We start from the raw sequence: 70,705 nt of genomic DNA, 5'->3' as shown, positions 1-70,705 counted from the left end.
CAAGGCATCCCAAGGGGAGTACAAAAGTGCAACAACATGGCATCTTTCACAGCTTTTTCCTTGGCACCATCCCTATACCTAGGCTGATTTATCTGCCTAGGGTTAGGGTTCAACCTAGGGCTTGGATTTCTTTAACCAGGAAGCCCTGAGTTCCAGGCTTACTTCATCTGCCAAAGGCATCCCAAAGGGAGTGCAGAAGTGCCACAACATGGCTGCTTTCACGGCTTTTTCCTTGGCAAGAAGCCTAACACCAGGCTGATTTGCCTTCCCATGGTTACTGGTAGGCTTAGGCCTAGGGCTAGGGTTTTTAAAACTAGGAAGCCCTTAGCTCCAGGCACACTGCAGCTGTTCAAGGCATCCCAAGGGGAGTACAAAAGTGAAACAACATGGCAGCTTTCACAGCTTTTTCCTTTGCACCATCCCTATACCTAGGCTGATTTATCTGCCTAGGGTTAGGGTTCAACCTAAGGCTTGGATTTTTTTAACCAGGAAGCCCTGAGTTCCAGGCTTACTTCATCTGCCAAAGGCATCCCAAAGGGAGTGCAGAAGTGCCACAACATGGCTGCTTTCACGGCTTTTCCCTTAGGAAGAACCCTAATACCCGGCTGATTTACCTTCCTAGGGTTACTGTTAGGCTTAGGCCTAGGACTTTTAAAACCAGGAAGCCCTGGGCTCCAGGCACACTGCAGCTGCGAAAGGCATCCCAAGGGGAGCGCAAAAGTGATGCAACTTGGCTGCCACCACTGATATTTCCATGAGACCATCCCGAACCATAGGCTGATTTTCCTTCCTAGGGTTAAGGTTTGAATTACGCCTAGGGTAAGCGTTCTATTAACCAGAAAGCCCTGAGTTCCAAGAACACAGCAGCTGCGAAGGACTACCCAAGAAGAGCGCAAAAGTACCACAACATGCCTGCCTCCACAGCTTTTTCCCTGGGGACATGCCTAATTCCTGGCTGATTTGCCTTTCTCGTCTTAGGGTTGAGGTTCGGCCTAGGGCTAGGAATTTTAAAATCAGGAAGCCCTGAGTTCCAGGCACACTGGAGCTGTGAAAGGCATCCAAAAGGGAGTGCAAAAGTGCCACAACATGGCTGCTTTCACGGCTTTTTCCTTGGCAAGAAGCCTAACACCAGGCTGATTTCCCTTCCCAGGGTTACTGTTAGGCTTAGGCCTAGGGCTAGGATTTTTAAAACTAGGAAGCCCTTAGCTCCAGGCACACTGCAGCTGTTCAAGGCATCCCAAGGGGAGTACAAAAGTGCAACAACATGGCAGCTTTCACAGCTTTTTCCTTGGCACCATCCCTATACCTAGGCTGATTTATCTGCCTAGGGTTAGGGTTCAACCTAGGGCTTGGATTTCTTTAACCAGGAAGCCCTGAGTTCCAGGCTTACTTCATCTGCCAAAGGCATCCCAAAGGGAGTGCAGAAGTGCCACAACATGGCTGCTTTCACGGCTTTTCCCTTAGGAGGAACCCTAATATCCGGCTGATTTACCTTCCTAGGGTTACTGTTAGGCTTAGGCCTAGGACTTTTAAAACCAGGAAGCCCTGGGCTCCAGGCACACTGCAGCTGCGAAAGGCATCCCAAGGGGAGCGCAAAAGTGACGCAACTTGGCTGCCACCACTGATATTTCCATGAGACCATCCCGAACCATAGGCTGATTTTCCTTCCTAGGCTTAAGGTTTGAGTTACGCCTAGGGTAAGGGTTCTATTAACCAGAAAGCCCTGAGTTCCAAGAACACAGCAGCTGCGAAGGACTACCCAAGAAGAGCGCAAAAGTACCACAACATGCCTGCCTCCACAGCTTTTTCCTTGGGGACATGCCTAATTCCTGGCTGATTTGCCTTTCTCGTCTTAGGGTTGGTGTGTTCGGCCTAGGGCTAGGATTTTTAAAATCAGGAAGCCCTGAGTTCCAGGCACACTGGAGCTGTGAAAGGCATCCAAAAGGGAGTGCAAAAGTGCCACAACATGGCTGCTTTCACGGCTTTTTCCTTGGCAAGAAGCCTAACACCAGGCTGATTTGCCTTCCCAGGGTTACTGTTAGGCTTAGGCCTAGGGCTAGGATTTTTAAAACTAGGAAGCCCTTAGCTCCAGGCACACTGCAGCTGTTCAAGGCATCCCAAGGGGAGTACAAAAGTGCAACAACATGGCAGCTTTCACAGCTTTTTCCTTGGCACCATCCCTATACCTAGGCTGATTTATCTGCCTAGGGTTAGGGTTAGGGTTCAACCTAGGGCTTGGATTTCTTTAACCAGGAAGCCCTGAGTTCCAGGCTTACTTCATCTGCCAAAGGCATCCAAAAGGGAGTGCAGAAGTGCCACAACATGGCTGCTTTCACGGCTTTTTCCTTGGCAAGAAGCCTAACACCAGGTTGATGTCCCTTCCCAGGGTTACTGTTAGGCTTAGGCCTAGGGCTAGGATTTTTAAAACTAGGAAGCCCTTAGCTCCAGGCACACTGCAGCTGTTCAAGGCATCCCAAGGGGAGTACAAAAGTGCAACAACATGGCAGCTTTCACAGCTTTTTCCTTGGCACCATCCCTATACCTAGGCTGATTTATCTGCCTAGGGTTAGGGTTCAACCTAGGGCTTGGATTTCTTTAACCAGGAAGCCCTGAGTTCCAGGCTTACTTCATCTGCCAAAGGCATCCCAAAGGGAGTGCAGAAGTGCCACAACATGGCTGCTTTCACGGCTTTTCCCTTAGGAAGAACCCTAATACCCGGCTGATTTACCTTCCTAGGGTTACTGTTAGGCTTAGGCCTAGGACTTTTAAAACCAGGAAGCCATGGGCTCCAGGCACACTGCAGCTGCGAAAGGCATCCCAAGGGGAGCGCAAAAGTGACGCAACTTGGCTGCCACCACTGATATTTCCATGAGAGCATCCCGAACCATAGGCTGATTTTCCTTCCTAGGCTTAAGGTTTGAGTTACGCCTAGGGTAAGCGTTCTATTTACCAGAAAGCCCTGAGTTCCAAGAACACAGCAGCTGCGAAGGACTACCCAAGAAGAGCACAAAAGTACCACAACATGCCTGCCTCCACAGCTTTTTCCTTGGGGACATGCCTAATTCCTGGCTGATTTGCCTTTCTCGTCTTAGGGTTGAGGTTCGGCCTAGGGCTAGGATTTATAAATGAGGAAGCCCTGAGTTCCAGGCACACTGGAGCTGTGAAAGGCATCCAAAAGGGAGTGCAAAAGTGCCACAACATGGCTGCTTTCACGGCTTTTTCCTTGGCAAGAAGCCTAACACCAGGCTGATTTGCCTTCCCAGGGTTACTGTTAGGCTTAGGCCTAGGGCTAGGATTTTTAAAACTAGGAAGCCCTTAGCTCCAGGCACACTGCAGCTGTTCAAGGCATCCCAAGGGGAGTACAAAAGTGCAACAACATGGCAGCTTTCACAGCTTTTTCCTTGGCACCATCCCTATACCTAGGCTGATTTATCTGCCTAGGGTTAGGGTTAGGGTTCAACCTAGGGCTTGGATTTCTTTAACCAGGAAGCCCTGAGTTCCAGGCTTACTTCATCTGCCAAAGGCATCCCAAAGGGAGTGCAGAAGTGCCACAACATGGCTGCTTTCACGGCTTTTTCCTTGGCAAGAAGCCTAACACCAGGCTGATTTCCCTTCCCAGGGTTACTGTTAGGCTTAGGCCTAGGGCTAGGATTTTTAACACTAGGAAGCCCTTAGCTCCAGGCACACTGCAGCTGTTCAAGGCATCCCAAGGGGAGTACAAAAGTGCAACAACATGGCAGCTTTCACAGCTTTTTCCTTGGCACCATCCCTATACCTAGGCTGATTTATCTGCCTAGGGTTAGGGTTCAACCTAGGGCTTGGATTTCTTTAACCAGGAAGCCCTGAGTTCCAGGCTTACTTCATCTGCCAAAGGCATCCCAAAGGGAGTGCAGAAGTGCCACAACATGGCTGCTTTCACGGCTTTTCCCTTAGGACGAACCCTAATATCCGGCTGATTTACCTTCCTAGGGTTACTGTTAGGCTTAGGCCTAGGACTTTTAAAACCAGGAAGCCCTGGGCTCCAGGCACACTGCAGCTGCGAAAGGCATCCCAAGGGGAGCGCAAAAGTGATGCAACTTGGCTGCCACCACTGATATTTCCATGAGACCATCCCGAACCATAGGCTGATTTTCCTTCCTAGGCTTAAGGTTTGAGTTACGCCTAGGGTAAGGGTTCTATTAACCAGAAAGCCCTGAGTTCCAAGAACACAGCAGCTGCGAAGGACTAGCCAAGAAGAGCGCAAAAGTACCACAACATGCCTGCCTCCACAGCTTTTTCCTTGGGGACATGCCTAATTCCTGGCTGATTTTCCTTTCTCGTCTTAGGGTTGGTGTGTTCGGCCTAGGGCTAGGATTTTAAAATCAGGAAGCCCTGAGTTCCAGGCACACTGGAGCTGTGAAAGGCATCCAAAAGGGAGTGCAAAAGTGCCACAACATGGCTGCTTTCACGGCTTTTTCCTTGGCAAGAAGCCTAACACCAGGCTGATTTGCCTTCCCAGGGTTACAGTTAGGCTTAGGCCTAGGGCTAGGATTTTTAAAACTAGGAAGCCCTTAGCTCCAGGCACACTGCAGCTGTTCAAGGCATCCCAAGGGGAGTACAAAAGTGCAACAACATGGCAGCTTTCACAGCTTTTTCCTTGGCACCATCCCTATACCTAGGCTGATTTATCTGCCTAGGGTTAGGGTTCAACCTAGGGCTTGGATTTCTTTAACCAGGAAGCCCTGAGTTCCAGGCTTACTTCATCTGCCAAAGGCATCCCAAAGGGAGTGCAGAAGTGCCACAACATGGCTGCTTTCACGGCTTTTTCCTTGGCAAGAAGCCTAACACCAGGCTGATTTGCCTTCCCAGGGTTACTTGTAGGCTTAGGCCGAGGGCTAGGGTTTTTAAAACTAGGAAGCCCTTAGCTCCAGGCACACTGCAGCTGTTCAAGGCATCCCAAGGGGAGTACAAAAGTGCAACAACATGGCATCTTTCACAGCTTTTTCCTTGGCACCATCCCTATACCTAGGCTGATTTATCTGCCTAGGGTTAGGGTTCAACCTAGGGCTTGGATTTCTTTAACCAGGAAGCCCTGAGTTCCAGGCTTACTTCATCTGCCAAAGGCATCCCAAAGGGAGTGCAGAAGTGCCACAACATGGCTGCTTTCACGGCTTTTCCCTTAGGACGAACCCTAATATCCGGCTGATTTACCTTCCTAGGGTTACTGTTAGGCTTAGGCCTAGGACTTTTAAAACCAGGAAGCCCTGGGCTCCAGGCACACTGCAGCTGCGAAAGGCATCCCAAGGGGAGCGCAAAAGTGACGCAACTTGGCTGCCACCACTGATATTTCCATGAGACCATCCCGAACCATAGGCTGATTTTCCTTCCTAGGCTTAAGGTTTGAGTTACGCCTAGGGTAAGCGTTCTATTAACCAGAAAGCCCTGAGTTCCAAGAACACAGCAGCTGCGAAGGACTACCCAAGAAGAGCGCAAAAGTAGCACAACATGCCTGCCTCAATGGCTTTTTCCTTGGGGACATGCCTAATTCCTGGCTGATTTGCCTTTCTCGTCTTAGGGTTGAGGTTCGGCCTAGGGCTAGGATTTTTAAAATCAGGAAGCCCTGACTTCCAGGCACACTGGAGCTGTGAAAGGCATCCAAAAGGGAGTGCAAAAGTGCCACAACATGGCTGCTTTCACGGCTTTTTCCTTGGCAAGAAGCCTAACACCAGGCTGATTTGCCTTCCCAGGGTTACTGTTAGGCTTAGGCCTAGGGCTAGGATTTTTAAAACTAGGAAGCCCTTAGCTCCAGGCACACTGCAGCTGTTCAAGGCATCCCAAGGGGAGTACAAAAGTGCAACAACATGGCAGCTTTCACAGCTTTTTCCTTGGCACCATCCCTATACCTAGGCTGATTTATCTGCCTAGGGTTAGGGTTCAACCTAGGGCTTGGATTTCTTTAACCAGGAAGCCCTGAGTTCCAGGCTTACTTCATCTGCCAAAGGCATCCCAAAGGGAGTGCAGAAGTGCCACAACATGGCTGCTTTCACGGCTTTTTCCTTGGCAAGAAGCCTAACACCAGGCTGATTTGCCTTCCCAGGGTTACTTGTAGGCTTAGGCCGAGGGCTAGGGTTTTTAAAACTAGGAAGCCCTTAGCTCCAGGCACACTGCAGCTGTTCAAGGCATCCCAAGGGGAGTACAAAAGTGCAACAACATGGCATCTTTCACAGCTTTTTCCTTGGCACCATCCCTATACCTAGGCTGATTTATCTGCCTAGGGTTAGGGTTCAACCTAGGGCTTGGATTTCTTTAACCAGGAAGCCCTGAGTTCCAGGCTTACTTCATCTGCCAAAGGCATCCCAAAGGGAGTGCAGAAGTGCCACAACATGGCTGCTTTCACGGCTTTTCCCTTAGGACGAACCCTAATATCCGGCTGATTTACCTTCCTAGGGTTACTGTTAGGCTTAGGCCTAGGACTTTTAAAACCAGGAAGCCCTGGGCTCCAGGCACACTGCAGCTGCGAAAGGCATCCCAAGGGGAGCGCAAAAGTGACGCAACTTGGCTGCCACCACTGATATTTCCATGAGACCATCCCGAACCATAGGCTGATTTTCCTTCCTAGGCTTAAGGTTTGAGTTACGCCTAGGGTAAGCGTTCTATTAACCAGAAAGCCCTGAGTTCCAAGAACACAGCAGCTGCGAAGGACTACCCAAGAAGAGCGCAAAAGTAGCACAACATGCCTGCCTCCACAGCTTTTTCCTTGGGGACATGCCTAATTCCTGGCTGATTTGCCTTTCTCGTCTTAGGGTTGAGGTTCGGCCTAGGGCTAGGATTTTTAAAATCAGGAAGCCCTGACTTCCAGGCACACTGGAGCTGTGAAAGGCATCCAAAAGGGAGTGCAAAAGTGCCACAACATGGCTGCTTTCACGGCTTTTTCCTTGGCAAGAAGCCTAACACCAGGCTGATTTGCCTTCCCAGGGTTACTGTTAGGCTTAGGCCTAGGGCTAGGATTTTTAAAACTAGGAAGCCCTTAGCTCCAGGCACACTGCAGCTGTTCAAGGCATCCCAAGGGGAGTACAAAAGTGCAACAACATGGCAGCTTTCACAGCTTTTTCCTTGGCACCATCCCTATACCTAGGCTGATTTATCTGCCTAGGGTTAGGGTTAGGGTTCAGCCTAGGGCTTGGATTTCTTTAACCAGGAAGCCCTGAGTTCCAGGCTTACTTCATCTGCCAAAGGCATCCCAAAGGGAGTGCAGAAGTGCCACAACATGGCTGCTTTCACGGCTTTTTCCTTGGCAAGAAGCCTAACACCAGGTTGATGTCCCTTCCCAGGGTTACTGTTAGGCTTAGGCCTAGGGCTAGGATTTTTAAAACTAGGAAGCCCTTAGCTCCAGGCACACTGCAGCTGTTCAAGGCATCCCAAGGGGAGTACAAAAGTGCAACAACATGGCAGCTTTCACAGCTTTTTCCTTGGCACCATCCCTATACCTAGGCTGATTTATCTGCCTTGGGTTAGGGTTCAGCCTAGGGCTTGGATTTCTTTAACCAGGAAGCCCTGAGTTCCAGGCTTACTTCATCTGCCAAAGGCATCCCAAAGGGAGTGCAGAAGTGCCACAACATGGCTGCTTTCACGGCTTTTCCCTTAGGACGAACCCTAATATCCGGCTGATTTACCTTCCTAGGGTTACTGTTAGGCTTAGGCCTAGGACTTTTAAAACCAGGAAGCCCTGGGCTCCAGGCACACTGCAGCTGCGAAAGGCATCCCAAGGGGAGCGCAAAAGTGACGCAACTTGGCTGCCACCACTGATATTTCCATGAGACCATCCCGAACCATAGGCTGATTTTCCTTCCTAGGCTTAAGGTTTGAATTACGCCTAGGGTAAGCGTTCTATTAACCAGAAAGCCCTGAGTTCCAAGAACACAGCAGCTGCGAAGGACTACCCAAGAAGAGCGCAAAAGTACCACAACATGCCTGCCTCCACAGCTTTTTCCTTGGGGACATGCCTAATTCCTGGCTGATTTGCCTTTCTCGTCTTAGGGTTGGTGTGTTCGGCCTAGGGCTAGGATTTTTAAAATCAGGAAGCCCTGAGTTCCAGGCACACTGGAGCTGTGAAAGGCATCCAAAAGGGAGTGCAAAAGTGCCACAACATGGCTGCTTTCACGGCTTTTTCCTTGGCAAGAAGCCTAACACCAGGCTGATTTGCCTTCCCAGGGTTACTGTTAGGCTTAGGCCTAGGGCTAGGATTTTTAAAACTAGGAAGCCCTTAGCTCCAGGCACACTGCAGCTGTTCAAGGCATCCCAAGGGGAGTACAAAAGTGCAACAACATGGCAGCTTTCACAGCTTTTTCCTTGGCACCATCCCTATACCTAGGCTGATTTATCTGCCTAGGGTTAGGGTTCAACCTAGGGCTTGGATTTCTTTAACCAGGAAGCCCTGAGTTCCAGGCTTACTTCATCTGCCAAAGGCATCCCAAAGGGAGTGCAGAAGTGCCACAACATGGCTGCTTTCACGGCTTTTTCCTTGGCAAGAAGCCTAACACCAGGCTGATTTGCCTTCCCAGGGTTACTTGTAGGCTTAGGCCGAGGGCTAGGGTTTTTAAAACTAGGAAGCCCTTAGCTCCAGGCACACTGCAGCTGTTCAAGGCATCCCAAGGGGAGTACAAAAGTGCAACAACATGGCATCTTTCACAGCTTTTTCCTTGGCACCATCCCTATACCTAGGCTGATTTATCTGCCTAGGGTTAGGGTTCAACCTAGGGCTTGGATTTCTTTAACCAGGAAGCCCTGAGTTCCAGGCTTACTTCATCTGCCAAAGGCATCCCAAAGGGAGTGCAGAAGTGCCACAACATGGCTGCTTTCACGGCTTTTCCCTTAGGACGAACCCTAATATCCGGCTGATTTACCTTCCTAGGGTTACTGTTAGGCTTAGGCCTAGGACTTTTAAAACCAGGAAGCCCTGGGCTCCAGGCACACTGCAGCTGCGAAAGGCATCCCAAGGGGAGCGCAAAAGTGACGCAACTTGGCTGCCACCACTGATATTTCCATGAGACCATCCCGAACCATAGGCTGATTTTCCTTCCTAGGCTTAAGGTTTGAGTTACGCCTAGGGTAAGCGTTCTATTAACCAGAAAGCCCTGAGTTCCAAGAACACAGCAGCTGCGAAGGACTAGCCAAGAAGAGCGCAAAAGTACCACAACATGCCTGCCTCCACAGCTTTTTCCTTGGGGACATGCCTAATTCCTGGCTGATTTGCCTTTCTCGTCTTAGGGTTGAGGTTCGGCCTAGGGCTAGGATTTTTAAAATCAGGAAGCCCTGAGTTCCAGGCACACTGGAGCTGTGAAAGGCATCCAAAAGGGAGTGCAAAAGTGCCACAACATGGCTGCTTTCACGGATTTTTCCTTGGCAAGAAGCCTAACACCAGGCTGATTTGCCTTCCCAGGGTTACTGTTAGGCTTAGGCCTAGGGCTAGGATTTTTAAAACTAGGAAGCCCTTAGCTCCAGGCACACTGCAGCTGTTCAAGGCATCCCAAGGGGAGTACAAAAGTGCAACAACATGGCAGCTTTCACAGCTTTTTCCTTGGCACCATCCCTATACCTAGGCTGATTTATCTGCCTAGGGTTAGGGTTAGGGTTCAGCCTCGGGCTTGGATTTCTTTAACCAGGAAGCCCTGAGTTCCAGGCTTACTTCATCTGCCAAAGGCATCCCAAAGGGAGTGCAGAAGTGCCACAACATGGCTGCTTTCACGGCTTTTTCCTTGGCAAGAAGCCTAACACCAGGTTGATGTCCCTTCCCAGGGTTACTGTTAGGCTTAGGCCTAGGGCTAGGATTTTTAAAACTAGGAAGCCCTTAGCTCCAGGCACACTGCAGCTGTTCAAGGCATCCCAAGGGGAGTACAAAAGTGCAACAACATGGCAGCTTTCACAGCTTTTTCCTTGGCACCATCCCTATACCTAGGCTGATTTATCTGCCTTGGGTTAGGGTTCAGCCTAGGGCTTGGATTTCTTTAACCAGGAAGCCCTGAGTTCCAGGCTTACTTCATCTGCCAAAGGCATCCCAAAGGGAGTGCAGAAGTGCCACAACATGGCTGCTTTCACGGCTTTTCCCTTAGGAGGAACCCTAATACCCGGCTGATTTACCTTCCTAGGGTTACTGTTAGGCTTAGGCCTAGGACTTTTAAAACCAGGAAGCCATGGGCTCCAGGCACACTGCAGCTGCGAAAGGCATCCCAAGGGGAGCGCAAAAGTGACGCAACTTGGCTGCCACCACTGATATTTCCATGAGAGCATCCCGAACCATAGGCTGATTTTCCTTCCTAGGCTTAAGGTTTGAATTACGCCTAGGGTAAGCGTTCTATTAACCAGAAAGCCCTGAGTTCCAAGAACACAGCAGCTGCGAAGGACTACCCAAGAAGAGCGCAAAAGTACCACAACATGCCTGCCTCCACAGCTTTTTCCTTGGGGACATGCCTAATTCCTGGCTGATTTGCCTTTCTCGTCTTAGGGTTGGTGTGTTCGGCCTAGGGCTAGGATTTTTAAAATCAGGAAGCCCTGAGTTCCAGGCACACTGGAGCTGTGAAAGGCATCCAAAAGGGAGTGCAAAAGTGCCACAACATGGCTGCTTTCACGGCTTTTTCCTTGGCAAGAAGCCTAACACCAGGCTGATTTGCCTTCCCAGGGTTACTGTTAGGCTTAGGCCTAGGGCTAGGATTTTTAAAACTAGGAAGCCCTGAGCTCCAGGCACACTGCAGCTGTTCAAGGCATCCCAAGGGGAGTACAAAAGTGCAACAACATGGCAGCTTTCACAGCTTTTTCCTTGGCACCATCCCTATACCTAGGCTGATTTATCTGCCTAGGGTTAGGGTTAGGGTTCAGCCTAGGGCTTGGATTTCTTTAACCAGGAAGCCCTGAGTTCCAGGCTTACTTCATCTGCCAAAGGCATCCCAAAGGGAGTGCAGAAGTGCCACAACATGGCTGCTTTCACGGCTTTTTCCTTGGCAAGAAGCCTAACACCAGGTTGATGTCCCTTCCCAGGGTTACTGTTAGGCTTAGGCCTAGGGCTAGGATTTTTAAAACTAGGAAGCCCTTAGCTCCAGGCACACTGCAGCTGTTCAAGGCATCCCAAGGGGAGTACAAAAGTGCAACAACATGGCAGCTTTCACAGCTTTTTCCTTGGCACCATCCCTATACCTAGGCTGATTTATCTGCCTTGGGTTAGGGTTCAGCCTAGGGCTTGGATTTCTTTAACCAGGAAGCCCTGAGTTCCAGGCTTACTTCATCTGCCAAAGGCATCCCAAAGGGAGTGCAGAAGTGCCACAACATGGCTGCTTTCACGGCTTTTCCCTTAGGACGAACCCTAATATCCGGCTGATTTACCTTCCTAGGGTTACTGTTAGGCTTAGGCCTAGGACTTTTAAAACCAGGAAGCCCTGGGCTCCAGGCACACTGCAGCTGCGAAAGGCATCCCAAGGGGAGCGCAAAAGTGACGCAACTTGGCTGCCACCACTGATATTTCCATGAGACCATCCCGAACCATAGGCTGATTTTCCTTCCTAGGCTTAAGGTTTGAATTACGCCTAGGGTAAGCGTTCTATTAACCAGAAAGCCCTGAGTTCCAAGAACACAGCAGCTGCGAAGGACTACCCAAGAAGAGCGCAAAAGTACCACAACATGCCTGCCTCCACAGCTTTTTCCTTGGGGACATGCCTAATTCCTGGCTGATTTGCCTTTCTCGTCTTAGGGTTGGTGTGTTCGGCCTAGGGCTAGGATTTTTAAAATCAGGAAGCCCTGAGTTCCAGGCACACTGGAGCTGTGAAAGGCATCCAAAAGGGAGTGCAAAAGTGCCACAACATGGCTGCTTTCACGGCTTTTTCCTTGGCAAGAAGCCTAACACCAGGCTGATTTGCCTTCCCAGGGTTACTGTTAGGCTTAGGCCTAGGGCTAGGATTTTTAAAACTAGGAAGCCCTTAGCTCCAGGCACACTGCAGCTGTTCAAGGCATCCCAAGGGGAGTACAAAAGTGCAACAACATGGCAGCTTTCACAGCTTTTTCCTTGGCACCATCCCTATACCTAGGCTGATTTATCTGCCTAGGGTTAGGGTTAGGGTTCAGCCTCGGGCTTGGATTTCTTTAACCAGGAAGCCCTGAGTTCCAGGCTTACTTCATCTGCCAAAGGCATCCCAAAGGGAGTGCAGAAGTGCCACAACATGGCTGCTTTCACGGCTTTTTCCTTGGCAAGAAGCCTAACACCAGGTTGATGTCCCTTCCCAGGGTTACTGTTAGGCTTAGGCCTAGGGCTAGGATTTTTAAAACTAGGAAGCCCTTAGCTCCAGGCACACTGCAGCTGTTCAAGGCATCCCAAGGGGAGTACAAAAGTGCAACAACATGGCAGCTTTCACAGCTTTTTCCTTGGCACCATCCCTATACCTAGGCTGATTTATCTGCCTTGGGTTAGGGTTCAGCCTAGGGCTTGGATTTCTTTAACCAGGAAGCCCTGAGTTCCAGGCTTACTTCATCTGCCAAAGGCATCCCAAAGGGAGTGCAGAAGTGCCACAACATGGCTGCTTTCACGGCTTTTCCCTTAGGAGGAACCCTAATACCCGGCTGATTTACCTTCCTAGGGTTACTGTTAGGCTTAGGCCTAGGACTTTTAAAACCAGGAAGCCATGGGCTCCAGGCACACTGCAGCTGCGAAAGGCATCCCAAGGGGAGCGCAAAAGTGACGCAACTTGGCTGCCACCACTGATATTTCCATGAGAGCATCCCGAACCATAGGCTGATTTTCCTTCCTAGGCTTAAGGTTTGAATTACGCCTAGGGTAAGCGTTCTATTAACCAGAAAGCCCTGAGTTCCAAGAACACAGCAGCTGCGAAGGACTACCCAAGAAGAGCGCAAAAGTACCACAACATGCCTGCCTCCACAGCTTTTTCCTTGGGGACATGCCTAATTCCTGGCTGATTTGCCTTTCTCGTCTTAGGGTTGGTGTGTTCGGCCTAGGGCTAGGATTTTTAAAATCAGGAAGCCCTGAGTTCCAGGCACACTGGAGCTGTGAAAGGCATCCAAAAGGGAGTGCAAAAGTGCCACAACATGGCTGCTTTCACGGCTTTTTCCTTGGCAAGAAGCCTAACACCAGGCTGATTTGCCTTCCCAGGGTTACTGTTAGGCTTAGGCCTAGGGCTAGGATTTTTAAAACTAGGAAGCCCTGAGCTCCAGGCACACTGCAGCTGTTCAAGGCATCCCAAGGGGAGTACAAAAGTGCAACAACATGGCAGCTTTCACAGCTTTTTCCTTGGCACCATCCCTATACCTAGGCTGATTTATCTGCCTAGGGTTAGGGTTAGGGTTCAGCCTAGGGCTTGGATTTCTTTAACCAGGAAGCCCTGAGTTCCAGGCTTACTTCATCTGCCAAAGGCATCCAAAAGGGAGTGCAGAAGTGCCACAACATGGCTGCTTTCACGGCTTTTTCCTTGGCAAGAAGCCTAACACCAGGTTGATGTCCCTTCCCAGGGTTACTGTTAGGCTTAGGCCTAGGGCTAGGATTTTTAAAACTAGGAAGCCCTTAGCTCCAGGCACACTGCAGCTGTTCAAGGCATCCCAAGGGGAGTACAAAAGTGCAACAACATGGCAGCTTTCACAGCTTTTTCCTTGGCACCATCCCTATACCTAGGCTGATTTATCTGCCTAGGGTTAGGGTTAGGGTTCAGCCTAGGGCTTGGATTTCTTTAACCAGGAAGCCCTGAGTTCCAGGCTTACTTCATCTGCCAAAGGCATCCCAAAGGGAGTGCAGAAGTGCCACAACATGGCTGCTTTCACGGCTTTTCCCTTAGGAAGAACCCTAATACCCGGCTGATTTACCTTCCTAGGGTTACTGTTAGGCTTAGGCCTAGGACTTTTAAAACCAGGAAGCCATGGGCTCCAGGCACACTGCAGCTGCGAAAGGCATCCCAAGGGGAGCGCAAAAGTGACGCAACTTGGCTGCCACCACTGATATTTCCATGAGACCATCCCGAACCATAGGCTGATTTTCCTTCCTAGGCTTAAGGTTTGAGTTACGCCTAGGGTAAGGGTTCTATTAACCAGAAAGCCCTGAGTTCCAAGAACACAGCAGCTGCGAAGGACTACCCAAGAAGAGCACAAAAGTACCACAACATGCCTGCCTCCACAGCTTTTTCCTTGGGGACATGCCTAATTCCTGGCTGATTTGCCTTTCTCGTCTTAGGGTTGAGGTTCGGACTAGGGCTAGGATTTATAAATGAGGAAGCCCTGAGTTCCAGGCACACTGGAGCTGTGAAAGGCATCCAAAAGGGAGTGCAAAAGTGCCACAACATGGCTGCTTTCACGGCTTTTTCCTTGGCAAGAAGCCTAACACCAGGCTGATTTGCCTTCCCAGGGTTACTGTTAGGCTTAGGCCTAGGGCTAGGATTTTTAAAACTAGGAAGCCCTTAGCTCCAGGCACACTGCAGCTGTTCAAGGCATCCCAAGGGGAGTACAAAAGTGCAACAACATGGCAGCTTTCACAGCTTTTTCCTTGGCACCATCCCTATACCTAGGCTGATTTATCTGCCTAGGGTTAGGGTTAGGGTTCAACCTAGGGCTTGGATTTCTTTAACCAGGAAGCCCTGAGTTCCAGGCTTACTTCATCTGCCAAAGGCATCCAAAAGGGAGTGCAGAAGTACCACAACATGGCTGCTTTCACGGCTTTTTCCTTGGCAAGAAGCCTAACATCAGGCTGATTTGCCTTCCCAGGGTTACTGTTAGGCTTAGGCCTAGGGCTAGGATTTTTAAAACTAGGAAGCCCTTAGCTCCAGGCACACTGCAGCTGTTCAAGGCATCCCAAGGGGAGTACAAAAGTGCAACAACATGGCAGCTTTCACAGCTTTTTCCTTGGCACCATCCCTATACCTAGGCTGATTTATCTCCCTAGGGTTAGGGTTAGGGTTCAACCTAGGGCTTGGATTTCTTTAACCAGGAAGCCCTGAGTTCCAGGCTTACTTCATCTGCCAAAGGCGTCCCAAAGGGAGTGCAGAAGTGCCACAACATGGCTGCTTTCACGGCTTTTTCCTTGGCAAGAAGCCTAACACCAGGCTGATTTCCCTTCCCAGGGTTACTGTTAGGCTTAGGCCTAGGGCTAGGATTTTTAACACTAGGAAGCCCTTAGCTCCAGGCACACTGCAGCTGTTCAAGGCATCCCAAGGGGAGTACAAAAGTGCAACAACATGGCAGCTTTCACAGCTTTTTCCTTGGCACCATCCCTATACCTAGGCTGATTTATCTGCCTAGGGTTAGGGTTAGGGTTCAGCCTAGGGCTTGGATTTCTTTAACCAGGAAGCCCTGAGTTCCAGGCTTACTTCATCTGCCAAAGGCATCCCAAAGGGAGTGCAGAAGTGCCACAACATGGCTGCTTTCACGGCTTTTCCCTTAGGAGGAACCCTAATATCCGGCTGATTTACCTTCCTAGGGTTACTGTTAGGCTTAGGCCTAGGACTTTTAAAACCAGGAAGCCCTGGGCTCCAGGCACACTGCAGCTGCGAAAGGCATCCCAAGGGGAGCGCAAAAGTGACGCAACTTGGCTGCCACCACTGATATTTCCATGAGACCATCCCGAACCATAGGCTGATTTTCCTTCCTAGGCTTAAGGTTTGAGTTACGCCTAGGGTAAGCGTTCTATTAACCAGAAAGCCCTGAGTTCCAAGAACACAGCAGCTGCGAAGGACTACCCAAGAAGAGCGCAAAAGTAGCACAACATGCCTGCCTCAATGGCTTTTTCCTTGGGGACATGCCTAATTCCTGGCTGATTTGCCTTTCTCGTCTTAGGGTTGAGGTTCGGCCTAGGGCTAGGATTTTTAAAATCAGGAAGCCCTGACTTCCAGGCACACTGGAGCTGTGAAAGGCATCCAAAAGGGAGTGCAAAAGTGCCACAACATGGCTGCTTTCACGGCTTTTTCCTTGGCAAGAAGCCTAACACCAGGCTGATTTGCCTTCCCAGGGTTACTGTTAGGCTTAGGCCTAGGGCTAGGATTTTTAAAACTAGGAAGCCCTTAGCTCCAGGCACACTGCAGCTGTTCAAGGCATCCCAAGGGGAGTACAAAAGTGCAACAACATGGCAGCTTTCACAGCTTTTTCCTTGGCACCATCCCTATACCTAGGCTGATTTATCTGCCTAGGGTTAGGGTTCAACCTAGGGCTTGGATTTCTTTAACCAGGAAGCCCTGAGTTCCAGGCTTACTTCATCTGCCAAAGGCATCCCAAAGGGAGTGCAGAAGTGCCACAACATGGCTGCTTTCACGGCTTTTTCCTTGGCAAGAAGCCTAACACCAGGCTGATTTGCCTTCCCAGGGTTACTTGTAGGCTTAGGCCGAGGGCTAGGGTTTTTAAAACTAGGAAGCCCTTAGCTCCAGGCACACTGCAGCTGTTCAAGGCATCCCAAGGGGAGTACAAAAGTGCAACAACATGGCATCTTTCACAGCTTTTTCCTTGGCACCATCCCTATACCTAGGCTGATTTATCTGCCTAGGGTTAGGGTTCAACCTAGGGCTTGGATTTCTTTAACCAGGAAGCCCTGAGTTCCAGGCTTACTTCATCTGCCAAAGGCATCCCAAAGGGAGTGCAGAAGTGCCACAACATGGCTGCTTTCACGGCTTTTCCCTTAGGACGAACCCTAATATCCGGCTGATTTACCTTCCTAGGGTTACTGTTAGGCTTAGGCCTAGGACTTTTAAAACCAGGAAGCCCTGGGCTCCAGGCACACTGCAGCTGCGAAAGGCATCCCAAGGGGAGCGCAAAAGTGACGCAACTTGGCTGCCACCACTGATATTTCCATGAGACCATCCCGAACCATAGGCTGATTTTCCTTCCTAGGCTTAAGGTTTGAGTTACGCCTAGGGTAAGCGTTCTATTAACCAGAAAGCCCTGAGTTCCAAGAACACAGCAGCTGCGAAGGACTACCCAAGAAGAGCGCAAAAGTAGCACAACATGCCTGCCTCCACAGCTTTTTCCTTGGGGACATGCCTAATTCCTGGCTGATTTGCCTTTCTCGTCTTAGGGTTGAGGTTCGGCCTAGGGCTAGGATTTTTAAAATCAGGAAGCCCTGACTTCCAGGCACACTGGAGCTGTGAAAGGCATCCAAAAGGGAGTGCAAAAGTGCCACAACATGGCTGCTTTCACGGCTTTTTCCTTGGCAAGAAGCCTAACACCAGGCTGATTTGCCTTCCCAGGGTTACTGTTAGGCTTAGGCCTAGGGCTAGGATTTTTAAAACTAGGAAGCCCTTAGCTCCAGGCACACTGCAGCTGTTCAAGGCATCCCAAGGGGAGTACAAAAGTGCAACAACATGGCAGCTTTCACAGCTTTTTCCTTGGCACCATCCCTATACCTAGGCTGATTTATCTGCCTAGGGTTAGGGTTAGGGTTCAGCCTAGGGCTTGGATTTCTTTAACCAGGAAGCCCTGAGTTCCAGGCTTACTTCATCTGCCAAAGGCATCCCAAAGGGAGTGCAGAAGTGCCACAACATGGCTGCTTTCACGGCTTTTTCCTTGGCAAGAAGCCTAACACCAGGTTGATGTCCCTTCCCAGGGTTACTGTTAGGCTTAGGCCTAGGGCTAGGATTTTTAAAACTAGGAAGCCCTTAGCTCCAGGCACACTGCAGCTGTTCAAGGCATCCCAAGGGGAGTACAAAAGTGCAACAACATGGCAGCTTTCACAGCTTTTTCCTTGGCACCATCCCTATACCTAGGCTGATTTATCTGCCTTGGGTTAGGGTTCAGCCTAGGGCTTGGATTTCTTTAACCAGGAAGCCCTGAGTTCCAGGCTTACTTCATCTGCCAAAGGCATCCCAAAGGGAGTGCAGAAGTGCCACAACATGGCTGCTTTCACGGCTTTTCCCTTAGGACGAACCCTAATATCCGGCTGATTTACCTTCCTAGGGTTACTGTTAGGCTTAGGCCTAGGACTTTTAAAACCAGGAAGCCCTGGGCTCCAGGCACACTGCAGCTGCGAAAGGCATCCCAAGGGGAGCGCAAAAGTGACGCAACTTGGCTGCCACCACTGATATTTCCATGAGACCATCCCGAACCATAGGCTGATTTTCCTTCCTAGGCTTAAGGTTTGAATTACGCCTAGGGTAAGCGTTCTATTAACCAGAAAGCCCTGAGTTCCAAGAACACAGCAGCTGCGAAGGACTACCCAAGAAGAGCGCAAAAGTACCACAACATGCCTGCCTCCACAGCTTTTTCCTTGGGGACATGCCTAATTCCTGGCTGATTTGCCTTTCTCGTCTTAGGGTTGGTGTGTTCGGCCTAGGGCTAGGATTTTTAAAATCAGGAAGCCCTGAGTTCCAGGCACACTGGAGCTGTGAAAGGCATCCAAAAGGGAGTGCAAAAGTGCCACAACATGGCTGCTTTCACGGCTTTTTCCTTGGCAAGAAGCCTAACACCAGGCTGATTTGCCTTCCCAGGGTTACTGTTAGGCTTAGGCCTAGGGCTAGGATTTTTAAAACTAGGAAGCCCTTAGCTCCAGGCACACTGCAGCTGTTCAAGGCATCCCAAGGGGAGTACAAAAGTGCAACAACATGGCAGCTTTCACAGCTTTTTCCTTGGCACCATCCCTATACCTAGGCTGATTTATCTGCCTAGGGTTAGGGTTCAACCTAGGGCTTGGATTTCTTTAACCAGGAAGCCCTGAGTTCCAGGCTTACTTCATCTGCCAAAGGCATCCCAAAGGGAGTGCAGAAGTGCCACAACATGGCTGCTTTCACGGCTTTTTCCTTGGCAAGAAGCCTAACACCAGGCTGATTTGCCTTCCCAGGGTTACTTGTAGGCTTAGGCCGAGGGCTAGGGTTTTTAAAACTAGGAAGCCCTTAGCTCCAGGCACACTGCAGCTGTTCAAGGCATCCCAAGGGGAGTACAAAAGTGCAACAACATGGCATCTTTCACAGCTTTTTCCTTGGCACCATCCCTATACCTAGGCTGATTTATCTGCCTAGGGTTAGGGTTCAACCTAGGGCTTGGATTTCTTTAACCAGGAAGCCCTGAGTTCCAGGCTTACTTCATCTGCCAAAGGCATCCCAAAGGGAGTGCAGAAGTGCCACAACATGGCTGCTTTCACGGCTTTTCCCTTAGGACGAACCCTAATATCCGGCTGATTTACCTTCCTAGGGTTACTGTTAGGCTTAGGCCTAGGACTTTTAAAACCAGGAAGCCCTGGGCTCCAGGCACACTGCAGCTGCGAAAGGCATCCCAAGGGGAGCGCAAAAGTGACGCAACTTGGCTGCCACCACTGATATTTCCATGAGACCATCCCGAACCATAGGCTGATTTTCCTTCCTAGGCTTAAGGTTTGAATTACGCCTAGGGTAAGCGTTCTATTAACCAGAAAGCCCTGAGTTCCAAGAACACAGCAGCTGCGAAGGACTAGCCAAGAAGAGCGCAAAAGTACCACAACATGCCTGCCTCCACAGCTTTTTCCTTGGGGACATGCCTAATTCCTGGCTGATTTGCCTTTCTCGTCTTAGGGTTGGTGTGTTCGGCCTAGGGCTAGGATTTTTAAAATCAGGAAGCCCTGAGTTCCAGGCACACTGGAGCTGTGAAAGGCATCCAAAAGGGAGTGCAAAAGTGCCACAACATGGCTGCTTTCACGGCTTTTTCCTTGGCAAGAAGCCTAACACCAGGCTGATTTGCCTTCCCAGGGTTACTGTTAGGCTTAGGCCTAGGGCTAGGATTTTTAAAACTAGGAAGCCCTTAGCTCCAGGCACACTGCAGCTGTTCAAGGCATCCCAAGGGGAGTACAAAAGTGCAACAACATGGCAGCTTTCACAGCTTTTTCCTTGGCACCATCCCTATACCTAGGCTGATTTATCTGCCTAGGGTTAGGGTTAGGGTTCAGCCTCGGGCTTGGATTTCTTTAACCAGGAAGCCCTGAGTTCCAGGCTTACTTCATCTGCCAAAGGCATCCCAAAGGGAGTGCAGAAGTGCCACAACATGGCTGCTTTCACGGCTTTTTCCTTGGCAAGAAGCCTAACACCAGGTTGATGTCCCTTCCCAGGGTTACTGTTAGGCTTAGGCCTAGGGCTAGGATTTTTAAAACTAGGAAGCCCTTAGCTCCAGGCACACTGCAGCTGTTCAAGGCATCCCAAGGGGAGTACAAAAGTGCAACAACATGGCAGCTTTCACAGCTTTTTCCTTGGCACCATCCCTATACCTAGGCTGATTTATCTGCCTTGGGTTAGGGTTCAGCCTAGGGCTTGGATTTCTTTAACCAGGAAGCCCTGAGTTCCAGGCTTACTTCATCTGCCAAAGGCATCCCAAAGGGAGTGCAGAAGTGCCACAACATGGCTGCTTTCACGGCTTTTCCCTTAGGAGGAACCCTAATACCCGGCTGATTTACCTTCCTAGGGTTACTGTTAGGCTTAGGCCTAGGACTTTTAAAACCAGGAAGCCATGGGCTCCAGGCACACTGCAGCTGCGAAAGGCATCCCAAGGGGAGCGCAAAAGTGACGCAACTTGGCTGCCACCACTGATATTTCCATGAGAGCATCCCGAACCATAGGCTGATTTTCCTTCCTAGGCTTAAGGTTTGAATTACGCCTAGGGTAAGCGTTCTATTAACCAGAAAGCCCTGAGTTCCAAGAACACAGCAGCTGCGAAGGACTACCCAAGAAGAGCGCAAAAGTACCACAACATGCCTGCCTCCACAGCTTTTTCCTTGGGGACATGCCTAATTCCTGGCTGATTTGCCTTTCTCGTCTTAGGGTTGGTGTGTTCGGCCTAGGGCTAGGATTTTTAAAATCAGGAAGCCCTGAGTTCCAGGCACACTGGAGCTGTGAAAGGCATCCAAAAGGGAGTGCAAAAGTGCCACAACATGGCTGCTTTCACGGCTTTTTCCTTGGCAAGAAGCCTAACACCAGGCTGATTTGCCTTCCCAGGGTTACTGTTAGGCTTAGGCCTAGGGCTAGGATTTTTAAAACTAGGAAGCCCTGAGCTCCAGGCACACTGCAGCTGTTCAAGGCATCCCAAGGGGAGTACAAAAGTGCAACAACATGGCAGCTTTCACAGCTTTTTCCTTGGCACCATCCCTATACCTAGGCTGATTTATCTGCCTAGGGTTAGGGTTAGGGTTCAGCCTAGGGCTTGGATTTCTTTAACCAGGAAGCCCTGAGTTCCAGGCTTACTTCATCTGCCAAAGGCATCCCAAAGGGAGTGCAGAAGTGCCACAACATGGCTGCTTTCACGGCTTTTTCCTTGGCAAGAAGCCTAACACCAGGTTGATGTCCCTTCCCAGGGTTACTGTTAGGCTTAGGCCTAGGGCTAGGATTTTTAAAACTAGGAAGCCCTTAGCTCCAGGCACACTGCAGCTGTTCAAGGCATCCCAAGGGGAGTACAAAAGTGCAACAACATGGCAGCTTTCACAGCTTTTTCCTTGGCACCATCCCTATACCTAGGCTGATTTATCTGCCTTGGGTTAGGGTTCAGCCTAGGGCTTGGATTTCTTTAACCAGGAAGCCCTGAGTTCCAGGCTTACTTCATCTGCCAAAGGCATCCCAAAGGGAGTGCAGAAGTGCCACAACATGGCTGCTTTCACGGCTTTTCCCTTAGGACGAACCCTAATATCCGGCTGATTTACCTTCCTAGGGTTACTGTTAGGCTTAGGCCTAGGACTTTTAAAACCAGGAAGCCCTGGGCTCCAGGCACACTGCAGCTGCGAAAGGCATCCCAAGGGGAGCGCAAAAGTGACGCAACTTGGCTGCCACCACTGATATTTCCATGAGACCATCCCGAACCATAGGCTGATTTTCCTTCCTAGGCTTAAGGTTTGAATTACGCCTAGGGTAAGCGTTCTATTAACCAGAAAGCCCTGAGTTCCAAGAACACAGCAGCTGCGAAGGACTACCCAAGAAGAGCGCAAAAGTACCACAACATGCCTGCCTCCACAGCTTTTTCCTTGGGGACATGCCTAATTCCTGGCTGATTTGCCTTTCTCGTCTTAGGGTTGGTGTGTTCGGCCTAGGGCTAGGATTTTTAAAATCAGGAAGCCCTGAGTTCCAGGCACACTGGAGCTGTGAAAGGCATCCAAAAGGGAGTGCAAAAGTGCCACAACATGGCTGCTTTCACGGCTTTTTCCTTGGCAAGAAGCCTAACACCAGGCTGATTTGCCTTCCCAGGGTTACTGTTAGGCTTAGGCCTAGGGCTAGGATTTTTAAAACTAGGAAGCCCTTAGCTCCAGGCACACTGCAGCTGTTCAAGGCATCCCAAGGGGAGTACAAAAGTGCAACAACATGGCAGCTTTCACAGCTTTTTCCTTGGCACCATCCCTATACCTAGGCTGATTTATCTGCCTAGGGTTAGGGTTAGGGTTCAGCCTCGGGCTTGGATTTCTTTAACCAGGAAGCCCTGAGTTCCAGGCTTACTTCATCTGCCAAAGGCATCCCAAAGGGAGTGCAGAAGTGCCACAACATGGCTGCTTTCACGGCTTTTTCCTTGGCAAGAAGCCTAACACCAGGTTGATGTCCCTTCCCAGGGTTACTGTTAGGCTTAGGCCTAGGGCTAGGATTTTTAAAACTAGGAAGCCCTTAGCTCCAGGCACACTGCAGCTGTTCAAGGCATCCCAAGGGGAGTACAAAAGTGCAACAACATGGCAGCTTTCACAGCTTTTTCCTTGGCACCATCCCTATACCTAGGCTGATTTATCTGCCTTGGGTTAGGGTTCAGCCTAGGGCTTGGATTTCTTTAACCAGGAAGCCCTGAGTTCCAGGCTTACTTCATCTGCCAAAGGCATCCCAAAGGGAGTGCAGAAGTGCCACAACATGGCTGCTTTCACGGCTTTTCCCTTAGGAGGAACCCTAATACCCGGCTGATTTACCTTCCTAGGGTTACTGTTAGGCTTAGGCCTAGGACTTTTAAAACCAGGAAGCCATGGGCTCCAGGCACACTGCAGCTGCGAAAGGCATCCCAAGGGGAGCGCAAAAGTGACGCAACTTGGCTGCCACCACTGATATTTCCATGAGAGCATCCCGAACCATAGGCTGATTTTCCTTCCTAGGCTTAAGGTTTGAATTACGCCTAGGGTAAGCGTTCTATTAACCAGAAAGCCCTGAGTTCCAAGAACACAGCAGCTGCGAAGGACTACCCAAGAAGAGCGCAAAAGTACCACAACATGCCTGCCTCCACAGCTTTTTCCTTGGGGACATGCCTAATTCCTGGCTGATTTGCCTTTCTCGTCTTAGGGTTGGTGTGTTCGGCCTAGGGCTAGGATTTTTAAAATCAGGAAGCCCTGAGTTCCAGGCACACTGGAGCTGTGAAAGGCATCCAAAAGGGAGTGCAAAAGTGCCACAACATGGCTGCTTTCACGGCTTTTTCCTTGGCAAGAAGCCTAACACCAGGCTGATTTGCCTTCCCAGGGTTACTGTTAGGCTTAGGCCTAGGGCTAGGATTTTTAAAACTAGGAAGCCCTGAGCTCCAGGCACACTGCAGCTGTTCAAGGCATCCCAAGGGGAGTACAAAAGTGCAACAACATGGCAGCTTTCACAGCTTTTTCCTTGGCACCATCCCTATACCTAGGCTGATTTATCTGCCTAGGGTTAGGGTTAGGGTTCAGCCTAGGGCTTGGATTTCTTTAACCAGGAAGCCCTGAGTTCCAGGCTTACTTCATCTGCCAAAGGCATCCAAAAGGGAGTGCAGAAGTGCCACAACATGGCTGCTTTCACGGCTTTTTCCTTGGCAAGAAGCCTAACACCAGGTTGATGTCCCTTCCCAGGGTTACTGTTAGGCTTAGGCCTAGGGCTAGGATTTTTAAAACTAGGAAGCCCTTAGCTCCAGGCACACTGCAGCTGTTCAAGGCATCCCAAGGGGAGTACAAAAGTGCAACAACATGGCAGCTTTCACAGCTTTTTCCTTGGCACCATCCCTATACCTAGGCTGATTTATCTGCCTAGGGTTAGGGTTAGGGTTCAGCCTAGGGCTTGGATTTCTTTAACCAGGAAGCCCTGAGTTCCAGGCTTACTTCATCTGCCAAAGGCATCCCAAAGGGAGTGCAGAAGTGCCACAACATGGCTGCTTTCACGGCTTTTCCCTTAGGAAGAACCCTAATACCCGGCTGATTTACCTTCCTAGGGTTACTGTTAGGCTTAGGCCTAGGACTTTTAAAACCAGGAAGCCATGGGCTCCAGGCACACTGCAGCTGCGAAAGGCATCCCAAGGGGAGCGCAAAAGTGACGCAACTTGGCTGCCACCACTGATATTTCCATGAGACCATCCCGAACCATAGGCTGATTTTCCTTCCTAGGCTTAAGGTTTGAGTTACGCCTAGGGTAAGGGTTCTATTAACCAGAAAGCCCTGAGTTCCAAGAACACAGCAGCTGCGAAGGACTACCCAAGAAGAGCACAAAAGTACCACAACATGCCTGCCTCCACAGCTTTTTCCTTGGGGACATGCCTAATTCCTGGCTGATTTGCCTTTCTCGTCTTAGGGTTGAGGTTCGGACTAGGGCTAGGATTTATAAATGAGGAAGCCCTGAGTTCCAGGCACACTGGAGCTGTGAAAGGCATCCAAAAGGGAGTGCAAAAGTGCCACAACATGGCTGCTTTCACGGCTTTTTCCTTGGCAAGAAGCCTAACACCAGGCTGATTTGCCTTCCCAGGGTTACTGTTAGGCTTAGGCCTAGGGCTAGGATTTTTAAAACTAGGAAGCCCTTAGCTCCAGGCACACTGCAGCTGTTCAAGGCATCCCAAGGGGAGTACAAAAGTGCAACAACATGGCAGCTTTCACAGCTTTTTCCTTGGCACCATCCCTATACCTAGGCTGATTTATCTGCCTAGGGTTAGGGTTAGGGTTCAACCTAGGGCTTGGATTTCTTTAACCAGGAAGCCCTGAGTTCCAGGCTTACTTCATCTGCCAAAGGCATCCAAAAGGGAGTGCAGAAGTACCACAACATGGCTGCTTTCACGGCTTTTTCCTTGGCAAGAAGCCTAACATCAGGCTGATTTGCCTTCCCAGGGTTACTGTTAGGCTTAGGCCTAGGGCTAGGATTTTTAAAACTAGGAAGCCCTTAGCTCCAGGCACACTGCAGCTGTTCAAGGCATCCCAAGGGGAGTACAAAAGTGCAACAACATGGCAGCTTTCACAGCTTTTTCCTTGGCACCATCCCTATACCTAGGCTGATTTATCTCCCTAGGGTTAGGGTTAGGGTTCAACCTAGGGCTTGGATTTCTTTAACCAGGAAGCCCTGAGTTCCAGGCTTACTTCATCTGCCAAAGGCGTCCCAAAGGGAGTGCAGAAGTGCCACAACATGGCTGCTTTCACGGCTTTTTCCTTGGCAAGAAGCCTAACACCAGGCTGATTTCCCTTCCCAGGGTTACTGTTAGGCTTAGGCCTAGGGCTAGGATTTTTAACACTAGGAAGCCCTTAGCTCCAGGCACACTGCAGCTGTTCAAGGCATCCCAAGGGGAGTACAAAAGTGCAACAACATGGCAGCTTTCACAGCTTTTTCCTTGGCACCATCCCTATACCTAGGCTGATTTATCTGCCTAGGGTTAGGGTTAGGGTTCAGCCTAGGGCTTGGATTTCTTTAACCAGGAAGCCCTGAGTTCCAGGCTTACTTCATCTGCCAAAGGCATCCCAAAGGGAGTGCAGAAGTGCCACAACATGGCTGCTTTCACGGCTTTTCCCTTAGGAGGAACCCTAATATCCGGCTGATTTACCTTCCTAGGGTTACTGTTAGGCTTAGGCCTAGGACTTTTAAAACCAGGAAGCCCTGGGCTCCAGGCACACTGCAGCTGCGAAAGGCATCCCAAGGGGAGCGCAAAAGTGACGCAACTTGGCTGCCACCACTGATATTTCCATGAGACCATCCCGAACCATAGGCTGATTTTCCTTCCTAGGGTTAAGGTTTGAGTTACGCCTAGGGTAAGGGTTCTATTAACCAGAAAGCCCTGAGTTCCAAGAACACAGCAGCTGCGAAGGACTACCCAAGAAGAGCGCAAAAGTACCAGAACATGCCTGCCTCCACAGCTTTTTCCTTGGGGACATGCCTAATTCCTGGCTGATTTGCCTTTCTCGTCTTAGGGTTGAGGTTCGGCCTAGGGCTAGGATTTTTAAAATCAGGAAGCCCTGAGTTCCAGGCACACTGGAGCTGTGAAAGGCATCCAAAAGGGAGTGCAAAAGTGCCACAACATGGCTGCTTTCACGGCTTTTTCCTTGGCAAGAAGCCTAACACCAGGCTGATTTGCCTTCCCAGGGTTACTGTTAGGCTTAGGCCTAGGGCTAGGATTTTTAAAACTAGGAAGCCCTTAGCTCCAGGCACACTGCAGCTGTTCAAGGCATCCCAAGGGGAGTACAAAAGTGCAACAACATGGCAGCTTTCACAGCTTTTTCCTTGGCACCATCCCTATACCTAGGCTGATTTATCTGCCTAGGGTTAGGGTTCAACCTAGGGCTTGGATTTCTTTAACCAGGAAGCCCTGAGTTCCAGGCTTACTTCATCTGCCAAAGGCATCCCAAAGGGAGTGCAGAAGTGCCACAACATGGCTGCTTTCACGGCTTTTTTCTTGGCAAGAAGCCTAACACCAGGCTGATTTGCCTTCCCAGGGTTACTTGTAGGCTTAGGCCGAGGGCTAGGGTTTTTAAAACTAGGAAGCCCTTAGCTCCAGGCACACTGCAGCTGTTCAAGGCATCCCAAGGGGAGTACAAAAGTGAAACAACATGGCAGCTTTCACAGCTTTTTCCTTTGCACCATCCCTATACCTAGGCTGATTTATCTGCCTAGGGTTAGGGTTCAACCTAGGGCTTGGATTTTTTTAACCAGGAAGCCCTGAGTTCCAGGCTTACTTCATCTGCCAAAGGCATCCCAAAGGGAGTGCAGAAGTGCCACAACATGGCTGCTTTCACGGCTTTTCCCTTAGGACGAACCCTAATATCCGGCTGATTTACCTTCCTAGGGTTACTGTTAGGCTTAGGCCTAGGACTTTTAAAACCAGGAAGCCCTGGGCTCCAGGCACACTGCAGCTGCGAAAGGCATCCCAAGGGGAGCGCAAAAGTGATGCAACTTGGCTGCCACCACTGATATTTCCATGAGACCATCCCGAACCATAGGCTGATTTTCCTTCCTAGGGTTAAGGTTTGAATTACGCCTAGGGTAAGCGTTCTATTAACCAGAAAGCCCTGAGTTCCAAGAACACAGCAGCTGCGAAGGACTAGCCAAGAAGAGCGCAAAAGTACCACAACATGCCTGCCTCCACAGCTTTTTCCTTGGGGACATGCCTAATTCCTGGCTGATTTGCCTTTCTCGTCTTAGGGTTGAGGTTCGGCCTAGGGCTAGGATTTTTAAAATCAGGAAGCCCTGAGTTCCAGGCACACTGGAGCTGTGAAAGGCATCCAAAAGGGAGTGCAAAAGTGCCACAACATGGCTGCTTTCACGGCTTTTTCCTTGGCAAGAAGCCTAACACCAGGCTGATTTGCCTTCCCAGGGTTACTGTTAGGCTTAGGCCTAGGGCTAGGATTTTTAAAACTAGGAAGCCCTTAGCTCCAGGCACACTGCAGCTGTTCAAGGCATCCCAAGGGGAGTACAAAAGTGCAACAACATGCTAGCTTTCACAGCTTTTTCCTTGGCACCATCCCTATACCTAGGCTGATTTATCTGCCTAGGGTTAGGGTTCAACCTAGGGCTTGGATTTCTTTAACCAGGAAGCCCTGAGTTCCAGGCTTACTTCATCTGCCAAAGTCATCCCAAAGGGAGTGCAGAAGTGCCACAACATGGCTGCTTTCACGGCTTTTCCCTTAGGACGAACCCTAATATCCGGCTGATTTACCTTCCTAGGGTTACTGTTAGGCTTAGGCCTAGGACTTTTAAAACCAGGAAGCCCTGGGCTCCAGGCACACTGCAGCTGCGAAAGGCATCCCAAGGGGAGCGCAAAAGTGACGCAACTTGGCTGCCACCACTGATATTTCCATGAGACCATCCCGAACCATAGGCTGATTTTCCTTCCTAGGCTTAAGGTTTGAGTTACGCCTAGGGTAAGCGTTCTATTAACCAGAAAGCCCTGAGTTCCAAGAACACAGCAGCTGCGAAGGACTACCCAAGAAGAGCGCCAGAGTAGCACAACATGCCTGCCTCCACAGCTTTTTCCTTGGGGACATGCCTAATTCCTGGCTGATTTGCCTTTCTCGTCTTAGGGTTGAGGTTCGGACTAGGGCTAGGATTTATAAATGAGGAAGCCCTGAGTTCCAGGCACACTGGAGCTGTGAAAGGCATCCAAAAGGGAGTGCAAAAGTGCCACAACATGGCTGCTTTCACGGCTTTTTCCTTGGCAAGAAGCCTAACACCAGGCTGATTTGCCTTCCCAGGGTTACTGTTAGGCTTAGGCCTAGGGCTAGGATTTTTAAAACTAGGAAGCCCTTAGCTCCAGGCACACTGCAGCTGTTCAAGGCATCCCAAGGGGAGTACAAAAGTGCAACAACATGGCAGCTTTCACAGCTTTTTCCTTGGCACCATCCCTATACCTAGGCTGATTTATCTGCCTAGGGTTAGGGTTAGGGTTCAACCTAGGGCTTGGATTTCTTTAACCAGGAAGCCCTGAGTTCCAGGCTTACTTCATCTGCCAAAGGCATCCAAAAGGGAGTGCAGAAGTACCACAACATGGCTGCTTTCACGGCTTTTTCCTTGGCAAGAAGCCTAACATCAGGCTGATTTGCCTTCCCAGGGTTACTGTTAGGCTTAGGCCTAGGGCTAGGATTTTTAAAACTAGGAAGCCCTTAGCTCCAGGCACACTGCAGCTGTTCAAGGCATCCCAAGGGGAGTACAAAAGTGCAACAACATGGCAGCTTTCACAGCTTTTTCCTTGGCACCATCCCTATACCTAGGCTGATTTATCTCCCTAGGGTTAGGGTTAGGGTTCAACCTAGGGCTTGGATTTCTTTAACCAGGAAGCCCTGAGTTCCAGGCTTACTTCATCTGCCAAAGGCGTCCCAAAGGGAGTGCAGAAGTGCCACAACATGGCTGCTTTCACGGCTTTTTCCTTGGCAAGAAGCCTAACACCAGGCTGATTTCCCTTCCCAGGGTTACTGTTAGGCTTAGGCCTAGGGCTAGGATTTTTAACACTAGGAAGCCCTTAGCTCCAGGCACACTGCAGCTGTTCAAGGCATCCCAAGGGGAGTACAAAAGTGCAACAACATGGCAGCTTTCACAGCTTTTTCCTTGGCACCATCCCTATACCTAGGCTGATTTATCTGCCTAGGGTTAGGGTTAGGGTTCAGCCTAGGGCTTGGATTTCTTTAACCAGGAAGCCCTGAGTTCCAGGCTTACTTCATCTGCCAAAGGCATCCCAAAGGGAGTGCAGAAGTGCCACAACATGGCTGCTTTCACGGCTTTTCCCTTAGGAGGAACCCTAATATCCGGCTGATTTACCTTCCTAGGGTTACTGTTAGGCTTAGGCCTAGGACTTTTAAAACCAGGAAGCCCTGGGCTCCAGGCACACTGCAGCTGCGAAAGGCATCCCAAGGGGAGCGCAAAAGTGATGCAACTTGGCTGCCACCACTGATATTTCCATGAGACCATCCCGAACCATAGGCTGATTTTCCTTCCTAGGGTTAAGGTTTGAATTACGCCTAGGGTAAGCGTTCTATTAACCAGAAAGCCCTGAGTTCCAAGAACACAGCAGCTGCGAAGGACTAGCCAAGAAGAGCGCAAAAGTACCACAACATGCCTGCCTCCACAGCTTTTTCCTTGGGGACATGCCTAATTCCTGGCTGATTTGCCTTTCTCGTCTTAGGGTTGAGGTTCGGCCTAGGGCTAGGATTTTTAAAATCAGGAAGCCCTGAGTTCCAGGCACACTGGAGCTGTGAAAGGCATCCAAAAGGGAGTGCAAAAGTGCCACAACATGGCTGCTTTCACGGCTTTTTCCTTGGCAAGAAGCCTAACACCAGGCTGATTTGCCTTCCCAGGGTTACTGTTAGGCTTAGGCCTAGGGCTAGGATTTTTAAAACTAGGAAGCCCTTAGCTCCAGGCACACTGCAGCTGTTCAAGGCATCCCAAGGGGAGTACAAAAGTGCAACAACATGCTAGCTTTCACAGCTTTTTCCTTGGCACCATCCCTATACCTAGGCTGATTTATCTGCCTAGGGTTAGGGTTCAGCCTAGGGCTTGGATTTCTTTAACCAGGAAGCCCTGAGTTCCAGGCTTACTTCATCTGCCAAAGTCATCCCAAAGGGAGTGCAGAAGTGCCACAACATGGCTGCTTTCACGGCTTTTCCCTTAGGACGAACCCTAATATCCGGCTGATTTACCTTCCTAGGGTTACTGTTAGGCTTAGGCCTAGGACTTTTAAAACCAGGAAGCCCTGGGCTCCAGGCACACTGCAGCTGCGAAAGGCATCCCAAGGGGAGCGCAAAAGTGACGCAACTTGGCTGCCACCACTGATATTTCCATGAGACCATCCCGAACCATAGGCTGATTTTCCTTCCTAGGCTTAAGGTTTGAGTTACGCCTAGGGTAAGCGTTCTATTAACCAGAAAGCCCTGAGTTCCAAGAACACAGCAGCTGCGAAGGACTACCCAAGAAGAGCGCCAGAGTAGCACAACATGCCTGCCTCCACAGCTTTTTCCTTGGGGACATGCCTAATTCCTGGCTGATTTGCCTTTCTCGTCTTAGGGTTGAGGTTCGGCCTAGGGCTAGGATTTATAAATGAGGAAGCCCTGAGTTCCAGGCACACTGGAGCTGTGAAAGGCATCCAAAAGGGAGTGCAAAAGTGCCACAACATGGCTGCTTTCACGGCTTTTTCCTTGGCAAGAAGCCTAACACCAGGCTGATTTGCCTTCCCAGGGTTACTGTTAGGCTTAGGCCTAGGGCTAGGATTTTTAAAACTAGGAAGCCCTTAGCTCCAGGCACACTGCAGCTGTTCAAGGCATCCCAAGGGGAGTACAAAAGTGCAACAACATGGCAGCTTTCACAGCTTTTTCCTTGGCACCATCCCTATACCTAGGCTGATTTATCTCCCTAGGGTTAGGGTTAGGGTTCAACCTAGGGCTTGGATTTCTTTAACCAGGAAGCCCTGAGTTCCAGGCTTACTTCATCTGCCAAAGGCATCCCAAAGGGAGTGCAGAAGTGCCACAACATGGCTGCTTTCACGGCTTTTTCCTTGGCAAGAATCCTAACACCAGGCTGATTTCCCTTCCCAGGGTTACTGTTAGGCTTAGGCCTAGGGCTAGGATTTTTAACACTAGGAAGCCCTTAGCTCCAGGCACACTGCAGCTGTTCAAGGCATCCCAAGGGGAGTACAAAAGTGCAACAACATGGCAGCTTTCACAGCTTTTTCCTTGGCACCATCCCTATACCTAGGCTGATTTATCTGCCTAGGGTTAGGGTTAGGGTTCAGCCTAGGGCTTGGATTTCTTTAACCAGGAAGCCCTGAGTTCCAGGCTTACTTCATCTGCCAAAGGCATCCCAAAGGGAGTGCAGAAGTGCCACAACATGGCTGCTTTCACGGCTTTTTCCTTGTCAAGAAGCCTAACACCAGGTTGATGTCCCTTCCCAGGGTTACTGTTAGGCTTAGGCCTAGGGCTAGGATTTTTAAAACTAGGAAGCCCTTAGCTCCAGGCACACTGCAGCTGTTCAAGGCATCCCAAGGGGAGTACAAAAGTGCAACAACATGGCAGCTTTCACAGCTTTTTCCTTGGCACCATCCCTATACCTAGGCTGATTTATCTGCCTAGGGTTAGGGTTAGGGTTCAGCCTAGGGCTTGGATTTCTTTAACCAGGAAGCCCTGAGTTCCAGGCTTACTTCATCTGCCAAAGGCATCCCAAAGGGAGTGCAGAAGTGCCACAACATGGCTGCTTTCACGGCTTTTCCCTTAGGAAGAACCCTAATACCCGGCTGATTTACCTTCCTAGGGTTACTGTTAGGCTTAGGCCTAGGACTTTTAAAACCAGGAAGCCATGGGCTCCAGGCACACTGCAGCTGCGAAAGGCATCCCAAGGGGAGCGCAAAAGTGACGCAACTTGGCTGCCACCACTGATATTTCCATGAGACCATCCCGAACCATAGGCTGATTTTCCTTCCTAGGCTTAAGGTTTGAGTTACGCCTAGGGTAAGCGTTCTATTTACCAGAAAGCCCTGAGTTCCAAGAACACAGCAGCTGCGAAGGACTAGCCAAGAAGAGCGCAAAAGTACCACAACATGCCTGCCTCCACAGCTTTTTCCTTGGGGACATGCCTAATTCCTGGCTGATTTGCCTTTCTCGTCTTAGGGTTGAGGTTCGGCCTAGGGCTAGGATTTATAAATGAGGAAGCCCTGAGTTCCAGGCACACTGGAGCTGTGAAAGGCATCCAAAAGGGAGTGCAAAAGTGCCACAACATGGCTGCTTTCACGGCTTTTTCCTTGGCAAGAAGCCTAACACCAGGCTGATTTGCCTTCCCAGGGTTACTGTTAGGCTTAGGCCTAGGGCTAGGATTTTTAAAACTAGGAAGCCCTTAGCTCCAGGCACACTGCAGCTGTTCAAGGCATCCCAAGGGGAGTACAAAAGTGCAACAACATGGCAGCTTTCACAGCTTTTTCCTTGGCACCATCCCTATACCTAGGCTGATTTATCTGCCTAGGGTTAGGGTTAGGGTTCAACCTAGGGCTTGGATTTCTTTAACCAGGAAGCCCTGAGTTCCAGGCTTACTTCATCTGCCAAAGGCATCCCAAAGGGAGTGCAGAAGTACCACAACATGGCTGCTTTCACGGCTTTTTCCTTGGCAAGAAGCCTAACACCAGGCTGATGTCCCTTCCCAGGGTTACTGTTAGGCTTAGGCCTAGGGCTAGGATTTTTAAAACTAGGAAGCCCTTAGCTCCAGGCACACTGCAGCTGTTCAAGGCATCCCAAGGGGAGTACAAAAGTGCAACAACATGGCAGCTTTCACAGCTTTTTCCTTGGCACCATCCCTATACCTAGGCTGATTTATCTCCCTAGGGTTAGGGTTAGGGTTCAACCTAGGGCTTGGATTTCTTTAACCAGGAAGCCCTGAGTTCCAGGCTTACTTCATCTGCCAAAGGCATCCCAAAGGGAGTGCAGAAGTGCCACAACATGGCTGCTTTCACGGCTTTTTCCTTGGCAAGAATCCTAACACCAGGCTGATTTCCCTTCCCAGGGTTACTGTTAGGCTTAGGCCTAGGGCTAGGATTTTTAACACTAGGAAGCCCTTAGCTCCAGGCACACTGCAGCTGTTCAAGGCATCCCAAGGGGAGTACAAAAGTGCAACAACATGGCAGCTTTCACAGCTTTTTCCTTGGCACCATCCCTATACCTAGGCTGATTTATCTGCCTAGGGTTAGGGTTAGGGTTCAGCCTAAGGCTTGGATTTCTTTAACCAGGAAGCCCTGAGTTCCAGGCTTACTTCATCTGCCAAAGGCATCCCAAAGGGAGTGCAGAAGTGCCACAACATGGCTGCTTTCACGGCTTTTCCCTTAGGAGGAACCCTAATACCCGGCTGATTTACCTTCCCAGGGTTACTGTTAGGCTTAGGCCTCGGACTTTTAAAACCAGGAAGCCCTGGGCTCCAGGCACACTGCAGCTGCGAAAGGCATCCCAAGGGGAGCGCAAAAGTGACGCAACTTGGCTGCCACCACTGATATTTCCATGAGACCATCCCGAACCATAGGCTGATTTTCCTTCCTAGGCTTAAGGTTTGAGTTACGCCTAGGGTAAGGGTTCTATTAACCAGAAAGCCCTGAGTTCCAAGAACACAGCAGCTGCGAAGGACTACCCAAGAAGAGCGCAAAAGTACCAGAACATGCCTGCCTCCACAGCTTTTTCCTTGGGGACATGCCTAATTCCTGGCTGATTTGCCTTTCTCGTCTTAGGGTTGAGGTTCGGCCTAGGGCTAGGATTTTTAAAATCAGGAAGCCCTGAGTTCCAGGCACACTGGAGCTGTGAAAGGCATCCAAAAGGGAGTGCAAAAGTGCCACAACATGGCTGCTTTCACGGCTTTTTCCTTGGCAAGAAGCCTAACACCAGGCTGATTTGCCTTCCCAGGGTTACTGTTAGGCTTAGGCCTAGGGCTAGGATTTTTAAAACTAGGAAGCCCTTAGCTCCAGGCACACTGCAGCTGTTCAAGGCATCCCAAGGGGAGTACAAAAGTGCAACAACATGGCAGCTTTCACAGCTTTTTCCTTGGCACCATCCCTATACCTAGGCTGATTTATCTGCCTAGGGTTAGGGTTCAACCTAGGGCTTGGATTTCTTTAACCAGGAAGCCCTGAGTTCCAGGCTTACTTCATCTGCCAAAGGCATCCCAAAGGGAGTGCAGAAGTGCCACAACATGGCTGCTTTCACGGCTTTTTCCTTGGCAAGAAGCCTAACACCAGGCTGATTTGCCTTCCCAGGGTTACTTGTAGGCTTAGGCCGAGGGCTAGGGTTTTTAAAACTAGGAAGCCCTTAGCTCCAGGCACACTGCAGCTGTTCAAGGCATCCCAAGGGGAGTACAAAAGTGAAACAACATGGCAGCTTTCACAGCTTTTTCCTTTGCACCATCCCTATACCTAGGCTGATTTATCTGCCTAGGGTTAGGGTTCAACCTAGGGCTTGGATTTTTTTAACCAGGAAGCCCTGAGTTCCAGGCTTACTTCATCTGCCAAAGGCATCCCAAAGGGAGTGCAGAAGTGCCACAACATGGCTGCTTTCACGGCTTTTCCCTTAGGAAGAACCCTAATACCCGGCTGATTTACCTTCCTAGGGTTACTGTTAGGCTTAGGCCTAGGACTTTTAAAACCAGGAAGCCCTGGGCTCCAGGCACACTGCAGCTGCGAAAGGCATCCCAAGGGGAGCGCAAAAGTGATGCAACTTGGCTGCCACCACTGATATTTCCATGAGACCATCCCGAACCATAGGCTGATTTTCCTTCCTAGGGTTAAGGTTTGAATTACGCCTAGGGTAAGCGTTCTATTAACCAGAAAGCCCTGAGTTCCAAGAACACAGCAGCTGCGAAGGACTACCCAAGAAGAGCGCAAAAGTACCACAACATGCCTGCCTCCACAGCTTTTTCCTTGGGGACATGCCTAATTCCTGGCTGATTTGCCTTTCTCGTCTTAGGGTTGAGGTTCGGCCTAGGGCTAGGATTATTAAAATCAGGAAGCCCTGAGTTCCAGGCACACTGGAGCTGTGAAAGGCATCCAAAAGGGAGTGCAAAAGTGCCACAACATGGCTGCTTTCACGGCTTTTTCCTTGGCAAGAAGCCTAACACCAGGCTGATTTGCCTTCCCAGGGTTACTGTTAGGCTTAGGCCTAGGGCTAGGATTTTTAAAACTAGGAAGCCCTTAGCTCCAGGCACACTGCAGCTGTTCAAGGCATCCCAAGGGGAGTACAAAAGTGCAACAACATGGCAGCTTTCACAGCTTTTTCCTTGGCACCATCCCTATACCTAGGCTGATTTATCTGCCTAGGGTTAGGGTTCAACCTAGGGCTTGGATTTCTTTAACCAGGAAGCCCTGAGTTCCAGGCTTACTTCATCTGCCAAAGGCATCCCAAAGGGAGTGCAGAAGTGCCACAACATGGCTGCTTTCACGGCTTTTCCCTTAGGAGGAACCCTAATACCCGGCTGATTTACCTTCCTAGGGTTACTGTTAGGCTTAGGCCTAGGACTTTTAAAACCAGGAAGCCCTGGGCTCCAGGCACACTGCAGCTGCGAAAGGCATCCCAAGGGGAGCGCAAAAGTGACGCAACTTGGCTGCCACCACTGATATTTCCATGAGACCATCCCGAACCATAGGCTGATTTTCCTTCCTAGGCTTAAGGTTTGAGTTACGCCTAGGGTAAGGGTTCTATTAACCAGAAAGCCCTGAGTTCCAAGAACACAGCAGCTGCGAAGGACTACCCAAGAAGAGCGCAAAAGTAGCACAACATGCCTGCCTCCACAGCTTTTTCCTTGGGGACATGCCTAATTCCTGGCTGATTTGCCTTTCTCGTCTTAGGGTTGAGGTTCGGCCGAGGGCTAGGATTTATAAATGAGGAAGCCCTGAGTTCCAGGCACACTGGAGCTGTGAAAGGCATCCAAAAGGGAGTGCAAAAGTGCCACAACATGGCTGCTTTCACGGCTTTTTCCTTGGCAAGAAGCCTAACACCAGGCTGATTTGCCTTCCCAGGGTTACTGTTAGGCTTAGGCCTAGGGCTAGGATTTTTAAAACTAGGAAGCCCTTAGCTCCAGGCACACTGCAGCTGTTCAAGGCATCCCAAGAGGAGTACAAAAGTGCAACAACATGGCAGCTTTCACAGCTTTTTCCTTGGCACCATCCCTATACCTAGGCTGATTTATCTGCCTAGGGTTAGGGTTCAACCTAGGGCTTGGATTTCTTTAACCAGGAAGCCCTGAGTTCCAGGCTTACTTCATCTGCCAAAGGCATCCCAAAGGGAGTGCAGAAGTGCCACAACATGGCTGCTTTCACGGCTTTTCCCTTAGGAGGAACCCTAATACCCGGCTGATTTACCTTCCTAGGGTTACTGTTAGGCTTAGGCCTAGGACTTTTAAAACCAGGAAGCCCTGGGCTCCAGGCACACTGCAGCTGCGAAAGGCATCCCAAGGGGAGCGCAAAAGTGACGCAACTTGGCTGCCACCACTGATATTTCCATGAGACCATCCCGAACCATAGGCTGATTTTCCTTCCTAGGCTTAAGGTTTGAGTTACGCCTAGGGTAAGGGTTCTATTAACCAGAAAGCCCTGAGTTCCAAGAACACAGCAGCTGCGAAGGACTAGCCAAGAAGAGCGCAAAAGTACCACAACATGCCTGCCTCAATGGCTTTTTCCTTGGGGACATGCCTAATTCCTGGCTGATTTGCCTTTCTCGTCTTAGGGTTGAGGTTCGGCCGAGGGCTAGGATTTATAAATGAGGAAGCCCTGAGTTCCAGGCACACTGGAGCTGTGAAAGGCATCCAAAAGGGAGTGCAAAAGTGCCACAACATGGCTGCTTTCACGGCTTTTTCCTTGGCAAGAAGCCTAACACCAGGCTGATTTGCCTTCCCAGGGTTACTGTTAGGCTTAGGCCTAGGGCTAGGATTTTTAAAACTAGGAAGCCCTTAGCTCCAGGCACACTGCAGCTGTTCAAGGCATCCCAAGAGGAGTACAAAAGTGCAACAACATGGCAGCTTTCACAGCTTTTTCCTTGGCACCATCCCTATACCTAGGCTGATTATCTGCCTAGGGTTAGGGTTAGGGTTCAACCTAGGGCTTGGATTTCTTTAACCAGGAAGCCCTGAGTTCCAGGCTTACTTCATCTGCCAAAGGCATCCCAAAGGGAGTGCAGAAGTACCACAACATGGCTGCTTTCACGGCTTTTTCCTTGTCAAGAAGCCTAAAACCAGGTTGATTTCCCTTCCCAGGGTTACTGTTAGGCTTAGGCCTAGGGCTAGGATTTTTAAAACTAGGAAGCCCTGGGCTCCAGGCACACTGCAGCTGTTCAAGGCATCCCAAGGGGAGTACAAAAGTGCAACAACATGGCAGCTTTCACAGCTTTTTCCTTGGCACCATCCCTATACCTAGGCTGATTTATCTGCCTAGGGTTAGGGTTCAACCTAGGGCTTGGATTTCTTTAACCAGGAAGCCCTGAGTTCCAGGCTTACTTCATCTGCCAAAGGCATCCCAAAGGGAGTGCAGAAGTGCCACAACATGGCTGCTTTCACGGCTTTTTCCTTGGCAAGAAGCCTAACACCAGGCTGATTTCCCTTCCCAGGGTTACTGTTAGGCTTAGGCCTAGGGCTAGGATTTTTAACACTAGGAAGCCCTTAGCTCCAGGCACACTGCAGCTGTTCAAGGCATCCCAAGGGGAGTACAAAAGTGCAACAACATGGCAGCTTTCACAGCTTTTTCCTTGGCACCATCCCTATACCTAGGCTGATTTATCTGCCTAGGGTTAGGGTTAGGGTTCAGCCTAGGGCTTGGATTTCTTTAACCAGGAAGCCCTGAGTTCCAGGCTTACTTCATCTGCCAAAGGCATCCCAAAGGGAGTGCAGAAGTGCCACAACATGGCTGCTTTCACGGCTTTTCCCTTAGGACGAACCCTAATATCCGGCTGATTTACCTTCCTAGGGTTACTGTTAGGCTTAGGCCTAGGACTTTTAAAACCAGGAAGCCCTGGGCTCCAGGCACACTGCAGCTGCGAAAGGCATCCCAAGGGGAGCGCAAAAGTGACGCAACTTGGCTGCCACCACTGATATTTCCATGAGACCATCCCGAACCATAGGCTGATTTTCCTTCCTAGGCTTAAGGTTTGAGTTACGCCTAGGGTAAGCGTTCTATTAACCAGAAAGCCCTGAGTTCCAAGAACACAGCAGCTGCGAAGGACTACCCAAGAAGAGCGCAAAAGTACCACAACATGCCTGCCTCCACAGCTTTTTCCTTGGGGACATGCCTAATACCTGGCTGATTTGCCTTTCTCGTCTTAGGGTTGAGGTTCGGCCTAGGGCTAGGATTTTTAAAATCAGGAAGCCCTGACTTCCAGGCACACTGGAGCTGTGAAAGGCATCCAAAAGGGAGTGCAAAAGTGCCACAACATGGCTGCTTTCACGGCTTTTTCCTTGGCAAGAAGCCTAACACCAGGCTGATTTGCCTTCCCAGGGTTACTGTTAGGCTTAGGCCTAGGGCTAGGATTTTTAAAACTAGGAAGCCCTTAGCTCCAGGCACACTGCAGCTGTTCAAGGCATCCCAAGGGGAGTACAAAAGTGCAACAACATGGCAGCTTTCACATCTTTTTCCTTGGCACCATCCCTATACCTAGGCTGATTTATCTCCCTAGGGTTAGGGTTCAACCTAGGGCTTGGATTTCTTTAACCAGGAAGCCCTGAGTTCCAGGCTTACTTCATCTGCCAAAGGCATCCCAAAGGGAGTGCAGAAGTGCCACAACATGGCTGCTTTCACGGCTTTTCCCTTAGGAGGAACCCTAATACCCGGCTGATTTAACTTCCTAGGGTTACTGTTAGGCTTAGGCCTAGGACTTTTAAAACCAGGAAGCCCTGGGCTCCAGGCACACTGCAGCTGCGAAAGGCATCCCAAGGGGAGCGCAAAAGTGACGCAACTTGGCTGCCACCACTGATATTTCCATGAGACCATCCCGAACCATAGGCTGATTTTCCTTCCTAGGCTTAAGGTTTGAGTTACGCCTAGGGTAAGGGTTCTATTAACCAGAAAGCCCTGAGTTCCAAGAACACAGCAGCTGCGAAGGACTAGCCAAGAAGAGCGCAAAAGTACCACAACATGCCTGCCTCCACAGCTTTTTCCTTGGGGACATGCCTAATTCCTGGCTGATTTTCCTTTCTCGTCTTAGGGTTGGTGTGTTCGGCCTAGGGCTAGGATTTTTAAAATCAGGAAGCCCTGAGTTCCAGGCACACTGGAGCTGTGAAAGGCATCCAAAAGGGAGTGCAAAAGTGCCACAACATGGCTGCTTTCACGGCTTTTTCCTTGGCAAGAAGCCTAACACCACGCTGATTTGCCTTCCCAGGGTTATTGTTAGGCTTAGGCCTAGGGCTAGGATTTTTAAAACTAGGAAGCCCTTAGCTCCAGGCACACTGCAGCTGTTCAAGGCATCCCAAGGGGAGTACAAAAGTGCAACAACATGGCAGCTTTCACAGCTTTTTCCTTGGCACCATCCCTATACCTAGGCTGATTTATCTGCCTAGGGTTAGGGTTAGGGTTCAGCCTAGGGCTTGGATTTCTTTAACCAGGAAGCCCTGAGTTCCAGGCTTACTTCATCTGCCAAAGGCATCCCAAAGGGAGTGCAGAAGTGCCACAACATGGCTGCTTTCACGGCTTTTTCCTTGTCAAGAAGCCTAACACCAGGTTGATGTCCCTTCCCAGGGTTACTGTTAGGCTTAGGCCTAGGGCTAGGATTTTTAAAACTAGGAAGCCCTTAGCTCCAGGCACACTGCAGCTGTTCAAGGCATCCCAAGGGGAGTACAAAAGTGCAACAACATGGCAGCTTTCACAGCTTTTTCCTTGGCACCATCCCTATACCTAGGCTGATTTATCTGCCTTGGGTTAGGGTTCAGCCTAGGGCTTGGATTTCTTTAACCAGGAAGCCCTGAGTTCCAGGCTTACTTCATCTGCCAAAGGCATCCCAAAGGGAGTGCAGAAGTGCCACAACATGGCTGCTTTCACGGCTTTTCCCTTAGGACGAACCCTAATATCCGGCTGATTTACCTTCCTAGGGTTACTGTTAGGCTTAGGCCTAGGACTTTTAAAACCAGGAAGCCCTGGGCTCCAGGCACACTGCAGCTGCGAAAGGCATCCCAAGGGGAGCGCAAAAGTGACGCAACTTGGCTGCCACCACTGATATTTCCATGAGACCATCCCGAACCATAGGCTGATTTTCCTTCCTAGGCTTAAGGTTTGAATTACGCCTAGGGTAAGTGTTCTATTAACCAGAAAGCCCTGAGTTCCAAGAACACAGCAGCTGCGAAGGACTACCCAAGAAGAGCGCAAAAGTAGCACAACATGCCTGCCTCCACAGCTTTTTCCTTGGGGACATGCCTAATTCCTGGCTGATTTGCCTTTCTCGTCTTAGGGTTGAGGTTCGGCCGAGGGCTAGGATTTATAAATGAGGAAGCCCTGAGTTCCAGGCACACTGGAGCTGTGAAAGGCATCCAAAAGGGAGTGCAAAAGTGCCACAACATGGCTGCTTTCACGGCTTTTTCCTTGGCAAGAAGCCTAACACCAGGCTGATTTGCCTTCCCAGGGTTACTGTTAGGCTTAGGCCTAGGGCTAGGATTTTTAAAACTAGGAAGCCCTTAGCTCCAGGCACACTGCAGCTGTTCAAGGCATCCCAAGAGGAGTACAAAAGTGCAACAACATGGCAGCTTTCACAGCTTTTTCCTTGGCACCATCCCTATACCTAGGCTGATTTATCTGCCTAGGGTTAGGGTTCAACCTAGGGCTTGGATTTCTTTAACCAGGAAGCCCTGAGTTCCAGGCTTACTTCATCTGCCAAAGGCATCCCAAAGGGAGTGCAGAAGTGCCACAACATGGCTGCTTTCACGGCTTTTCCCTTAGGAGGAACCCTAATACCCGGCTGATTTACCTTCCTAGGGTTACTGTTAGGCTTAGGCCTAGGACTTTTAAAACCAGGAAGCCCTGGGCTCCAGGCACACTGCAGCTGCGAAAGGCATCCCAAGGGGAGCGCAAAAGTGACGCAACTTGGCTGCCACCACTGATATTTCCATGAGACCATCCCGAACCATAGGCTGATTTTCCTTCCTAGGCTTAAGGTTTGAGTTACGCCTAGGGTAAGGGTTCTATTAACCAGAAAGCCCTGAGTTCCAAGAACACAGCAGCTGCGAAGGACTAGCCAAGAAGAGCGCAAAAGTACCACAACATGCCTGCCTCAATGGCTTTTTCCTTGGGGACATGCCTAATTCCTGGCTGATTTGCCTTTCTCGTCTTAGGGTTGAGGTTCGGCCGAGGGCTAGGATTTATAAATGAGGAAGCCCTGAGTTCCAGGCACACTGGAGCTGTGAAAGGCATCCAAAAGGGAGTGCAAAAGTGCCACAACATGGCTGCTTTCACGGCTTTTTCCTTGGCAAGAAGCCTAACACCAGGCTGATTTGCCTTCCCAGGGTTACTGTTAGGCTTAGGCCTAGGGCTAGGATTTTTAAAACTAGGAAGCCCTTAGCTCCAGGCACACTGCAGCTGTTCAAGGCATCCCAAGAGGAGTACAAAAGTGCAACAACATGGCAGCTTTCACAGCTTTTTCCTTGGCACCATCCCTATACCTAGGCTGATTATCTGCCTAGGGTTAGGGTTAGGGTTCAACCTAGGGCTTGGATTTCTTTAACCAGGAAGCCCTGAGTTCCAGGCTTACTTCATCTGCCAAAGGCATCCCAAAGGGAGTGCAGAAGTACCACAACATGGCTGCTTTCACGGCTTTTTCCTTGTCAAGAAGCCTAAAACCAGGTTGATTTCCCTTCCCAGGGTTACTGTTAGGCTTAGGCCTAGGGCTAGGATTTTTAAAACTAGGAAGCCCTGGGCTCCAGGCACACTGCAGCTGTTCAAGGCATCCCAAGGGGAGTACAAAAGTGCAACAACATGGCAGCTTTCACAGCTTTTTCCTTGGCACCATCCCTATACCTAGGCTGATTTATCTGCCTAGGGTTAGGGTTCAACCTAGGGCTTGGATTTCTTTAACCAGGAAGCCCTGAGTTCCAGGCTTACTTCATCTGCCAAAGGCATCCCAAAGGGAGTGCAGAAGTGCCACAACATGGCTGCTTTCACGGCTTTTTCCTTGGCAAGAAGCCTAACACCAGGCTGATTTCCCTTCCCAGGGTTACTGTTAGGCTTAGGCCTAGGGCTAGGATTTTTAACACTAGGAAGCCCTTAGCTCCAGGCACACTGCAGCTGTTCAAGGCATCCCAAGGGGAGTACAAAAGTGCAACAACATGGCAGCTTTCACAGCTTTTTCCTTGGCACCATCCCTATACCTAGGCTGATTTATCTGCCTAGGGTTAGGGTTAGGGTTCAGCCTAGGGCTTGGATTTCTTTAACCAGGAAGCCCTGAGTTCCAGGCTTACTTCATCTGCCAAAGGCATCCCAAAGGGAGTGCAGAAGTGCCACAACATGGCTGCTTTCACGGCTTTTCCCTTAGGACGAACCCTAATATCCGGCTGATTTACCTTCCTAGGGTTACTGTTAGGCTTAGGCCTAGGACTTTTAAAACCAGGAAGCCCTGGGCTCCAGGCACACTGCAGCTGCGAAAGGCATCCCAAGGGGAGCGCAAAAGTGACGCAACTTGGCTGCCACCACTGATATTTCCATGAGACCATCCCGAACCATAGGCTGATTTTCCTTCCTAGGCTTAAGGTTTGAGTTACGCCTAGGGTAAGCGTTCTATTAACCAGAAAGCCCTGAGTTCCAAGAACACAGCAGCTGCGAAGGACTACCCAAGAAGAGCGCAAAAGTACCACAACATGCCTGCCTCCACAGCTTTTTCCTTGGGGACATGCCTAATACCTGGCTGATTTGCCTTTCTCGTCTTAGGGTTGAGGTTCGGCCTAGGGCTAGGATTTTTAAAATCAGGAAGCCCTGACTTCCAGGCACACTGGAGCTGTGAAAGGCATCCAAAAGGGAGTGCAAAAGTGCCACAACATGGCTGCTTTCACGGCTTTTTCCTTGGCAAGAAGCCTAACACCAGGCTGATTTGCCTTCCCAGGGTTACTGTTAGGCTTAGGCCTAGGGCTAGGATTTTTAAAACTAGGAAGCCCTTAGCTCCAGGCACACTGCAGCTGTTCAAGGCATCCCAAGGGGAGTACAAAAGTGCAACAACATGGCAGCTTTCACATCTTTTTCCTTGGCACCATCCCTATACCTAGGCTGATTTATCTCCCTAGGGTTAGGGTTCAACCTAGGGCTTGGATTTCTTTAACCAGGAAGCCCTGAGTTCCAGGCTTACTTCATCTGCCAAAGGCATCCCAAAGGGAGTGCAGAAGTGCCACAACATGGCTGCTTTCACGGCTTTTCCCTTAGGAGGAACCCTAATACCCGGCTGATTTAACTTCCTAGGGTTACTGTTAGGCTTAGGCCTAGGACTTTTAAAACCAGGAAGCCCTGGGCTCCAGGCACACTGCAGCTGCGAAAGGCATCCCAAGGGGAGCGCAAAAGTGACGCAACTTGGCTGCCACCACTGATATTTCCATGAGACCATCCCGAACCATAGGCTGATTTTCCTTCCTAGGCTTAAGGTTTGAGTTACGCCTAGGGTAAGGGTTCTATTAACCAGAAAGCCCTGAGTTCCAAGAACACAGCAGCTGCGAAGGACTAGCCAAGAAGAGCGCAAAAGTACCACAACATGCCTGCCTCCACAGCTTTTTCCTTGGGGACATGCCTAATTCCTGGCTGATTTTCCTTTCTCGTCTTAGGGTTGGTGTGTTCGGCCTAGGGCTAGGATTTTTAAAATCAGGAAGCCCTGAGTTCCAGGCACACTGGAGCTGTGAAAGGCATCCAAAAGGGAGTGCAAAAGTGCCACAACATGGCTGCTTTCACGGCTTTTTCCTTGGCAAGAAGCCTAACACCACGCTGATTTGCCTTCCCAGGGTTATTGTTAGGCTTAGGCCTAGGGCTAGGATTTTTAAAACTAGGAAGCCCTTAGCTCCAGGCACACTGCAGCTGTTCAAGGCATCCCAAGGGGAGTACAAAAGTGCAACAACATGGCAGCTTTCACAGCTTTTTCCTTGGCACCATCCCTATACCTAGGCTGATTTATCTGCCTAGGGTTAGGGTTAGGGTTCAGCCTAGGGCTTGGATTTCTTTAACCAGGAAGCCCTGAGTTCCAGGCTTACTTCATCTGCCAAAGGCATCCCAAAGGGAGTGCAGAAGTGCCACAACATGGCTGCTTTCACGGCTTTTTCCTTGTCAAGAAGCCTAACACCAGGTTGATGTCCCTTCCCAGGGTTACTGTTAGGCTTAGGCCTAGGGCTAGGATTTTTAAAACTAGGAAGCCCTTAGCTCCAGGCACACTGCAGCTGTTCAAGGCATCCCAAGGGGAGTACAAAAGTGCAACAACATGGCAGCTTTCACAGCTTTTTCCTTGGCACCATCCCTATACCTAGGCTGATTTATCTGCCTTGGGTTAGGGTTCAGCCTAGGGCTTGGATTTCTTTAACCAGGAAGCCCTGAGTTCCAGGCTTACTTCATCTGCCAAAGGCATCCCAAAGGGAGTGCAGAAGTGCCACAACATGGCTGCTTTCACGGCTTTTCCCTTAGGACGAACCCTAATATCCGGCTGATTTACCTTCCTAGGGTTACTGTTAGGCTTAGGCCTAGGACTTTTAAAACCAGGAAGCCCTGGGCTCCAGGCACACTGCAGCTGCGAAAGGCATCCCAAGGGGAGCGCAAAAGTGACGCAACTTGGCTGCCACCACTGATATTTCCATGAGACCATCCCGAACCATAGGCTGATTTTCCTTCCTAGGCTTAAGGTTTGAATTACGCCTAGGGTAAGTGTTCTATTAACCAGAAAGCCCTGAGTTCCAAGAACACAGCAGCTGCGAAGGACTACCCAAGAAGAGCGCAAAAGTACCACAACATGCCTGCCTCCACAGCTTTTTCCTTGGGGACATGCCTAATTCCTGGCTGATTTGCCTTTCTCGTCTTAGGGTTGGTGTGTTCGGCCTAGGGCTAGGATTTTTAAAATCAGGAAGCCCTGAGTTCCAGGCACACTGGAGCTGTGAAAGGCATCCAAAAGGGAGTGCAAAAGTGCCACAACATGGCTGCTTTCACGGCTTTTTCCTTGGCAAGAAGCCTAACACCAGGCTGATTTGCCTTCCCAGGGTTACTGTTAGGCTTAGGCCTAGGGCTAGGATTTTTAAAACTAGGAAGCCCTGAGCTCCAGGCACACTGCAGCTGTTCAAGGCATCCCAAGGGGAGTACAAAAGTGCAACAACATGGCAGCTTTCACAGCTTTTTCCTTGGCACCATCCCTATACCTAGGCTGATTTATCTGCCTAGGGTTAGGGTTAGGGTTCAGCCTAGGGCTTGGATTTCTTTAACCAGGAAGCCCTGAGTTCCAGGCTTACTTCATCTGCCAAAGGCATCCAAAAGGGAGTGCAGAAGTGCCACAACATGGCTGCTTTCACGGCTTTTTCCTTGGCAAGAAGCCTAACACCAGGTTGATGTCCCTTCCCAGGGTTACTTGTAGGCTTAGGCCTAGGGCTAGGATTTTTAAAACTAGGAAGCCCTTAGCTCCAGGCACACTGCAGCTGTTCAAGGCATCCCAAGGGGAGTACAAAAGTGAAACAACATGGCAGCTTTCACAGCTTTTTCCTTGGCACCATCCCTATACCTAGGCTGATTTATCTGCCTAGGGTTAGGGTTAGGGTTCAGCCTAGGGCTTGGATTTCTTTAACCAGGAAGCCCTGAGTTCCAGGCTTACTTCATCTGCCAAAGGCATCCCAAAGGGAGTGCAGAAGTGCCACAACATGGCTGCTTTCACGGCTTTTCCCTTAGGAAGAACCCTAATACCCGGCTGATTTACCTTCCTAGGGTTACTGTTAGGCTTAGGCCTAGGACTTTTAAAACCAGGAAGCCATGGGCTCCAGGCACACTGCAGCTGCGAAAGGCATCCCAAGGGGAGCGCAAAAGTGACGCAACTTGGCTGCCACCACTGATATTTCCATGAGAGCATCCCGAACCATAGGCTGATTTTCCTTCCTAGGCTTAAGGTTTGAGTTACGCCTAGGGTAAGCGTTCTATTTACCAGAAAGCCCTGAGTTCCAAGAACACAGCAGCTGCGAAGGACTACCCAAGAAGAGCACAAAAGTACCACAACATGCCTGCCTCCACAGCTTTTTCCTTGGGGACATGCCTAATTCCTGGCTGATTTGCCTTTCTCGTCTTAGGGTTGAGGTTCGGCCTAGGGCTAGGATTTATAAATGAGGAAGCCCTGAGTTCCAGGCACACTGGAGCTGTGAAAGGCATCCAAAAGGGAGTGCAAAAGTGCCACAACATGGCTGCTTTCACGGCTTTTTCCTTGGCAAGAAGCCTAACACCAGGCTGATTTGCCTTCCCAGGGTTACTGTTAGGCTTAGGCCTAGGGCTAGGATTTTTAAAACTAGGAAGCCCTTAGCTCCAGGCACACTGCAGCTGTTCAAGGCATCCCAAGGGGAGTACAAAAGTGCAACAACATGGCAGCTTTCACAGCTTTTTCCTTGGCACCATCCCTATACCTAGGCTGATTTATCTGCCTAGGGTTAGGGTTAGGGTTCAACCTAGGGCTTGGATTTCTTTAACCAGGAAGCCCTGAGTTCCAGGCTTACTTCATCTGCCAAAGGCATCCCAAAGGGAGTGCAGAAGTGCCACAACATGGCTGCTTTCACGGCTTTTTCCTTGGCAAGAAGCCTAACACCAGGCTGATTTCCCTTCCCAGGGTTACTGTTAGGCTTAGGCCTAGGGCTAGGATTTTTAACACTAGGAAGCCCTTAGCTCCAGGCACACTGCAGCTGTTCAAGGCATCCCAAGGGGAGTACAAAAGTGCAACAACATGGCAGCTTTCACAGCTTTTTCCTTGGCACCATCCCTATACCTAGGCTGATTTATCTGCCTAGGGTTAGGGTTAGGGTTCAGCCTAGGGCTTGGATTTCTTTAACCAGGAAGCCCTGAGTTCCAGGCTTACTTCATCTGCCAAAGGCATCCCAAAGGGAGTGCAGAAGTGCCACAACATGGCTGCTTTCACGGCTTTTCCCTTAGGAGGAACCCTAATATCCGGCTGATTTACCTTCCTAGGGTTACTGTTAGGCTTAGGCCTAGGACTTTTAAAACCAGGAAGCCCTGGGCTCCAGGCACACTGCAGCTGCGAAAGGCATCCCAAGGGGAGCGCAAAAGTGACGCAACTTGGCTGCCACCACTGATATTTCCATGAGACCATCCCGAACCATAGGCTGATTTTCCTTCCTAGGCTTAAGGTTTGAGTTACGCCTAGGGTAAGGGTTCTATTAACCAGAAAGCCCTGAGTTCCAAGAACACAGCAGCTGCGAAGGACTACCCAAGAAGAGCGCAAAAGTAGCACAACATGCCTGCCTCCACAGCTTTTTCCTTGGGGACATGCCTAATTCCTGGCTGATTTGCCTTTCTCGTCTTAGGGTTGAGGTTCGGCCTAGGGCTAGGATTTTTAAAATCAGGAAGCCCTGACTTCCAGGCACACTGGAGCTGTGAAAGGCATCCAAAAGGGAGTGCAAAAGTGCCACAACATGGCTGCTTTCACGGCTTTTTCCTTGGCAAGAAGCCTAACACCAGGCTGATTTGCCTTCCCAGGGTTACAGTTAGGCTTCGGCCTAGGGCTAGGATTTTTAAAACTAGGAAGCCCTTAGCTCCAGGCACACTGCAGCTGTTCAAGGCATCCCAAGGGGAGTACAAAAGTGCAACAACATGGCAGCTTTCACAGCTTTTTCCTTGGCACCATCCCTATACCTAGGCTGATTTATCTGCCTAGGGTTAGGGTTCAACCTAGGGCTTGGATTTCTTTAACCAGGAAGCCCTGAGTTCCAGGCTTACTTCATCTGCCAAAGGCATCCCAAAGGGAGTGCAGAAGTGCCACAACATGGCTGCTTTCACGGCTTTTTCCTTGGCAAGAAGCCTAACACCAGGCTGATTTGCCTTCCCAGGGTTACTGTTAGGCTTAGGCCGAGGGCTAGGGTTTTTAAAACTAGGAAGCCCTTAGCTCCAGGCACACTGCAGCTGTTCAAGGCATCCCAAGGGGAGTACAAAAGTGCAACAACATGGCAGCTTTCACAGCTTTTTCCTTGGCACCATCCCTATACCTAGGCTGATTTATCTGCCTAGGGTTAGGGTTCAACCTAGGGCTTGGATTTCTTTAACCAGGAAGCCCTGAGTTCCAGGCTTACTTCATCTGCCAAAGGCATCCCAAAGGGAGTGCAGAAGTGCCACAACATGGCTGCTTTCACGGCTTTTCCCTTAGGACGAACCCTAATATCCGGCTGATTTACCTTCCTAGGGTTACTGTTAGGCTTAGGCCTAGGACTTTTAAAACCAGGAAGCCCTGGGCTCCAGGCACACTGCAGCTGCGAAAGGCATCCCAAGGGGAGCGCAAAAGTGATGCAACTTGGCTGCCACCACTGATATTTCCATGAGACCATCCCGAACCATAGGCTGATTTTCCTTCCTAGGCTTAAGGTTTGAGTTACGCCTAGGGTAAGGGTTCTATTAACCAGAAAGCCCTGAGTTCCAAGAACACAGCAGCTGCGAAGGACTAGCCAAGAAGAGCGCAAAAGTACCACAACATGCCTGCCTCCACAGCTTTTTCCTTGGGGACATGCCTAATTCCTGGCTGATTTTCCTTTCTCGTCTTAGGGTTGGTGTGTTCGGCCTAGGGCTAGGATTTTAAAATCAGGAAGCCCTGAGTTCCAGGCACACTGGAGCTGTGAAAGGCATCCAAAAGGGAGTGCAAAAGTGCCACAACATGGCTGCTTTCACGGCTTTTTCCTTGGCAAGAAGCCTAACACCAGGCTGATTTGCCTTCCCAGGGTTACTGTTAGGCTTAGGCCTAGGGCTAGGATTTTTAAAACTAGGAAGCCCTTAGCTCCAGGCACACTGCAGCTGTTCAAGGCATCCCAAGGGGAGTACAAAAGTGCAACAACATGGCAGCTTTCACAGCTTTTTCCTTGGCACCATCCCTATACCTAGGCTGATTTATCTGCCTAGGGTTAGGGTTCAACCTAGGGCTTGGATTTCTTTAACCAGGAAGCCCTGAGTTCCAGGCTTACTTCATCTGCCAAAGGCATCCCAAAGGGAGTGCAGAAGTGCCACAACATGGCTGCTTTCACGGCTTTTTCCTTGGCAAGAAGCCTAACACCAGGCTGATTTGCCTTCCCAGGGTTACTTGTAGGCTTAGGCCGAGGGCTAGGGTTTTTAAAACTAGGAAGCCCTTAGCTCCAGGCACACTGCAGCTGTTCAAGGCATCCCAAGGGGAGTACAAAAGTGCAACAACATGGCATCTTTCACAGCTTTTTCCTTGGCACCATCCCTATACCTAGGCTGATTTATCTGCCTAGGGTTAGGGTTCAGCCTAGGGCTTGGATTTCTTTAACCAGGAAGCCCTGAGTTCCAGGCTTACTTCATCTGCCAAAGGCATCCCAAAGGGAGTGCAGAAGTGCCACAACATGGCTGCTTTCACGGCTTTTCCCTTAGGACGAACCCTAATATCCGGCTGATTTACCTTCCTAGGGTTACTGTTAGGCTTAGGCCTAGGACTTTTAAAACCAGGAAGCCCTGGGCTCCAGGCACACTGCAGCTGCGAAAGGCATCCCAAGGGGAGCGCAAAAGTGACGCAACTTGGCTGCCACCACTGATATTTCCATGAGACCATCCCGAACCATAGGCTGATTTTCCTTCCTAGGCTTAAGGTTTGAGTTACGCCTAGGGTAAGCGTTCTATTAACCAGAAAGCCCTGAGTTCCAAGAACACAGCAGCTGCGAAGGACTACCCAAGAAGAGCGCAAAAGTAGCACAACATGCCTGCCTCCACAGCTTTTTCCTTGGGGACATGCCTAATTCCTGGCTGATTTGCCTTTCTCGTCTTAGGGTTGAGGTTCGGCCTAGGGCTAGGATTTTTAAAATCAGGAAGCCCTGACTTCCAGGCACACTGGAGCTGTGAAAGGCATCCAAAAGGGAGTGCAAAAGTGCCACAACATGGCTGCTTTCACGGCTTTTTCCTTGGCAAGAAGCCTAACACCAGGCTGATTTGCCTTCCCAGGGTTACTGTTAGGCTTAGGCCTAGGGCTAGGATTTTTAAAACTAGGAAGCCCTTAGCTCCAGGCACACTGCAGCTGTTCAAGGCATCCCAAGGGGAGTACAAAAGTGCAACAACATGGCAGCTTTCACAGCTTTTTCCTTGGCACCATCCCTATACCTAGGCTGATTTATCTGCCTAGGGTTAGGGTTCAACCTAGGGCTTGGATTTCTTTAACCAGGAAGCCCTGAGTTCCAGGCTTACTTCATCTGCCAAAGGCATCCCAAAGGGAGTGCAGAAGTGCCACAACATGGCTGCTTTCACGGCTTTTTCCTTGGCAAGAAGCCTAACACCAGGCTGATTTGCCTTCCCAGGGTTACTTGTAGGCTTAGGCCGAGGGCTAGGGTTTTTAAAACTAGGAAGCCCTTAGCTCCAGGCACACTGCAGCTGTTCAAGGCATCCCAAGGGGAGTACAAAAGTGCAACAACATGGCATCTTTCACAGCTTTTTCCTTGGCACCATCCCTATACCTAGGCTGATTTATCTGCCTAGGGTTAGGGTTCAACCTAGGGCTTGGATTTCTTTAACCAGGAAGCCCTGAGTTCCAGGCTTACTTCATCTGCCAAAGGCATCCCAAAGGGAGTGCAGAAGTGCCACAACATGGCTGCTTTCACGGCTTTTCCCTTAGGACGAACCCTAATATCCGGCTGATTTACCTTCCTAGGGTTACTGTTAGGCTTAGGCCTAGGACTTTTAAAACCAGGAAGCCCTGGGCTCCAGGCACACTGCAGCTGCGAAAGGCATCCCAAGGGGAGCGCAAAAGTGACGCAACTTGGCTGCCACCACTGATATTTCCATGAGACCATCCCGAACCATAGGCTGATTTTCCTTCCTAGGCTTAAGGTTTGAGTTACGCCTAGGGTAAGCGTTCTATTAACCAGAAAGCCCTGAGTTCCAAGAACACAGCAGCTGCGAAGGACTACCCAAGAAGAGCGCAAAAGTAGCACAACATGCCTGCCTCCACAGCTTTTTCCTTGGGGACATGCCTAATTCCTGGCTGATTTGCCTTTCTCGTCTTAGGGTTGAGGTTCGGCCTAGGGCTAGGATTTTTAAAATCAGGAAGCCCTGACTTCCAGGCACACTGGAGCTGTGAAAGGCATCCAAAAGGGAGTGCAAAAGTGCCACAACATGGCTGCTTTCACGGCTTTTTCCTTGGCAAGAAGCCTAACACCAGGCTGATTTGCCTTCCCAGGGTTACTGTTAGGCTTAGGCCTAGGGCTAGGATTTTTAAAACTAGGAAGCCCTTAGCTCCAGGCACACTGCAGCTGTTCAAGGCATCCCAAGGGGAGTACAAAAGTGCAACAACATGGCAGCTTTCACAGCTTTTTCCTTGGCACCATCCCTATACCTAGGCTGATTTATCTGCCTAGGGTTAGGGTTAGGGTTCAGCCTAGGGCTTGGATTTCTTTAACCAGGAAGCCCTGAGTTCCAGGCTTACTTCATCTGCCAAAGGCATCCCAAAGGGAGTGCAGAAGTGCCACAACATGGCTGCTTTCACGGCTTTTTCCTTGGCAAGAAGCCTAACACCAGGTTGATGTCCCTTCCCAGGGTTACTGTTAGGCTTAGGCCTAGGGCTAGGATTTTTAAAACTAGGAAGCCCTTAGCTCCAGGCACACTGCAGCTGTTCAAGGCATCCCAAGGGGAGTACAAAAGTGCAACAACATGGCAGCTTTCACAGCTTTTTCCTTGGCACCATCCCTATACCTAGGCTGATTTATCTGCCTTGGGTTAGGGTTCAGCCTAGGGCTTGGATTTCTTTAACCAGGAAGCCCTGAGTTCCAGGCTTACTTCATCTGCCAAAGGCATCCCAAAGGGAGTGCAGAAGTGCCACAACATGGTTGCTTTCACGGCTTTTCCCTTAGGACGAACCCTAATATCCGGCTGATTTACCTTCCTAGGGTTACTGTTAGGCTTAGGCCTAGGACTTTTAAAACCAGGAAGCCCTGGGCTCCAGGCACACTGCAGCTGCGAAAGGCATCCCAAGGGGAGCGCAAAAGTGACGCAACTTGGCTGCCACCACTGATATTTCCATGAGACCATCCCGAACCATAGGCTGATTTTCCTTCCTAGGCTTAAGGTTTGAATTACGCCTAGGGTAAGCGTTCTATTAACCAGAAAGCCCTGAGTTCCAAGAACACAGCAGCTGCGAAGGACTACCCAAGAAGAGCGCAAAAGTACCACAACATGCCTGCCTCCACAGCTTTTTCCTTGGGGACATGCCTAATTCCTGGCTGATTTGCCTTTCTCGTCTTAGGGTTGGTGTGTTCGGCCTAGGGCTAGGATTTTTAAAATCAGGAAGCCCTGAGTTCCAGGCACACTGGAGCTGTGAAAGGCATCCAAAAGGGAGTGCAAAAGTGCCACAACATGGCTGCTTTCACGGCTTTTTCCTTGGCAAGAAGCCTAACACCAGGCTGATTTGCCTTCCCAGGGTTACTGTTAGGCTTAGGCCTAGGGCTAGGATTTTTAAAACTAGGAAGCCCTTAGCTCCAGGCACACTGCAGCTGTTCAAGGCATCCCAAGGGGAGTACAAAAGTGCAACAACATGGCAGCTTTCACAGCTTTTTCCTTGGCACCATCCCTATACCTAGGCTGATTTATCTGCCTAGGGTTAGGGTTCAACCTAGGGCTTGGATTTCTTTAACCAGGAAGCCCTGAGTTCCAGGCTTACTTCATCTGCCAAAGGCATCCCAAAGGGAGTGCAGAAGTGCCACAACATGGCTGCTTTCACGGCTTTTTCCTTGGCAAGAAGCCTAACACCAGGCTGATTTGCCTTCCCAGGGTTACTTGTAGGCTTAGGCCGAGGGCTAGGGTTTTTAAAACTAGGAAGCCCTTAGCTCCAGGCACACTGCAGCTGTTCAAGGCATCCCAAGGGGAGTACAAAAGTGCAACAACATGGCATCTTTCACAGCTTTTTCCTTGGCACCATCCCTATACCTAGGCTGATTTATCTGCCTAGGGTTAGGGTTCAACCTAGGGCTTGGATTTCTTTAACCAGGAAGCCCTGAGTTCCAGGCTTACTTCATCTGCCAAAGGCATCCCAAAGGGAGTGCAGAAGTGCCACAACATGGCTGCTTTCACGGCTTTTCCCTTAGGACGAACCCTAATATCCGGCTGATTTACCTTCCTAGGGTTACTGTTAGGCTTAGGCCTAGGACTTTTAAAACCAGGAAGCCCTGGGCTCCAGGCACACTGCAGCTGCGAAAGGCATCCCAAGGGGAGCGCAAAAGTGACGCAACTTGGCTGCCACCACTGATATTTCCATGAGACCATCCCGAACCATAGGCTGATTTTCCTTCCTAGGCTTAAGGTTTGAGTTACGCCTAGGGTAAGCGTTCTATTAACCAGAAAGCCCTGAGTTCCAAGAACACAGCAGCTGCGAAGGACTAGCCAAGAAGAGCGCAAAAGTACCACAACATGCCTGCCTCCACAGCTTTTTCCTTGGGGACATGCCTAATTCCTGGCTGATTTGCCTTTCTCGTCTTAGGGTTGAGGTTCGGCCTAGGGCTAGGATTTTTAAAATCAGGAAGCCCTGAGTTCCAGGCACACTGGAGCTGTGAAAGGCATCCAAAAGGGAGTGCAAAAGTGCCACAACATGGCTGCTTTCACGGATTTTTCCTTGGCAAGAAGCCTAACACCAGGCTGATTTGCCTTCCCAGGGTTACTGTTAGGCTTAGGCCTAGGGCTAGGATTTTTAAAACTAGGAAGCCCTTAGCTCCAGGCACACTGCAGCTGTTCAAGGCATCCCAAGGGGAGTACAAAAGTGCAACAACATGGCAGCTTTCACAGCTTTTTCCTTGGCACCATCCCTATACCTAGGCTGATTTATCTGCCTTGGGTTAGGGTTCAGCCTAGGGCTTGGATTTCTTTAACCAGGAAGCCCTGAGTTCCAGGCTTACTTCATCTGCCAAAGGCATCCCAAAGGGAGTGCAGAAGTGCCACAACATGGCTGCTTTCACGGCTTTTCCCTTAGGAGGAACCCTAATACCCGGCTGATTTACCTTCCTAGGGTTACTGTTAGGCTTAGGCCTAGGACTTTTAAAACCAGGAAGCCCTGGGCTCCAGGCACACTGCAGCTGCGAAAGGCATCCCAAGGGGAGCGCAAAAGTGACGCAACTTGGCTGCCACCACTGATATTTCCATGAGAGCATCCCGAACCATAGGCTGATTTTCCTTCCTAGGCTTAAGGTTTGAATTACGCCTAGGGTAAGCGTTCTATTAACCAGAAAGCCCTGAGTTCCAAGAACACAGCAGCTGCGAAGGACTACCCAAGAAGAGCGCAAAAGTACCACAACATGCCTGCCTCCACAGCTTTTTCCTTGGGGACATGCCTAATTCCTGGCTGATTTGCCTTTCTCGTCTTAGGGTTGGTGTGTTCGGCCTAGGGCTAGGATTTTTAAAATCAGGAAGCCCTGAGTTCCAGGCACACTGGAGCTGTGAAAGGCATCCAAAAGGGAGTGCAAAAGTGCCACAACATGGCTGCTTTCACGGCTTTTTCCTTGGCAAGAAGCCTAACACCAGGCTGATTTGCCTTCCCAGGGTTACTGTTAGGCTTAGGCCTAGGGCTAGGATTTTTAAAACTAGGAAGCCCTGAGCTCCAGGCACACTGCAGCTGTTCAAGGCATCCCAAGGGGAGTACAAAAGTGCAACAACATGGCAGCTTTCACAGCTTTTTCCTTGGCACCATCCCTATACCTAGGCTGATTTATCTGCCTAGGGTTAGGGTTAGGGTTCAGCCTAGGGCTTGGATTTCTTTAACCAGGAAGCCCTGAGTTCCAGGCTTACTTCATCTGCCAAAGGCATCCAAAAGGGAGTGCAGAAGTGCCACAACATGGCTGCTTTCACGGCTTTTTCCTTGGCAAGAAGCCTAACACCAGGTTGATGTCCCTTCCCAGGGTTACTGTTAGGCTTAGGCCTAGGGCTAGGATTTTTAAAACTAGGAAGCCCTTAGCTCCAGGCACACTGCAGCTGTTCAAGGCATCCCAAGGGGAGTACAAAAGTGCAACAACATGGCAGCTTTCACAGCTTTTTCCTTGGCACCATCCCTATACCTAGGCTGATTTATCTGCCTAGGGTTAGGGTTAGGGTTCAGCCTAGGGCTTGGATTTCTTTAACCAGGAAGCCCTGAGTTCCAGGCTTACTTCATCTGCCAAAGGCATCCCAAAGGGAGTGCAGAAGTGCCACAACATGGCTGCTTTCACGGCTTTTCCCTTAGGAAGAACCCTAATACCCGGCTGATTTACCTTCCTAGGGTTACTGTTAGGCTTAGGCCTAGGACTTTTAAAACCAGGAAGCCATGGGCTCCAGGCACACTGCAGCTGCGAAAGGCATCCCAAGGGGAGCGCAAAAGTGACGCAACTTGGCTGCCACCACTGATATTTCCATGAGACCATCCCGAACCATAGGCTGATTTTCCTTCCTAGGCTTAAGGTTTGAGTTACGCCTAGGGTAAGCGTTCTATTAACCAGAAAGCCCTGAGTTCCAAGAACACAGCAGCTGCGAAGGACTACCCAAGAAGAGCACAAAAGTACCACAACATGCCTGCCTCCACAGCTTTTTCCTTGGGGACATGCCTAATTCCTGGCTGATTTGCCTTTCTCGTCTTAGGGTTGAGGTTCGGCCTAGGGCTAGGATTTATAAATGAGGAAGCCCTGAGTTCCAGGCACACTGGAGCTGTGAAAGGCATCCAAAAGGGAGTGCAAAAGTGCCACAACATGGCTGCTTTCACGGCTTTTTCCTTGGCAAGAAGCCTAACACCAGGCTGATTTGCCTTCCCAGGGTTACTGTTAGGCTTAGGCCTAGGGCTAGGATTTTTAAAACTAGGAAGCCCTTAGCTCCAGGCACACTGCAGCTGTTCAAGGCATCCCAAGGGGAGTACAAAAGTGCAACAACATGGCAGCTTTCACAGCTTTTTCCTTGGCACCATCCCTATACCTAGGCTGATTTATCTGCCTAGGGTTAGGGTTAGGGTTCAACCTAGGGCTTGGATTTCTTTAACCAGGAAGCCCTGAGTTCCAGGCTTACTTCATCTGCCAAAGGCATCCAAAAGGGAGTGCAGAAGTACCACAACATGGCTGCTTTCACGGCTTTTTCCTTGGCAAGAAGCCTAACACCAGGCTGATTTGCCTTCCCAGGGTTACTGTTAGGCTTAGGCCTAGGGCTAGGATTTTTAAAACTAGGAAGCCCTTAGCTCCAGGCACACTGCAGCTGTTCAAGGCATCCCAAGGGGAGTACAAAAGTGCAACAACATGGCAGCTTTCACAGCTTTTTCCTTGGCACCATCCCTATACCTAGGCTGATTTATCTCCCTAGGGTTAGGGTTAGGGTTCAACCTAGGGCTTGGATTTCTTTAACCAGGAAGCCCTGAGTTCCAGGCTTACTTCATCTGCCAAAGGCATCCCAAAGGGAGTGCAGAAGTGCCACAACATGGCTGCTTTCACGGCTTTTTCCTTGGCAAGAAGCCTAACACCAGGCTGATTTCCCTTCCCAGGGTTACTGTTAGGCTTAGGCCTAGGGCTAGGATTTTTAACACTAGGAAGCCCTTAGCTCCAGGCACACTGCAGCTGTTCAAGGCATCCCAAGGGGAGTACAAAAGTGCAACAACATGGCAGCTTTCACAGCTTTTTCCTTGGCACCATCCCTATACCTAGGCTGATTTATCTGCCTAGGGTTAGGGTTAGGGTTCAGCCTAGGGCTTGGATTTCTTTAACCAGGAAGCCCTGAGTTCCAGGCTTACTTCATCTGCCAAAGGCATCCCAAAGGGAGTGCAGAAGTGCCACAACATGGCTGCTTTCACGGCTTTTCCCTTAGGAGGAACCCTAATATCCGGCTGATTTACCTTCCTAGGGTTACTGTTAGGCTTAGGCCTAGGACTTTTAAAACCAGGAAGCCCTGGGCTCCAGGCACACTGCAGCTGCGAAAGGCATCCCAAGGGGAGCGCAAAAGTGACGCAACTTGGCTGCCACCACTGATATTTCCATGAGACCATCCCGAACCATAGGCTGATTTTCCTTCCTAGGGTTAAGGTTTGAGTTACGCCTAGGGTAAGGGTTCTATTAACCAGAAAGCCCTGAGTTCCAAGAACACAGCAGCTGCGAAGGACTACCCAAGAAGAGCGCAAAAGTACCAGAACATGCCTGCCTCCACAGCTTTTTCCTTGGGGACATGCCTAATTCCTGGCTGATTTGCCTTTCTCGTCTTAGGGTTGAGGTTCGGCCTAGGGCTAGGATTTTTAAAATCAGGAAGCCCTGAGTTCCAGGCACACTGGAGCTGTGAAAGGCATCCAAAAGGGAGTGCAAAAGTGCCACAACATGGCTGCTTTCACGGCTTTTTCCTTGGCAAGAAGCCTAACACCAGGCTGATTTGCCTTCCCAGGGTTACTGTTAGGCTTAGGCCTAGGGCTAGGATTTTTAAAACTAGGAAGCCCTTAGCTCCAGGCACACTGCAGCTGTTCAAGGCATCCCAAGGGGAGTACAAAAGTGCAACAACATGGCAGCTTTCACAGCTTTTTCCTTGGCACCATCCCTATACCTAGGCTGATTTATCTGCCTAGGGTTAGGGTTAGGGTTCAGCCTAGGGCTTGGATTTCTTTAACCAGGAAGCCCTGAGTTCCAGGCTTACTTCATCTGCCAAAGGCATCCCAAAGGGAGTGCAGAAGTGCCACAACATGGCTGCTTTCACGGCTTTTCCCTTAGGAGGAACCCTAATATCCGGCTGATTTACCTTCCTAGGGTTACTGTTAGGCTTAGGCCTAGGACTTTTAAAACCAGGAAGCCCTGGGCTCCAGGCACACTGCAGCTGCGAAAGGCATCCCAAGGGGAGCGCAAAAGTGACGCAACTTGGCTGCCACCACTGATATTTCCATGAGACCATCCCGAACCATAGGCTGATTTTCCTTCCTAGGGTTAAGGTTTGAGTTACGCCTAGGGTAAGGGTTCTATTAACCAGAAAGCCCTGAGTTCCAAGAACACAGCAGCTGCGAAGGACTACCCAAGAAGAGCGCAAAAGTACCAGAACATGCCTGCCTCCACAGCTTTTTCCTTGGGGACATGCCTAATTCCTGGCTGATTTGCCTTTCTCGTCTTAGGGTTGAGGTTCGGCCTAGGGCTAGGATTTTTAAAATCAGGAAGCCCTGAGTTCCAGGCACACTGGAGCTGTGAAAGGCATCCAAAAGGGAGTGCAAAAGTGCCACAACATGGCTGCTTTCACGGCTTTTTCCTTGGCAAGAAGCCTAACACCAGGCTGATTTGCCTTCCCAGGGTTACTGTTAGGCTTAGGCCTAGGGCTAGGATTTTTAAAACTAGGAAGCCCTTAGCTCCAGGCACACTGCAGCTGTTCAAGGCATCCCAAGGGGAGTACAAAAGTGCAACAACATGGCAGCTTTCACAGCTTTTTCCTTGGCACCATCCCTATACCTAGGCTGATTTATCTGCCTAGGGTTAGGGTTCAACCTAGGGCTTGGATTTCTTTAACCAGGAAGCCCTGAGTTCCAGGCTTACTTCATCTGCCAAAGGCATCCCAAAGGGAGTGCAGAAGTGCCACAACATGGCTGCTTTCACGGCTTTTTCCTTGGCAAGAAGCCTAACACCAGGCTGATTTGCCTTCCCAGGGTTACTTGTAGGCTTAGGCCGAGGGCTAGGGTTTTTAAAACTAGGAAGCCCTTAGCTCCAGGCACACTGCAGCTGTTCAAGGCATCCCAAGGGGAGTACAAAAGTGAAACAACATGGCAGCTTTCACAGCTTTTTCCTTGGCACCATCCCTATACCTAGGCTGATTTATCTGCCTAGGGTTAGGGTTCAACCTAGGGCTTGGATTTTTTTAACCAGGAAGCCCTGAGTTCCAGGCTTACTTCATCTGCCAAAGGCATCCCAAAGGGAGTGCAGAAGTGCCACAACATGGCTGCTTTCACGGCTTTTCCCTTAGGACGAACCCTAATATCCGGCTGATTTACCTTCCTAGGGTTACTGTTAGGCTTAGGCCTAGGACTTTTAAAACCAGGAAGCCCTGGGCTCCAGGCACACTGCAGCTGCGAAAGGCATCCCAAGGGGAGCGCAAAAGTGATGCAACTTGGCTGCCACCACTGATATTTCCATGAGACCATCCCGAACCATAGGCTGATTTTCCTTCCTAGGGTTAAGGTTTGAATTACGCCTAGGGTAAGCGTTCTATTAACCAGAAAGCCCTGAGTTCCAAGAACACAGCAGCTGCGAAGGACTAGCCAAGAAGAGCGCAAAAGTACCACAACATGCCTGCCTCCACAGCTTTTTCCTTGGGGACATGCCTAATTCCTGGCTGATTTGCCTTTCTCGTCTTAGGGTTGAGGTTCGGCCTAGGGCTAGGATTTTTAAAATCAGGAAGCCCTGAGTTCCAGGCACACTGGAGCTGTGAAAGGCATCCAAAAGGGAGTGCAAAAGTGCCACAACATGGCTGCTTTCACGGCTTTTTCCTTGGCAAGAAGCCTAACACCAGGCTGATTTGCCTTCCCAGGGTTACTGTTAGGCTTAGGCCTAGGGCTAGGATTTTTAAAACTAGGAAGCCCTTAGCTCCAGGCACACTGCAGCTGTTCAAGGCATCCCAAGGGGAGTACAAAAGTGCAACAACATGCTAGCTTTCACAGCTTTTTCCTTGGCACCATCCCTATACCTAGGCTGATTTATCTGCCTAGGGTTAGGGTTCAGCCTAGGGCTTGGATTTCTTTAACCAGGAAGCCCTGAGTTCCAGGCTTACTTCATCTGCCAAAGTCATCCCAAAGGGAGTGCAGAAGTGCCACAACATGGCTGCTTTCACGGCTTTTCCCTTAGGACGAACCCTAATATCCGGCTGATTTACATCCTAGGGTTACTGTTAGGCTTAGGCCTAGGACTTTTAAAACCAGGAAGCCCTGGGCTCCAGGCACACTGCAGCTGCGAAAGGCATCCCAAGGGGAGCGCAAAAGTGACGCAACTTGGCTGCCACCACTGATATTTCCATGAGACCATCCCGAACCATAGGCTGATTTTCCTTCCTAGGCTTAAGGTTTGAGTTACGCCTAGGGTAAGCGTTCTATTAACCAGAAAGCCCTGAGTTCCAAGAACACAGCAGCTGCGAAGGACTACCCAAGAAGAGCGCCAGAGTAGCACAACATGCCTGCCTCCACAGCTTTTTCCTTGGGGACATGCCTAATTCCTGGCTGATTTGCCTTTCTCGTCTTAGGGTTGAGGTTCGGCCTAGGGCTAGGATTTATAAATGAGGAAGCCCTGAGTTCCAGGCACACTGGAGCTGTGAAAGGCATCCAAAAGGGAGTGCAAAAGTGCCACAACATGGCTGCTTTCACGGCTTTTTCCTTGGCAAGAAGCCTAACACCAGGCTGATTTGCCTTCCCAGGGTTACTGTTAGGCTTAGGCCTAGGGCTAGGATTTTTAAAACTAGGAAGCCCTTAGCTCCAGGCACACTGCAGCTGTTCAAGGCATCCCAAGGGGAGTACAAAAGTGCAACAACATGGCAGCTTTCACAGCTTTTTCCTTGGCAACATCCCTATACCTAGGCTGATTTATCTCCCTAGGGTTAGGGTTAGGGTTCAACCTAGGGCTTGGATTTCTTTAACCAGGAAGCCCTGAGTTCCAGGCTTACTTCATCTGCCAAAGGCATCCCAAAGGGAGTGCAGAAGTGCCACAACATGGCTGCTTTCACGGCTTTTTCCTTGGCAAGAAGCCTAACACCAGGCTGATTTCCCTTCCCAGGGTTACTGTTAGGCTTAGGCCTAGGGCTAGGATTTTTAACACTAGGAAGCCCTTAGCTCCAGGCACACTGCAGCTGTTCAAGGCATCCCAAGGGGAGTACAAAAGTGCAACAACATGGCAGCTTTCACAGCTTTTTCCTTGGCACCATCCCTATACCTAGGCTGATTTATCTGCCTAGGGTTAGGGTTAGGGTTCAGCCTAGGGCTTGGATTTCTTTAACCAGGAAGCCCTGAGTTCCAGGCTTACTTCATCTGCCAAAGGCATCCCAAAGGGAGTGCAGAAGTGCCACAACATGGCTGCTTTCACGGCTTTTTCCTTGTCAAGAAGCCTAACACCAGGTTGATGTCCCTTCCCAGGGTTACTGTTAGGCTTAGGCCTAGGGCTAGGATTTTTAAAACTAGGAAGCCCTTAGCTCCAGGCACACTGCAGCTGTTCAAGGCATCCCAAGGGGAGTACAAAAGTGAAACAACATGGCAGCTTTCACAGCTTTTTCCTTGGCACCATCCCTATACCTAGGCTGATTTATCTGCCTAGGGTTAGGGTTAGGGTTCAGCCTAGGGCTTGGATTTCTTTAACCAGGAAGCCCTGAGTTCCAGGCTTACTTCATCTGCCAAAGGCATCCCAAAGGGAGTGCAGAAGTGCCACAACATGGCTGCTTTCACGGCTTTTCCCTTAGGAAGAACCCTAATACCCGGCTGATTTACCTTCCTAGGGTTACTGTTAGGCTTAGGCCTAGGACTTTTAAAACCAGGAAGCCATGGGCTCCAGGCACACTGCAGCTGCGAAAGGCATCCCAAGGGGAGCGCAAAAGTGACGCAACTTGGCTGCCACCACTGATATTTCCATGAGACCATCCCGAACCATAGGCTGATTTTCCTTCCTAGGCTTAAGGTTTGAGTTACGCCTAGGGTAAGCGTTCTATTTACCAGAAAGCCCTGAGTTCCAAGAACACAGCAGCTGCGAAGGACTACCCAAGAAGAGCGCAAAAGTACCACAACATGCCTGCCTCCACAGCTTTTTCCTTGGGGACATGCCTAATTCCTGGCTGATTTGCCTTTCTCGTCTTAGGGTTGAGGTTCGGCCTAGGGCTAGGATTTATAAATGAGGAAGCCCTGAGTTCCAGGCACACTGGAGCTGTGAAAGGCATCCAAAAGGGAGTGCAAAAGTGCCACAACATGGCTGCTTTCACGGCTTTTTCCTTGGCAAGAAGCCTAACACCAGGCTGATTTGCCTTCCCAGGGTTACTGTTAGGCTTAGGCCTAGGGCTAGGATTTTTAAAACTAGGAAGCCCTTAGCTCCAGGCACACTGCAGCTGTTCAAGGCATCCCAAGGGGAGTACAAAAGTGCAACAACATGGCAGCTTTCACAGCTTTTTCCTTGGCACCATCCCTATACCTAGGCTGATTTATCTGCCTAGGGTTAGGGTTAGGGTACAACCTAGGGCTTGGATTTCTTTAACCAGGAAGACCTGAGTTCCAGGCTTACTTCATCTGCCAAAGGCATCCCAAAGGGAGTGCAGAAGTACCACAACATGGCTGCTTTCACGGCTTTTTCCTTGGCAAGAAGCCTAACACCAGGCTGATTTGCCTTCCCAGGGTTACTGTTAGGCTTAGGCCTAGGGCTAGGATTTTTAAAACTAGGAAGCCCTTAGCTCCAGGCACACTGCAGCTGTTCAAGGCATCCCAAGGGGAGTACAAAAGTGCAACAACATGGCAGCTTTCACAGCTTTTTCCTTGGCACCATCCCTATACCTAGGCTGATTTATCTCCCTAGGGTTAGGGTTAGGGTTAAACCTAGGGCTTGGATTTCTTTAACCAGGAAGCCCTGAGTTCCAGGCTTACTTCATCTGCCAAAGGCATCCCAAAGGGAGTGCAGAAGTGCCACAACATGGCTGCTTTCACGGCTTTTTCCTTGGCAAGAATCCTAACACCAGGCTGATTTCCCTTCCCAGGGTTACTGTTAGGCTTAGGCCTAGGGCTAGGATTTTTAACACTAGGAAGCCCTTAGCTCCAGGCACACTGCAGCTGTTCAAGGCATCCCAAGGGGAGTACAAAAGTGCAACAACATGGCAGCTTTCACAGCTTTTTCCTTGGCACCATCCCTATACCTAGGCTGATTTATCTGCCTAGGGTTAGGGTTAGGGTTCAGCCTAAGGCTTGGATTTCTTTAACCAGGAAGCCCTGAGTTCCAGGCTTACTTCATCTGCCAAAGGCATCCCAAAGGGAGTGCAGAAGTGCCACAACATGGCTGCTTTCACGGCTTTTCCCTTAGGAGGAACCCTAATACCCGGCTGATTTACCTTCCTAGGGTTACTGTTAGGCTTAGGCCTCGGACTTTTAAAACCAGGAAGCCCTGGGCTCCAGGCACACTGCAGCTGCGAAAGGCATCCCAAGGGGAGCGCAAAAGTGACGCAACTTGGCTGCCACCACTGATATTTCCATGACACCATCCCGAACCATAGGCTGATTTTCCTTCCTAGGCTTAAGGTTTGAGTTACGCCTAGGGTAAGGGTTCTATTAACCAGAAAGCCCTGAGTTCCAAGAACACAGCAGCTGCGAAGGACTACCCAAGAAGAGCGCAAAAGTACCACAACATGCCTGCCTCCACAGCTTTTTCCTTGGGGACATGCCTAATTCCTGGCTGATTTGCCTTTCTCGTCTTAGGGTTGAGGTTCGGCCTAGGGCTAGGATTTTTAAAATCAGGAAGCCCTGAGTTCCAGGCACACTGGAGCTGTGAAAGGCATCCAAAAGGGAGTGCAAAAGTGCCACAACATGGCTGCTTTCACGGCTTTTTCCTTGGCAAGAAGCCTAACACCAGGCTGATTTGCCTTCCCAGGGTTACTGTTAGGCTTAGGCCTAGGGCTAGGATTTTTAAAACTAGGAAGCCCTTAGCTCCAGGCACACTGCAGCTGTTCAAGGCATCCCAAGGGGAGTACAAAAGTGCAACAACATGGCAGCTTTCACAGCTTTTTCCTTGGCACCATCCCTATACCTAGGCTGATTTATCTGCCTAGGGTTAGGGTTCAACCTAGGGCTAGGATTTCTTTAACCAGGAAGCCCTGAGTTCCAGGCTTACTTCATCTGCCAAAGGCATCCCAAAGGGAGTGCAGAAGTGCCACAACATGGCTGCTTTCACGGCTTTTTTCTTGGCAAGAAGCCTAACACCAGGCTGATTTGCCTTCCCAGGGTTACTTGTAGGCTTAGGCCGAGGGCTAGGGTTTTTAAAACTAGGAAGCCCTTAGCTCCAGGCACACTGCAGCTGTTCAAGGCATCCCAAGGGGAGTACAAAAGTGAAACAACATGGCAGCTTTCACAGCTTTTTCCTTTGCACCATCCCTATACCTAGGCTGATTTATCTGCCTAGGGTTAGGGTTCAACCTAGGGCTTGGATTTTTTTAACCAGGAAGCCCTGGGTTCCAGGCTTACTTCATCTGCCAAAGGCATCCCAAAGGGAGTGCAGAAGTGCCACAACATGGCTGCTTTCACGGCTTTTCCCTTAGGAAGAACCCTAATACCCGGCTGATTTACCTTCCTAGGGTTACTGTTAGGCTTAGGCCTAGGACTTTTAAAACCAGGAAGCCCTGGGCTCCAGGCACACTGCAGCTGCGAAAGGCATCCCAAGGGGAGCGCAAAAGTGATGCAACTTGGCTGCCACCACTGATATTTCCATGAGACCATCCCGAACCATAGGCTGATTTTCCTTCCTAGGGTTAAGGTTTGAATTACGCCTAGGGTAAGCGTTCTATTAACCAGAAAGCCCTGAGTTCCAAGAACACAGCAGCTGCGAAGGACTACCCAAGAAGAGCGCAAAAGTACCACAACATGCCTGCCTCCACAGCTTTTTCCTTGGGGACATGCCTAATTCCTGGCTGATTTGCCTTTCTCGTCTTAGGGTTGAGGTTCGGCCTAGGGCTAGGATTATTAAAATCAGGAAGCCCTGAGTTCCAGGCACACTGGAGCTGTGAAAGGCATCCAAAAGGGAGTGCAAAAGTGCCACAACATGGCTGCTTTCACGGCTTTTTCCTTGGCAAGAAGCCTAACACCAGGCTGATTTGCCTTCCCAGGGTTACTGTTAGGCTTAGGCCTAGGGCTAGGATTTTTAAAACTAGGAAGCCCTTAGCTCCAGGCACACTGCAGCTGTTCAAGGCATCCCAAGGGGAGTACAAAAGTGCAACAACATGGCAGCTTTCACAGCTTTTTCCTTGGCACCATCCCTATACCTAGGCTGATTTATCTGCCTAGGGTTAGGGTTCAACCTAGGGCTTGGATTTCTTTAACCAGGAAGCCCTGAGTTCCAGGCTTACTTCATCTGCCAAAGGCATCCCAAAGGGAGTGCAGAAGTGCCACAACATGGCTGCTTTCACGGCTTTTCCCTTAGGAGGAACCCTAATACCCGGCTGATTTACCTTCCTAGGGTTACTGTTAGGCTTAGGCCTAGGACTTTTAAAACCAGGAAGCCCTGGGCTCCAGGCACACTGCAGCTGCGAAAGGCATCCCAAGGGGAGCGCAAAAGTGACGCAACTTGGCTGCCACCACTGATATTTCCATGAGACCATCCCGAACCATAGGCTGATTTTCCTTCCTAGGCTTAAGGTTTGAGTTACGCCTAGGGTAAGGGTTCTATTAACCAGAAAGCCCTGAGTTCCAAGAACACAGCAGCTGCGAAGGACTACCCAAGAAGAGCGCAAAAGTAGCACAACATGCCTGCCTCCACAGCTTTTTCCTTGGGGACATGCCTAATTCCTGGCTGATTTGCCTTTCTCGTCTTAGGGTTGAGGTTCGGCCGAGGGCTAGGATTTATAAATGAGGAAGCCCTGAGTTCCAGGCACACTGGAGCTGTGAAAGGCATCCAAAAGGGAGTGCAAAAGTGCCACAACATGGCTGCTTTCACGGCTTTTTCCTTGGCAAGAAGCCTAACACCAGGCTGATTTGCCTTCCCAGGGTTACTGTTAGGCTTAGGCCTAGGGCTAGGATTTTTAAAACTAGGAAGCCCTTAGCTCCAGGCACACTGCAGCTGTTCAAGGCATCCCAAGAGGAGTACAAAAGTGCAACAACATGGCAGCTTTCACAGCTTTTTCCTTGGCACCATCCCTATACCTAGGCTGATTTATCTGCCTAGGGTTAGGGTTCAACCTAGGGCTTGGATTTCTTTAACCAGGAAGCCCTGAGTTCCAGGCTTACTTCATCTGCCAAAGGCATCCCAAAGGGAGTGCAGAAGTGCCACAACATGGCTGCTTTCACGGCTTTTCCCTTAGGAGGAACCCTAATACCCGGCTGATTTACCTTCCTAGGGTTACTGTTAGGCTTAGGCCTAGGACTTTTAAAACCAGGAAGCCCTGGGCTCCAGGCACACTGCAGCTGCGAAAGGCATCCCAAGGGGAGCGCAAAAGTGACGCAACTTGGCTGCCACCACTGATATTTCCATGAGACCATCCCGAACCATAGGCTGATTTTCCTTCCTAGGCTTAAGGTTTGAGTTACGCCTAGGGTAAGGGTTCTATTAACCAGAAAGCCCTGAGTTCCAAGAACACAGCAGCTGCGAAGGACTAGCCAAGAAGAGCGCAAAAGTACCACAACATGCCTGCCTCCACAGCTTTTTCCTTGGGGACATGCCTAATTCCTGGCTGATTTGCCTTTCTCGTCTTAGGGTTGAGGTTCGGCCTAGGGCTAGGATTTATAAATGAGGAAGCCCTGAGTTCCAGGCACACTGGAGCTGTGAAAGGCATCCAAAAGGGAGTGCAAAAGTGCCACACCATGGCTGCTTTCACGGCTTTTTCCTTGGCAAGAAGCCTAACACCAGGCTGATTTGCCTTCCCAGGGTTACTGTTAGGCTTAGGCCTAGGGCTAGGATTTTTAAAACTAGGAAGCCCTTAGCTCCAGGCACACTGCAGCTGTTCAAGGCATCCCAAGAGGAGTACAAAAGTGCAACAACATGGCAGCTTTCACAGCTTTTTCCTTGGCACCATCCCTATACCTAGGCTGATTATCTGCCTAGGGTTAGGGTTAGGGTTCAACCTAGGGCTTGGATTTCTTTAACCAGGAAGCCCTGAGTTCCAGGCTTACTTCATCTGCCAAAGGCATCCCAAAGGGAGTGCAGAAGTACCACAACATGGCTGCTTTCACGGCTTTTTCCTTGGCAAGAAGCCTAACACCAGGTTGATGTCCCTTCCCAGGGTTACTGTTAGGCTTAGGCCTAGGGCTAGGATTTTTAAAACTAGGAAGCCCTTAGCTCCAGGCACACTGCAGCTGTTCAAGGCATCCCAAGGGGAGTACAAAAGTGCAACAACATGGCAGCTTTCACAGCTTTTTCCTTGGCACCATCCCTATACCTAGGCTGATTTATCTGCCTAGGGTTAGGGTTAGGGTTCAACCTAGGGCTTGGATTTCTTTAACCAGGAAGCCCTGAGTTCCAGGCTTACTTCATCTGCCAAAGGCATCCCAAAGGGAGTGCAGAAGTGCCACAACATGGCTGCTTTCACGGCTTTTTCCTTGGCAAGAAGCCTAACACCAGGCTGATTTCCCTTCCCAGGGTTACTGTTAGGCTTAGGCCTAGGGCTAGGATTTTTAACACTAGGAAGCCCTTAGCTCCAGGCACACTGCAGCTGTTCAAGGCATCCCAAGGGGAGTACAAAAGTGCAACAACATGGCAGCTTTCACAGCTTTTTCCTTGGCACCATCCCTATACCTAGGCTGATTTATCTGCCTAGGGTTAGGGTTAGGGTTCAGCCTAGGGCTTGGATTTCTTTAACCAGGAAGCCCTGAGTTCCAGGCTTACTTCATCTGCCAAAGGCATCCCAAAGGGAGTGCAGAAGTGCCACAACATGGCTGCTTTCACGGCTTTTCCCTTAGGACGAACCCTAATATCCGGCTGATTTACCTTCCTAGGGTTACTGTTAGGCTTAGGCCTAGGACTTTTAAAACCAGGAAGCCCTGGGCTCCAGGCACACTGCAGCTGCGAAAGGCATCCCAAGGGGAGCGCAAAAGTGACGCAACTTGGCTGCCACCACTGATATTTCCATGAGACCATCCCGAACCATAGGCTGATTTTCCTTCCTAGGCTTAAGGTTTGAGTTACGCCTAGGGTAAGGGTTCTATTAACCAGAAAGCCCTGAGTTCCAAGAACACAGCAGCTGCGAAGGACTACCCAAGAAGAGCGCAAAAGTACCACAACATGCCTGCCTCCACAGCTTTTTCCTTGGGGACATGCCTAATTCCTGGCTGATTTGCCTTTCTCGTCTTAGGGTTGAGGTTCGGCCTAGGGCTAGGATTTTTAAAATCAGGAAGCCCTGAGTTCCAGGCACACTGGAGCTGTGAAAGGCATCCAAAAGGGAGTGCAAAAGTGCCACAACATGGCTGCTTTCACGGCTTTTTCCTTGGCAAGAAGCCTAACACCAGGCTGATTTGCCTTCCCAGGGTTACTGTTAGGCTTAGGCCTAGGGCTAGGATTTTTAAAACTAGGAAGCCCTTAGCTCCAGGCACACTGCAGCTGTTCAAGGCATCCCAAGGGGAGTACAAAAGTGCAACAACATGGCAGCTTTCACAGCTTTTTCCTTGGCACCATCCCTATACCTAGGCTGATTTATCTGCCTAGGGTTAGGGTTCAACCTAGGGCTTGGATTTCTTTAACCAGGAAGCCCTGAGTTCCAGGCTTACTTCATCTGCCAAAGGCATCCCAAAGGGAGTGCAGAAGTGCCACAACATGGCTGCTTTCACGGCTTTTCCCTTAGGACGAACCCTAATATCCGGCTGATTTACCTTCCTAGGGTTACTGTTAGGCTTAGGCCTAGGACTTTTAAAACCAGGAAGCCCTGGGCTCCAGGCACACTGCAGCTGCGAAAGGCATCCCAAGGGGAGCGCAAAAGTGACGCAACTTGGCTGCCACCACTGATATTTCCATGAGACCATCCCGAACCATAGGCTGATTTTCCTTCCTAGGCTTAAGGTTTGAGTTACGCCTAGGGTAAGGGTTCTATTAACCAGAAAGCCCTGAGTTCCAAGAACACAGCAGCTGCGAAGGACTACCCAAGAAGAGCGCAAAAGTACCACAACATGCCTGCCTCCACAGCTTTTTCCTTGGGGACATGCCTAATTCCTGGCTGATTTGCCTTTCTCGTCTTAGGGTTGAGGTTCGGCCTAGGGCTAGGATTTTTAAAATCAGGAAGCCCTGAGTTCCAGGCACACTGGAGCTGTGAAAGGCATCCAAAAGGGAGTGCAAAAGTGCCACAACATGGCTGCTTTCACGGCTTTTTCCTTGGCAACAAGCCTAACACCAGGCTGATTTGCCTTCCCAGGGTTACTGTTAGGCTTAGGCCTAGGGCTAGGATTTTTAAAACTAGGAAGCCCTTAGCTCCAGGCACACTGCAGCTGTTCAAGGCATCCCAAGGGGAGTACAAAAGTGCAACAACATGGCAGCTTTCACAGCTTTTTCCTTGGCACCATCCCTATACCTAGGCTGATTTATCTGCCTAGGGTTAGGGTTCAACCTAGGGCTTGGATTTCTTTAACCAGGAAGCCCTGAGTTCCAGGCTTACTTCATCTGCCAAAGGCATCCCAAAGGGAGTGCAGAAGTGCCACAACATGGCTGCTTTCACGGCTTTTTTCTTGGCAAGAAGCCTAACACCAGGCTGATTTGCCTTCCCAGGGTTACTTGTAGGCTTAGGCCGAGGGCTAGGATTTTTAAAACTAGGAAGCCCTTAGCTCCAGGCACACTGCAGCTGTTACAGGCATCCCAAGGGGAGTACAAAAGTGAAACAACATGGCAGCTTTCACAGCTTTTTCCTTTGCACCATCCCTATACCTAGGCTGATTTATCTGCCTAGGGTTAGGGTTCAACCTAGGGCTTGGATTTTTTTAACCAGGAAGCCCTGAGTTCCAGGCTTACTTCATCTGCCAAAGGCATCCCAAAGGGAGTGCAGAAGTGCCACAACATGGCTGCTTTCACGGCTTTTCCCTTAGGACGAACCCTAATACCCGGCTGATTTACCTTCCTAGGGTTACTGTTAGGCTTAGGCCTAGGACTTTTAAAACCAGGAAGCCCTGGGCTCCAGGCACACTGCAGCTGCGAAAGGCATCCCAAGGGGAGCGCAAAAGTGATGCAACTTGGCTGCCACCACTGATATTTCCATGAGACCATCCCGAACCATAGGCTGATTTTCCTTCCTAGGGTTAAGGTTTGAATTACGCCTAGGGTAAGCGTTCTATTAACCAGAAAGCCCTGAGTTCCAAGAACACAGCAGCTGCGAAGGACTACCCAAGAAGAGCGCAAAAGTACCACAACATGCCTGCCTCCACAGCTTTTTCCTTGGGGACATGCCTAATTCCTGGCTGATTTGCCTTTCTCGTCTTAGGGTTGAGGTTCGGCCTAGGGCTAGGATTTTTAAAATCAGGAAGCCCTGAGTTCCAGGCACACTGGAGCTGTGAAAGGCATCCAAAAGGGAGTGCAAAAGTGCCACAACATGGCTGCTTTCACGGCTTTTTCCTTGGCAAGAAGCCTAACACCAGGCTGATTTGCCTTCCCAGGGTTACTGTTAGGCTTAGGCCTAGGGCTAGGATTTTTAAAACTAGGAAGCCCTTAGCTCCAGGCACACTGCAGCTGTTCAAGGCATCCCAAGGGGAGTACAAAAGTGCAACAACATGGCAGCTTTCACAGCTTTTTCCTTGGCACCATCCCTATACCTAGGCTGATTTATCTGCCTAGGGTTAGGGTTCAACCTAGGGCTTGGATTTCTTTAACCAGGAAGCCCTGAGTTCCAGGCTTACTTCATCTGCCAAAGGCATCCCAAAGGG

This window comes from Ammospiza caudacuta, chromosome 27 (assembly GCF_027887145.1).
Source record: "Ammospiza caudacuta isolate bAmmCau1 chromosome 27, bAmmCau1.pri, whole genome shotgun sequence".
In the NCBI taxonomy this organism is placed as follows: Eukaryota; Metazoa; Chordata; class Aves; order Passeriformes; family Passerellidae; genus Ammospiza; species Ammospiza caudacuta.
Note: the sequence above shows the minus strand (reverse complement) of the source record.